The 72089-nt window shown below is 39.4% G+C and overlaps 3 protein-coding genes and 1 non-coding gene across 5 annotated transcripts; 1 reads left to right on the top strand and 3 right to left on the bottom strand.

Moving 5' to 3' along the window:
- Positions 1-35930: 35930 nt before the first annotated feature.
- LOC137018729 (alpha-1-antitrypsin homolog) lies at positions 35931-37737 on the bottom strand. The gene is made up of 4 exons (XM_067383437.1): positions 37025-37737; positions 36645-36915; positions 36366-36513; positions 35931-36257 (listed from the first exon to the last, which is right to left on the bottom strand). Exons 1-4 carry the CDS (start codon positions 37698-37700, stop codon positions 36069-36071), a joined length of 1284 nt encoding a protein of 427 aa, XP_067239538.1. The 5' UTR covers positions 37701-37737; the 3' UTR covers positions 35931-36068.
- A 3465-nt stretch (positions 37738-41202) lies between these two features.
- clmnb (calmin b) lies at positions 41203-64581 on the bottom strand. Of its 2 annotated transcripts, XR_010894935.1 has the most exons (12): positions 64492-64581; positions 64049-64101; positions 59259-59320; positions 52396-52491; positions 52209-52292; positions 51531-51623; positions 51201-51421; positions 48428-48621; positions 47836-47918; positions 45634-46601; positions 42299-42623; positions 41203-41281 (listed from the first exon to the last, which is right to left on the bottom strand). XR_010894935.1 is itself a non-coding variant. In XM_067383436.1 (11 exons), exons 1-11 carry the CDS (start codon positions 64533-64535, stop codon positions 42494-42496), a joined length of 2028 nt encoding a protein of 675 aa, XP_067239537.1. In that variant the 5' UTR covers positions 64536-64581; the 3' UTR covers positions 41898-42493. The 2 variants fall into 2 exon arrangements, 1 of the variants encoding a protein (XP_067239537.1); XM_067383436.1 differs by lacking the exon at positions 41203-41281 and having other exon boundaries at positions 41898-42623.
- On the bottom strand, positions 64172-64416 carry LOC137019552 (small Cajal body-specific RNA 13). Its single transcript, XR_010895095.1, has one exon. It is a non-coding gene; the product is annotated as a small Cajal body-specific RNA 13 (non-coding RNA).
- Positions 64582-65872: 1291 nt separating the features above from the next.
- glrx5 (glutaredoxin 5 homolog (S. cerevisiae)) lies at positions 65873-68933 on the top strand. Its single transcript, XM_067383434.1, has 2 exons — positions 65873-66293; positions 67618-68933. The coding sequence occupies exons 1-2, from the start codon at positions 65999-66001 to the stop codon at positions 67785-67787; spliced, it is 465 nt and encodes a 154-aa protein (XP_067239535.1). The 5' UTR covers positions 65873-65998; the 3' UTR covers positions 67788-68933.
- The last annotated feature ends 3156 nt before the right edge of the window (positions 68934-72089 follow it).

Here is a 72089-nt window from a genome sequence, read left to right as displayed (position 1 = left end):
CATTTAACTTTTGAGGTTACCAAATTTTTTTTTTTTTGGAAAACTGTTGAAAACATTAAAAATGTAAATGCATACTCCCCAATCTTTAGTTTTAAGACACTTTGGAAGAGGATTTAGCCTTTTTTTTTTTCTTAAACTTACACCAGCTATCTTTCTTTCAAATTAACCCATGCATTATTGTAGATATTAATAACATTACTAAATAGCAGAATTGTGAGTGACAGTGTATCACATACTCAAATTTGATTGTGGATTCTCATGCACAGTGAACAGAAAGAAGGATTGTCATGACAACAGCAAGCATTAAAACAGAGCAAGTAGAAGTGTAGACTCGCTGAGATTCATTTAATACTACATTATTCTGCCTACAACATCCATCCACCCATTTTCCAAATGGCATGTCCTAACAGGTGAAGCCATGCAAACATGGGGAGAACATGTAAACGTGTAAAAAAATTATACACGGAAATCTCTGCTCACAGATTTAGACTGTACAATAAGTCCCATTCCCACCATGGAGCCAGAGGCAACAAGCACATCCATCCCAGAGCCAGCTGCCATGTCAGTCCCAGAGTTAGAGCTCCATCCAGCTCTCGGGCTTCCCGATCCACAGCTTGGCTCTGTGATTTGGATCCTCTGGTTTCAACTCAGGCCTTCAGGTCCATGACTCCACCTCGGTCTATCAGCCCATATAGCTCCACCTCGGGCTATCAACCCATATAGCGCTGCCTTGGCTTCACGTTCTCTCCGCACCAACATGGTCCGTCAACCATAGGGCTCTACCGAGCTCTCTTGTTTATCTGGCTCCACCTGGGCCCATTGTCACCCTGGTTCCACCACGGACTTGGGCCTCCAGCTGCACTTCCAGTCCTTATCCCTTTGGCTCCACCGGGTTCCTCTTTCCCTCCGGCATCGCCCTGGTCTGCAGAGCCCATCTCCTCCTCAAGCCTCATTTATACTGCACACGTCTGCGGTGCGTTATAGCTCTGGCAAGATTTTGTTCCGTCCTCTGCGCAGTGTCAACACACACCAGAAGCATTTCAGAAGCAATTTGTATTTGAGCTGCGCGTTTTGGACGCGGCGTCCATCAAAAATAGGTAAGGCGCCTATACCACGTTGTGGCAAGCCACATCTGGGATGCTTCTAAAACGCATTGTGGAGCGGTTGGTGTAAATACGAGCATTGACTAGAGTGGCCGCGTATCAGCTCCGGTAGCTGCATCGCAGCTGTAACGCACTGCAAATGCAAAACAATGATTGAGAGATATACAAATAAACGTTATGAAAGCATGTAGAATGTACAGTGTACAATGTTTTTTTCTTTTCATTTAAGTTGATCATGCTGATAATTTTGAGACTTTAGGAAACTGAGTATCAAATATGATACAGTTGATTTTATAAATAAAAAAGGCATTTAAGACATACTAAAATATGGCATTAAAATAAATAAATAAAATATAAATTATATATAATTTAGGGGGGGATCTCTAATGTTCTGAGTTCCAGTCCATCCCTAGCATTTAAACAGCAGCATCTAATTATTTCACACATATCCCTGCACACCATGTGGATGAGACCAATTAGTACCTCCAGTCGGCCAATATCTGCATCTGGACAGTGTGGTTTTCTTCAGCCTTTGCCATATGAATACTTTTTATTTAAATGAAACTTTAAAATGACCAAAGACTTGAGCACATGTGAATCTCTGCCACAAATATCTCATTTTAGGTGTAATTTGCTGTCTCTTACAAAGCTGTGAGAACACAAAAATACAAAAACATATTGTACATAGTGCAACCCCATAAAAATGAGCTCATTAAATTCATGGCCATGCTTTTTATTTTCATGGTAAGCGGATTTTACCCGTCTCCAGGTTGGAAAATATTTTGCATTAATCCAGCCATGATGGATGGAAACTTTATAGGTAATATAGCCTTGATATTGCTACCAGTGAAAAATGTGTTTAAACTGATGAGTGTTCCTCCTGTTAAAACAGTGATTTTATTTGCTTCTAATAATAAAAACTAATAAGGTGTCTGATCGGGTTAATTTGAAGGTGAGCATATAGTTGAGAACAGGTTGACAACAGGAGTGTAACACTGTCAGATTGGATGTGGAACACCACCAGATGAGTATCACAGGTAAGTATCTGGTAGACTGGGTGTTGGATCACAGGTGAATACATCAACAACAGATACACAGAACCCCAGGGAAATAAACTTAAACACATGATTTTCTTCAACACAGGCAGCTTCTCAAAAGGTCCAACATAAACAGTCTCAAACAAGATAACTGAAGTATCAAAAAGTAACTTAACTTGCTGCCAAACTGAATTCCATTTCACATCCGTCCATATAACTTAAATCCACAGGTAACGATCCATATAAGTGTCGAACAAAGGGTCCCAGAGCACATTAGAACAAAACTGGTAAGCATCAACACAGGACAGAACAATCAGCAAACAGAAGGTGAGTCCATATAACATACTTAAAGGCCATACAAAGACTGCCTGGCTGTGCTGTGCTTACAGTATATGAAAGTCCAAACACCAAGTTAATTAACAGCAGGTGTCTCTCATTAGCACTCTGTGTCTGAGAGAGGGTGAATGAGTGCAGCAGTGAGGGAGGACGGGTGCACTCGTGACAGGTTATCTGAGGTTATATTTTAAATCATTTTGATTGTGAGGAACATTGGACATGGTAGAGAAGATGCCATTTGATGTGAATGAGTGTTTTGTTTTCTCTTTACTCTCAGTGTGTCTCATTCAATAATAATTGCATACAGATGTCCCTATTTATTTAAGCAGAAATGAAATAATCAAGCAAGACTATTTGGAGCATAACTCAAAGGAAATGAAACTGAGCATCTACTGGGCTGGAATGAGAAATGATGTATGGTAGACAAATTTTTCTATATATCTATTAGGGCGTGCGGTCCATATAAGCTGCAAATGCTCCGCATACCCAAGTCATTTGTATACTCGCTAATTAATATTAACACTATAAATTGCTATAAGTTCCCTTGCTTGACACGCCACCCAGCATACCCAGCATGAAAAAAGTCACTGCTGGCCATTCAGATATCGCTTAAACTTTTTTGAGTGCTATTAAACATTAAATTGACCTACTGCCATTGTGTTGTATTGTATTCTTGTTTTATTTTCCATAGAAAAAAGGGTCATACATATTTGAGACGGCATGCAGTGCAAAACCAAAATGAATCTGGAACTCTATTTAACGCCAGATTATATATTTGCATAGTCATTTCAATACTAGCTGTTGAATGTGAATTGTCCAATATACTGTCAATGTTTCAAGTAAGCGTTGCATGAGAAGGGCATGGATCCACATCCTAATGTTGATTTTAACCTCTCCGAATCTCCAAGAATTGTATAAGCACTTGTCTTTTTTTAAATTTGAAAATATGTAAGATTTTTCAACTGGTGTGATCAATGGTAAATGGACAAGGGAAAAAGGATGAAAGTTTTTTTTTTTTTTTTTTGAAGGTCTAAGGTTTTTTTTTTTATATTTGTAATGCATGTGGTGAGGCATAGACAGATTCTGGGCAGGCTCTGCCAGGAATAGCTCATACATCCCAATCAACACCAGTGTTTCTGTAAAACTCCCATCCTGAACTGATCCCAGCTGCCACTGAAAACCTGTTTCCTCTTTCCATTCTTTTAGATTATGTTCAGCATATATATATATATATACACACACACACACAAACCTTGTACCAGGAAAAGAACAACAGTCCGTCTGAGGACCAGCATTGGAATGGCATGAGAGTGAAGAAAAACACCAAATTTGATTTTTGGATGAACTATTTCATTATATTTCAGCTAATGTAAGATCATCAGAATGAAGACAGGTTGTGCTGGATATCAATTTCTACTACTCACCTTGCCTGTTTCCAGAATTTTTCAGTTGTTACGAATGAATGAGGCAAAGTCTGAAATAGTTCATAAATAATTTCTTCAACACCAGAAAACTACTGGCTTGAGTATGGCAATCCATTCAAAATTGAACTCAAATCCAAAAGAATTACACTCATTTATCTCCACATTTTGACACAAAAACCGATGCTTCGGTCCAAAAAAGGCCGGTAAGAGGAAGACAAATGATGGGTTGAGATATGGCCGACTGACAAATACCTTCTCTGAAGGGCTTTAGGAACTAATGTTATGAGATTCTCTTGGTTTTCTACTTTTCTGGGATATGTGAAAGATTGACATTGATGGAGATATGAGATGTTGAAGGTTCCGTCTGAGTTAGAAGTGATAGCCTTTTGTCAGTCTTCATAGGCTTAGCTGGACTTTGGTTTAGTTTGAGTCTATCAAGGGTGAAACTTCCATGTTGGAGTGGAATAGGGAATCAGACAAGAAGAAAGATGGATGGTTCGGTCTTCAGGTCTAATGAAATACAGCTGTATGCACTTACTGGATTTTTCCACGCACACACACAGCCAGGGCTGCAGCTGAATTGTGAGGTGATCAAACAAGGTTTGGGTGACATTGAAATGAAAAGGAATTTGAGAGTCATTTTTCAGTTATCACATTAGACATGCATCACCATTAGCTCCAACATTAATCCTCATGTTTGCACTCATGTGAACTTCCCCTGCAAATGGATTCACCATAGACTCAAATCTCTGAAGAAAATGTGTTCATGCAAATAAAGTCTATAATGTCTATTTAAAAAAAGACTAAATAAATATTATAGGAAGTTATTAAATATTACAAGGTCCAGGTCTGTCATCACAGAAGATAACTGGGAATGTTGTCGTAGGCCCTGTGATGAGATGATTGCAAATTAAACATTTGAAAGAAAAAAAATCTTAATTTAGCTCTTAAAATTTGGAAAAGAAAACCTCAAATAAGAACACATGATATATCACACACTGTCATTATTTATTTAAAAAAAAACTTGGCCAAAATTGAAAAGTCATGGGTGACAAACTAAAGACACTCTTACTACTTCCATAGGAATTAAAGGGATAGTTCACCCAAAAATGAAAATTTGATTTTTATCTGCTTACTCCCAGCACATCCAAGATGTAGGTGACTTTGTTTCTTCAGTAGAACACAAATGATGATTTTTAACTCCAACCATTGCCGTCTGTCAGTCAAATAATGCTAGTGGATGGGAACTTCTACTATAAGAGTAAATAAAACTTGCATAGACAAGTCCAAATTAAACCCTGCAGCTCGTGATGACACATTGATGTCCTAAGACACGAAACGATCGGTTTGGATGATAAACCGAACAGTATTTATATAATTTTTTAACTCTAATACACCACTATGTCCAACCACGTGCAGCACTCGTTAGTAAGGTCTGATCGCGCTCTGACAGCGGCAGTGATGTCTCGCTCTCATTGAAGTATATGCGCGAGACATCACTGCCGCTGTCAGAGCGCGATCAGACCAAACGAATCGAGTGATGAATGCAGTTGGACATAGTGGTGTATTAGAGGTAAAAAAATTATATAAATACTGTTCGGTTTCTCGCACAAACCGATCGTTTTGTGTCTTAGGACATCAACGTGGCGTCATGAGCCGCAGGGTTTAATTTGGACTTGTCTATGCAAGTTTTATTTATCTTATAGTAGAAGTTCCCATCCACTAGCATTATTTGACTGACAGACAGCAACGTTTGGAGTTAAAAGTCATAATTTGTGTTCTACTGAAGTGTAGTCGCCTACACCTTGGATGCGCTGGGGGTAAGCAGATAAACATCAAATTTTCATTTTTGGCCAAACTATCCCTTTAAGAGGGCAAGTAATGGTCGGGCACTGCTAAACAAATACCTTTGAGTAATTGATCATCAGGAAGAGTGATCAGAAGTTGGCAGTTTGCTGGTCTGGAGCCTTCAGATGTGTGTTAACACAATGCCAAGGAGGAAAGACATCAGCAATGATCTTAGAGAAGCAAATGTTTCTGCCATCAATCTGGAAAGGGCTATACAGCCATTTCCAAACATTTTGAAGTCCATCATTCTACAGTGAAGATTATTCATAAGTGGAAGACATTCAAAACAGACACCAATCTTCCCAAGAGTGGACGTCCCAGCAAATTCACCCCAAGATCAGACCGTGTAATGCTCAGAGAAATTGAAAAGCCACACCTCAGACTCTACAGGCCTCAATTAGCATGTTAAATGTTAAAGTTCATGACAGTACAATTAGAAAAAGACGGTATACAAGTATGGCATGTTTGGAAGGATTGCCAGGAGAAAGCTTCTTCTCTCTAAAAAGAACATGGCAGCATGGCTTCGGTTCGCTAAGTTGCATCTGAACAAACCACAAGACTTCTGGAACAAAGTCCTTGGGACAGACAAGACCAAAGTGGAGATGTTTGGCCATAATGCACAGCGCCACATTTGGTGAAAACTAAACACAGCATATCAGAACAAACACATCATACCAAAAGTCAAGCATGCTGGTGGAGGGGTGATAATTTTGGGCTTGTTTTGTAGCCACGGGCCCTGGGCATCTCACAGTCATTGAGTCGACCATGAACTCCTCTGTATACCAAAGTATTCTAGAGTCAAATGTGAGGCCATCCGTCTTGACAGCTAAAGCCTAGCCAAAATTGGGTCATGCAACTGGGCAATGTTTTGAAGATCACCAGCAAATCTACAACAGAAAGTCTGAAAAAGAAAAGAATAAAGGTGTTGCAATGGTTCAGTCAAGTCCAGACCTCTTCCCGAATGAAAAGCTGTGGCGAGAGTAGATTAGATTAGGGGTGCCCAACCCTGTTCCTGGAGATCTACCTACCTGCAAAGTTTAGCTCCAACCCTAGTAAAAAAAAACCTGAATCAGGTAATTAAGATCTTCAGGAGCACTTGATAATTACAGACAGGCGTTTTGAGCTGGAGCAGAACTCTGCAGGAAGGTAGATCTCCAGGAACAGGGTTGGACACCCCTGGCATTGACAAATGACCACAAACCTGAATAATTAGAGCAACATTGATAAAGTCATACAGAAAATGATTACTATAAGTTATTTCCTGCTAAGATTGAATCTATAAGCAGGGTGTTCTTAGTTTGTCACCCATCCCACACAGCAAAAGGACTCTGTGCCGGATCAGCCGCGGAGGTATCGCGGCTGCCGGAACGTATCCACGAACGGACCCGTATCAGCGTCTACTTGCGTACAGTGACGGATCCACAATGCGGATCATGGACCCGCCGTGGCTCCGCGCTGCACCATGGAATTCAATAGGGCGTCTATCTTGTTCACATGTATGTATGTGTGTGTGAGTGAGTGAGTGTGTGTATGTATGAATGTATGTATGATTATTACAGTTTTCATCCAAGAGAAGTGGGAGCTCACACCAAAAATGTTGATCTGTCATATGTATGTAATGCTGTTGACTTGTTCCTTAAATGCATAATGTGAGATGACCATTTTTATGTCCATTTTCATTAATAACTTCATAAAAGTTACTCTTACCTGCACTCAGCAATGCATTAGTGGATACAAAGGCCTGATGAAAGCCAGAAATGATCATTTAGACTCCAAAATGGATGTATAATGTGACAGCAACCCCTCTATGGTCACCCTACACAACGGCATTGTAAATCAGTGCTGCACCCGCTTTGCAATCAGTCATTACCCTCACACATGAATCCACGTGTGGAAGGACAGGAGGAGGTAGATTGAAAGCTTGTGGGACAACGCAGGTTAATGGTGCTGTCTTTTGTGTCTCTGGTCACACACACCTCGGCTGTCCTCTGAGGCTAGCATGAAGGGACTTCTCTGCACACCCAGATTCAAACTGACGGGAATTGATTTTTGCTCTGATTGAAATGCCGTCTTCATGATGTGCTTGACTCAGCTTATTCCTCAAAGCAGACACCAGCTATAGATCCACAAAAAGCTGTCTTCATTTTGGCCACGTAAGCATTCAACCTCTTATCCATAGCAGCCCTTATATCAGAATAAAAAATAAAGTGGGTATATTTAAAAGATATGAAAGTGTCAATATTATGCTTATTTACAAGTATAATTTTATCTTTTTGGGGTCTGCTAGAATACATTTACATGATTTAAACTTCAAAAAAACTACCTATTTTAGCTTCAGGTTCTAAGGGGTTAAGGTCCCAATATATTTCAAATGAAATTGAAGAATGAATTAGTGGAGTTTGATTTGGGAGCTCGAAACGGCTTGCTAAAGCAAAATTTGTGGAAAAGTTTGCTCTGGCTGGTAAACACCTTCAAACTACAGTACCATTGTGGGATATCAAAGGCAGTTAAGGATGCATCTATGCTTCCTTCAAAAATCGATCAGATAAAGGTATTTCATGAGACAGGAAGTGAAGCTAACATTGGATTCAGATGTGCCTTGATGCCTTCCTACCATAAAATGTGTCCCCAGAAGGCAGCATTTTCCAGTTTACGGATGCAGCCCTGGGATATTGATCTGGTCAATTAAGTAGCAAAGGTGTTGTTAATCAATTTTAGCTGCTTTGGTGTGAATGAAATTAACAACAGGTGCACTAGATGTGCAACAATGAGACGACCCCCAAAACAGGAATGGTTTTACAGGTGGAGCCCACTGACATTTTTTTCCCCTACTCACCTTTTCTGACTGTTTTTCACTAGTTTTGCATTTGGCTAGGGTCTGTGTCACTACTGGTACCATGAGGTGATACCTGGACCCTACAGAGGTTGCACAGGCAGTCCAACTCCTCCAGGATGGCAAATCAATACATGCCATTGTGCTGGGAGACACAACAAACCTTCTGGCAGCCTCAAGAGCATGGAGGAGATTCCAGGAGACAGGCAGTTACTATAGGAGAGCTGGACAGGGCCGTAGAAGGTTCTTAACCCATCAGCAGGACCGGTATCTGCTCCATGGTGCAAGGAGGAACAGGGTGAGCACTGCCAGAGCCCTACAAAATGACCTCCAGCAGGCTACTGGTGTGAATGTCTCCGACCAAACAATCAGAAACAGATTTCATGAGGGCCTGGCGTCCTCTAGTGGGCCCTGTGCTCATTGCCCGGCAGTGTGGAGTTTGACTGGTATTTGCCACTGAACACCAGAATTGGCAGGTCCGCCACTGTCGCCCTGTGCTTTTCACAGATGAGACCAGGTTCACCCCGAGCATGCGACAGATGTGAAAGGGTCTGGAGAAGTCGTGGAGAACATTATGCTGCCTGTAGCATCGTACAGCATGACCAGTTTAGTGGTGGGTCAGAGATGGTCTGGGGAGGCATATCCATGGAGGGACGCACAGACCTCTACAGGCTAGACAATGGCACACTGACTGCCATTAGGTATCGAGATGAAATCCTTAGACCCATTGTCAGACCCTACACTGATGCAGTGGGTCCTGGGTTCTTCCTGGTGCGCGATAATGCCCGGCCTCATATGGTGAGAGTATGCAGGCATCTCCTGGAGGATGAAGGATTTGATACCATTGAATGGCCCCCATGCTCGCCTTACCTAAATGCAATAGAACACCTCTGGGACATTATGTTTCAGTCCATCCGACGCCGCCAGGTTGCACCTCAGACTATCCAGGAGCTCAGTGATGCCCTGGTCCAGATCTGAGAGGAAATACCCCAGGACACCATCCGTCGTCTCATTAGGAGCATGCCTAGACGTTGTCAGGCATGTATACAAGCACATGGAGGCCATGCAAACTACTGAGTACCAAATGAACTAGCCTGCTGCATATTTTTTTTTTCACTTTGATTTTCAGGGTGTCTTTGAATTCAGTCCTCTGTAGGTTGATCATTTTCATTTCCATCGAACGATGTGGAATCCTTTCATTACTAACACATTACCCAGTCCATATCAGTATAGATATCCAGCATGATATTTTTCCCCATTGAGATCTGATGTGTTTTCAAAGTGTTCCATTCATTCTTTAAGCAGTGTATAATGATGTTGCAAACATATCCACATCGCTATGATCAGATGCTTTCTTAACTGCTGTTTTCTCAGCACTGTGTTTTTCTTTGTGAGTTTATTTTGTTATTGAGAGGAAGTGCAAAGCACTTACACATACATCTAAATGATGCTCTCAGTACTGTGGGTGGCGTTGAGATGTTTGCTTACAATATACCACTGAGAAGGTATTTCCATCTTCTTTTTACCCATAAGTGAAGAATGAAAAAGAACTACAGTATTGTATATAGGGGCATTTAAGTCTTGTATTTGGTTGGGTGTACAGTACTTGGAGAACTATTTATTAGCATTTACATTATTCTCAGTGACAGTTGCTTGTATGGCATATGACCACCCAGATGTATGCAACCTGCTTTCTTCCATCTTTGCTATTGGGATAACATTTTAGCATATTCAATATCTATTTTGGAATTTATTGCTTTTGCCTTGCATGCGTCATATGCTGCATGTGTTCAGCAGAAAATATGTCAAAATGCATTGTCAACCAAATCATGAACACAATCTTTTGCAATAGACTTTTATGAAGCAACAAAGTAATGAAGTACTTTGTTTGAGAAAAAAAAAAAAAAAAAAAAGTTGTCTGCAAGTTTCACTCAACTGCTCATTCGGAACATCACTTTCTTTTAAGTAAAATGGACTGAATTTAGTTTATAGCTACAATCTGAGGTTTGGTTTCCGTTACAAGTAGATTAATTATCATTTGGATGCACTGTAAATGTTTGAATGGGCCATCCTCCTCATTTAAATCAGGTTTTATGATGATCAAGTTTCTAACAATTCTTAATGGCCAACTTCTAATAACCATTTTATAATTTATGTTTGATATTAAAGATAATTACTAAGAGTGCTGCAGGGATTACATATTTTTGAGAGCCACCCTATAAGTTAACATCACCATGGTTTCCTCTACAAAAGCCAATTGGATTTCCCCATTGGCTTTTGGATTAGTACAGAAAAATGTGCTTTGTGACCAACAAAACTTTGTGATTTTTACACCTTTTGTTCTTCATGATAATCTTCACAAATAAACACAACTGTTATTATTTAGAAGCCTAAATTCAGTCGTCAGAACAAAAAAAGCTGTATTTAAAGTTAAAAAGTTGGACAGTTTGAATACCATTGTAAAAGTATTTCAGGCATTTATCCCATTAAAAAAAAAAACAATTGGCTTCTGGATGATGGAACTGAAGGTGCAAAAATGCAAACAAATTTCAACAGTACTCTATATAAAAGGTGCATTACAGAACTCTGGACTCTCTATTGCCATCTGTGGTTGAAAAAAATAAGTTGAATGTTAGACTTGCCAGCGTAAAGTCCTTTTTGCTTGAGCTTCTATTTGTGAATGTCTAATTATGATCTTGGACTACCTTCAATATCCTCTTTCCAGCATTGGGCCATTGCTTGTTTCTGATTTGTGAACTGGATTATAGAATAAACCTCCACATTCGGATCCTACCCTCTGTTTGCCTGTGACATGAGCCCTATAATCCTCAGAAGACAAGCTGGGCTGTATGTTTTATCCAGGGCTCATCGCGCTTGATGGCATGAGACAGTGGGACGTGTCCTGCTGAACTCAGCCTTGCAAAGATGATTGAGATTCCAATCCTGTTATCAGAGTTTCGGTTCCAGCACCGTCATGTAGACATCCATCAGAGACACAGTGACAGCAATCAGTGGATCTCATCTGACCCAATCTGTGACAGTTACTAAACCTGACCAGAACAACTAAACCAGTCCTTTCTCCAGTTCTTACACATATTATAGTGAAAGTGACATGTTTTTCTGTTAAAGTTATAGGATCTTTTTGAGGAATTGCAAGTGTAACAATGGCCAGCTATGAACCCCCCCACCCCCCATGCTGGTTGACACTTTTTCGAATTCTGCTCAGAACGATGCAAGTAGGACCAGTTACAGTTGGTACGGAAAGTATTCAGACCCCCTTAAATTTTTCACTCTTTGTTATATTGCAGCCATTTGCTAAAATCATTCAAGTTCTTTTTTTTTCCTCATTAATGTACACACAGCACCCCATATTGACAGAAAAACACAGAATTGTTGACATTTTTGCAGATTTATTAAAAAAGAAAAACTGAAATATCACATGGTCCTAAGTATTCAGACCCTTTGCTCAGTATTTAGTAGAAGCACCCTTTTGATCTAATACAGCCATAAGTCTTTTTGGGAAAGATGCAACAAGTTTTACACACCTGGATTTGGAAATCCTCTGCCATTCCTCCTTGCAGATCCTCTCCAGTTCTGTCAGGTTGGATGGTAAACGTTGGTGGACAGCCATTTTTAGGTCTCTCCAGAGATGCTCAATTGGGTTTAAGACAGGGCTGTGGCTGGGCCATTCAAGAACAGTCACAGAGTTGTTGTGAAGCCACTCCTTTGTTATTTTAGCTGTGTGCTTAGGGTCATTGTCTTGTTGGAAGGTAAACCTTCAGCCCAGTCTGAGGTCCTGAGCACTCTGGAGAAGGTTTTCGTCCAGGATATCCCTGTACTTGGCCGCATTCATCTTTCCCTCAATTGCAACCAGTCATCCTGTCCCTGCAGCTGAAAAACACCCCCACAGCATGATGCTGCCACCACCTTGCTTCACTGTTGGGACTGTATTGGACAGGTGATGAGCAGTGCCTGGTTTTCTCCACACATACAGCTTAGAATTAAGGCCAAAAAGTTATATCTTGGTCTCATCAGACCAGAGAATCTTATTTCTCACCACCTTGCAAACTCCACATGGGCTTTCATGTGTCTTGCACTGAGGAGAAGCTTCTGTCAGGCCAGTCTGCCATAAGGCCCTGAATGGTGGAGGGCTGCAGTGATTGTTGACTTTCTACAACTTTCTCCCATCTCCCGACTGCATCTCTGGAGCTCAGCCACAGTGATCTTTGGGTTCTTCTTTACCTCTCTCACCAAGGCTCTTCTCCCCGATAGCTCAGTTTGGCCGGAAGGCCTACTCTAGGAAGGGTTTTGGTCATCCCAAACATCTTACATTTAAGGATTATGGAGGCCACTGTGCTCTTAGGAACCTTAAGTGCAGCAGAATTTTTTTTGTAACCTTGGCCAGATCTGTGCCTTGCCACAGTTCTGTCTCAGAGCAAATGAGAATCATGAGGTCTAAGGAACTGCCTGAAGAGCTCAGACATGCACTGTGAGCTGTAAGGTCTTATATAGACAGGTGTGTGGCTTTCCTAATCAAGTCCAATCAGTATAATCAAACACAGCTGGACTCAAATGAAGGTGTAGAACCATCTCAAGGATGATCAGAAAAAATGGACAGCACCTGAGTTAAATGAGTGTTATATGAGTGTCGCAGCAAAGGGTCTGAATACTTAGGACCATGTGATATTTCAGTTTTTCTTTTTTAATAAATCTGCAAAAAATGTCAACAATTCTATGTTTTTCTGTCAATATGGGGTGCTGTGTGTACATTAATGAGGGGAAAAAATGAACTTAAATGATTTTAGCAAATGGCTGCAATATAACAAAGAGTGAAAAATTTAAGGGGGTCTGAATACTTTCCGTACCCACTCTACATTGGTGCTATGACCCAGAGGAGAGTGAGGTTTAGAAGGTGACATTAATGGAGGTCAGCTAGGAAGAGCTGTGCAGGTAAAGAGTTGCTCTAGTGACTGATGCTAAAGAAAGCAAAGGAAATTTGCAAGGAAAGCAAAACTGTTACAATTGTTGAAAATTTAATCAAAGGAAAATCTAACAAGATACATTAATTGCTATATCAGAATACAATACACAATCTTACAATGTTAAAGGGGCTCTATGTAAGAATGACAGCTGGTGGTTGAAATAGGTACTGCAGTTCAAATGCAAAATATTGTTTGCCCCACCCCCTCCTCCTCAGGATGGATGCTCTCGCGGGTGCCAGTTTGAAGACATGCAACAGGAGCAACATTGGAAGGCGAGGTGACTTAGTTAATTAGTTGATTTATTGATTTATGATGAGTTGATATCGCGTTTTATTATGCTCCGGTTCATAGAGATTTTAGATGGATGCTGAGGCTTTTTAGGTCGGGTAGAATCTGCGATCTCTGACCCAGTTTGTTCGCTGGCTTCCATGGCTGCAATTCGCTGCATGTTTTTTCTGGCAACCCGGGGTGGCGAAATACTATTGGGTAAATTAGCAACGTGCGGTCTTGCACATACATAAACAAGAACAGAAATTCCGACACAGAACGCAAATTTCAAAGTAAAATAATTGCCTGTAGCATTGGTTTTCAGAGAAATGAGTACGTGAATTGAACATGTTTAATAAATATCTACAAGCATATTATGGTATTTTTATGCTTTAGTACAGTCAAAAATTTACATAGAGCCCCTTTAAAATCACAAATGACAGGCAGCATCTGATGTTGTGTTCAGTTTTTGAGGAAGTGCAAACCATTAAAAATTGTCAGTGTGTTTCTACTGAAGCCCATAGAAAGAACTGTGGTGTTCAAGTCATCATCAGTCACTCTAAAGCAAGTTAGCACTGTTTCTTTACAGACAGAGTAGCTGTGTATTCCTATATTTCTCTGAAACCTCTATAAACTCCTTTATATATAGGCCATGGCTTCAGTTTCATTTCTGAATTCAAGTCATACCCTCCAGGGTGTCCTTCAATGGCTACTTTCACTCAGATTTCTTTGGACCAATTCCACACAGATGTATAGAAAAGACCAATATACAGCTTTCTCATTCTGTTCTGTTGAAAGATCAGCACGCCAAAGACCCCAATCATTATTGCTTCAGGATTCTGTAGTTTTATCTCACAAATCTCAGTGGCAAGCCAGTTATTTCATTGTTTGCTTTAAATATTTAATTGCTGCTAGGCAAAATTAATTGGAATAATTGTTTGAGTTGGGTGTGAGAGATTCTGCAATAGCTATTCTGTTTGTAAACAATCACAGCAAGTTACCTGTGGCCTGTTGCACAAAGCCGGTTTCAGTTGCTACCCAGGTAAGTTCAAGATTATTTTGAGCAAACTCTGGTTTTTCAGGCATATGAAGGTGGAATGGTTTTTAGCGGGGTTCATTGCGGTGGTAACTTACGCTACACGGCTTACCTGCTCCGGAGCAGGTTTTATTCTGGGTTAGAGATCACAAACCCAAACTCGACCAATCAGCTGTGAGTAAAGTGACACGTATCTGATGCAATAAAGCCACTCCCCCTGTATCTCTCACTCCAAATTAAATCGAAAACATTTTAGAGACAAAATTGTTCAACATTTTTTGTTAATTATTCATTATATTTATAAAAAATAAATTAAACATGAATAATTCATGACATTTTCATATAATTAGGCCAATTATATTAACTGTCAATATTAAACTGTGCTTTTGAATTAAAATAAATATGATACATGCTTAATATATACAGCTTTTAAAGGTGCCCTATAACCAGTTTTTAGCTCTCGACTATAATAATACAGTGCATTTACAAAGTTCACACAGCTAATATAACCCTCAAATGGATCTTTACAAGATGTACATCATGCATACTGCATGTATGTGTCGGATCATGTGAGTATAGTATTTATTTGGATGTTTACATTTGATTCTGAATGAGTTTGATAGTGCTCCGTGGCTAACGGCTAATGCTACACTGCTGGAGAGATTTATAAAGAATGAAGTTGTGTTTATGAATTATACAGACTGCAAATGTTTAAAAATGAAAATACCCCATGTCCGTGAATACAGTAGGAAACAATGGTAACTTTAACCACATTTAACAGTACATTAGCAACATGCTAATGAAACATTTATAAAGACAATTTACAAATATCACAAAAAAATATCATGGATCATGTCAGTTATTATTGCTCCATCTGCCATTTTTCACTATCGTTCTTGCTTGCTTACCTAGTCTAATGATTCAGCTGTGCCCAGCTCCAGACATTAATACTGGCTTGTCTAATGCTTTGAACATGAGCTGGCATATGCAAATATTGGGGGTATACATATTAATGATCCCGACTGTTATGTAACAGTTGGTGTTATGTTGAGATTCGCCTGTTCTTCTTTTAAACAAATGAGATTTACACAAGAAGGAGGAAACAATGGTCATCACTGTATGTCATTTCCATGTACTGAACTCTTGTTATTCAACTATGCCAAGGTAAATTACATTTTTGATTCTAGGGCACCTTTAAACAGATTTAGCTAACATGTATTCTTTTGAGCTTTAATGAACAAATATTAATTATTTGGTCTATTTGTTTGATCTCTTAATCTTCAGAAGAGACATGAATTGTTTAGCTCTCTCACGAGAATTTAATCAAACGGATGTTCTCCTTGTTCCATGTGATTGGCTGTTTGCCGCACATGTCACACTTTCAGGTGCACGCCCTTTGAAAACTCTGGATTAAACCTGAGTTGACAGAGAAAGTTTATACCGAGCGTTGTGCAACAGTTGATCCTGAAACTCAGAGTTTGTTCAACTAGCTTCATGCAACAGGCCACTGGTCACTATTTTTTTTTTTCTTTTTTTTTCCTAAAACCACATAAAGAGACCAGTAGCTCAGTCAAGACCAGGAGTCAAAGTTGAAGTTCAATCCCTTAACGGTGAATGTGATTTCAGCAAGTACAACATGTTCTTGGATCAACATATCTCAATGATATCTCTTCCCTTCAAGGCTGAGTTTTTGTCAGGAACTTACTGGAACAGAACATGAAAAACACATCCACACAGAGCATTCTACACATGATTCACTGTAATAGTTTAAATTATAGTGACAAACTGTGCTATAAATCCTAAAAAAAACAAAAAAAAAAACACAGCTCTCACCTCTCAGATACCAAATACAGGCATTGCCTGTAACATAAATACCATAATAGATACACTGGTAAAAAAAAATTTCCATTTCCTTAAATAGTACAAGAAGAGGGAATGTAAATCCACCCTCTTCAGATATTACAGTGTAATGGAGGTCAGCTAGCAAAGGCCGTTCAGGTGAACCTCAAATCCCTTGCCTGATTTTAGAGGCTGTAATCTTTAGCGTCCTTGTTTGTGTGCCCACTTCCCATGATGCTGGTTCGAAAACCCGCTTGTCATGGTTTGAGTAGAACCAGTTACATTGGTGCAGTGACCCAGATGGGAGTGAGTTTTAGGTAATTGAGTGGAACAGAGGTCAGCTAAAAAGAGTTGTGCGGGTTAACCTCACTCCCTCACTGCCTTCTAGAAGTGTGTTAGTGACTGACACTGGAGGCTGCAGTCTTTAGCATCCTTTAAGGCAGGAACACACCAAACCGATGCCGATGAACTAGTGGTGATGAAAGCAGACTGCGAGGTTGGCTCATGCGGCAGCGTCTGGGTCCAAAGTTGCCCTAGCTGACACACCAAACCGATGCTCGGCAGCCGACGGCCAATTAGCACGTCCGTTCTGCGCCTTGCGCAAGATGAAATGCCTTTCCGTACCAGCAGGTGGCAGTAGCTGAACAGCCAATCAGAATGATCAGATGGCCCGACGAGCTCCAACGCTGATTTAACATTTCGAATTGGCCAAAAAAAAGCCGTCGAGGACCAACTTCAGCCAACGGTGTGGGACACATTGAGAAAACTTAGTCGGCCGACGAAGAAAAACTGCCCGACGGCCGACCGTTGGGCCATCCTTAAAAATATTCTTGTTTGCCGTAACCCGACCGACCCTGTCAATTTAGGACCGACTCAAATTTTTTATTTTTTTTTTGCTTTAAGTCCGACCGACTTGCCGGTTGTAAATTTGCGTTAAGACCGACCAATTTTTTTTTTTACTCTTCAAACAACTAATACAAAAGCAATAAAATAATATTAATTATATTTTAGTAAGTATTGTAAATATATAAATAGCCTAGGCCTACATACAAACGAAGGCTACGTTCTTTCTTTTAAATAAAAACCGTCATCTATGTGACGTCATCTATGTTTACACTATTGGTTAACGGATGTCACACTATGGCACTATGTTCGTTTCGTCTCAACCCGTTGAGAGACGAGACGTGCTGACAGATAAAATAATTACATGATTGTGATAGCCTACGTATATTTCTCTGATTTCTTCAAGCCGTCGTATTTACCATGTTTACTATGGTAATAGCGCGCATAGTCTTGGTGATCAGAATCCACATCGGATCACAAACATAAGTTATTTAAAACACTTGCTGCTGTCTGAAAGTGAGTTTTGAGCTAAAATGATTTTAAAAGTCTTTAATGCTGGTGTTAGCTGGTAACCTACATGTAATCATCGGCGCCTCCGTCTCCACACACGGATAAACTCCGCCTTTGCTCGTAACCACTCCCTCCTCAAAAAACCCGGGCCGTTGGCCCCGAGGAAGCCCTGATGAGGCACGATCAAGCCCCGGAAGTGACAGTGGAAACGCGACTGGCCCTGGCACGCACTAGCACGCCCGCTTTAGGCCCGACAGTGGAAACACGGCTGCGCCCGAAGGCACGGGTTGAAAGACCCAGTCAGTGACGTCACAATATGCTAATTTTTTTAATTCATACCTACGTAATCACCATCACCAAAATTATATTTTTTTTTTCAAGTTTCAATGTAAAAAAAAAAAAAGTACAGATCGACCTACCGACCCTTTTTTTTTTTATTTTTATTTTTTTTTTACTGTTACTGCAAACCAAAATATTTTTAAGGATGGCCTTGGCTTGGTGCTTTCCTGCCTTGAGAAAACTTAGTTGGCCAACGAACAAAAACTGCCCGATGGCCAACCGTTGGCTTGGCGTGTTCTTGCCTTTAAGCCAGCTAGCAAGAGCTGTGCAGGTAAATCTCTTTCCTCTGTTCTCAAGAGATGCTCCATCCTTGTTGAGCACCCTTTTCCCATGCCGTTCAAAGCTGATTCTATTCCCACAAGTGGAATTAACATAAAGACCTTTGAAAGAATAAACACCAAAAAATAAACTTTAACCTAGTAAACAAATGCACTATACCTGTGCAATATATGACAGTTGTACTTCAAAACCTTCTTCATTAGTATTTATATTTCTCACCTCTGAGAGTGTTTGCTTATGAAACTTATATATTTTTATCAATATATCCATCTATTTTTTTATTGTTTGGCCTTAAAATATTATCTGTCAATCAATCAATCAATCAATCAATCAATCAATCAATCAATCAATCAATCAATCAATCAATCAATCAATCAATCAATCAATCAGACTTGTGAGCTGTTTAGCCTCATCTCACATTTTCTTAAGTGTTGTGGGGCATCAAGATGGTCTCTTGTGTACCTTAGCAGAACTTTCAATTTGAGTAGTCTACACTTTACAATACGGGTGTACTAATATGCATTAGTTCATTTAATGCACAGATAATCATGAGTTAAAGTACTGTATGACTCAGCTAAACCATTCATTAATGATTACCACATCAGCAATTAATAAAGAGTCTATTTGATTTATATAGATATATATATATATATATATATATATATATATATATTATATTATATTATATTATATTATATTATATTATATTATATATATATATATATATATATATATATATATATATATATATATATATATATATATATATATATATATTAATTAAATGTGTCATTATGTATTAATTTCTTAACAACATATAGTATTAACTAATAGTTTAAATTAATTTGTTAATTTCCACAATGGGTCAAAGCCATGTATTTCAACTTCCAATTGTCTGCTTTAATTAATCATTAGCTAATGATTTGCAAAGATATCATTATGTTATGACTTAACTTGCTGAGGCGTATCCCTACTATTATAGTTTGAGGTCTGTGGGGCAGTTGCACAGAGATTGTAATGTCAAAGAATGTGTTAAAGAATTGAATCATGATTCGACACGCTAATTCATTAGTTCCGATGCTTCCTAAAGCAGTGTTTTGAAATCGGCCATCACTATTTGGTTAAGTCTGACATCATGCAGCAGTGCTTCCGGATCCAAACGCTCTATCTCATACCACAAGAAAAACAACAAACGGTGCTAATATACACACACACACAATGTGGTATAATACTAAAAAAAAATTCTAATCATATTCTTTATCTCCATACCAAAATTTCAGATGGCCAGACAGTGATTCATCTTTTAGAAATCATTAAAATATTAATGTCTGTGATTTTGTGAGCATGGAGACTGTTGTGTAGACTGTAAGTATTTAAAATGTTTAACTTTTTAAAATGTTTGATGTTTAATATGAATAAATAACGCTCATAAACCGCCGTCGATGGCATTCTCAAGTGAAATGAGCCGGGGCTTGGACCCAGAAACAGTGTTCCTTACGTCACCAAAACTATTCTTGTCGCTTTATAATATTAATATTGAAAACACTGTACTCACATGAACTGATTTAGATGTGTTTTATGGATCTTGAGAGAGGAAGTGTCATTGCTCCCTATGCAGGCCTCACGGAGCCAACGGATTTCAACTAAAAAATCTTAATTTGTGTTCCGAAGATTAACGAAGGTCTTACGGGTGTGGAATGGCATGGAATTTTCATTTTTGGGTGAACTAACCCTTTAAGCAGGTTATTGTTTTATTTATAGTTCACAGAAAAGTGTTTTGTTAAATCTATCAGAGTTTAGAAAAATCTAATCCAAAGAGTTTGTATACTTTTTAGCAGCTTTATTTTGCATTGTAATTTGTGATAGGGTGATTGCTAAAACAAAAACATTGCTAATTTTCACTTTTTCACTCAAGGGGGATTTGATGAAAACTTACATTAAACAACATCTTACATTATTCATTATTTAATCTCACAGCCCATTTCAGTGCAGTAGATTGAGGTCAGTGATAACCTAAGGAACATCATGAAAAAAAAGTTTTATAATCTAATATCGATGTTCCCACATCTCTTTTAAAAGCAATTTGAAAGCGCAGTAAGTCATAACTTTTGTAAATTGATGTTTACTTCAGGAGAATAACAATCTGCTCTACTATGACAATGTAATTTATCAAGTAAAATATGTTCTAGCAATGACAATAATGCTTTTGAGACAGGACAAGTAATTTAGTAGCTGCCATATTTTTCTCCATGTTATTTCCTGAACTCCTTGGTAGACAATCAGTAAAATGTTTGTCACTTGCATAATCCATGAATTCTTTTTTTTTTTTTTTTTTTTTTTTTTCTTCTTCAGTTGAAGGCCTTTCCATCGATTTTATAATCTGACATCAGAATTAAAAGCATGTTTACATTTTTAAATATTATTTTAACATAAATTTACTATGAATATTGAAGATTGTGTGGATTTAAGTTTAAATACCCTGCAGTACCTTCATAGGCCTCCAGAGGTCCAGAGACTGGACTAGTTAGGTTAGTTGTAGTCTTTTTTTGTGTTGTCTTTGTCTGGTTGAAAAATGTCCGACATGCATTTCTATAAATGTATAGCCTACTGTATGTATAACATTTGTATATTTTGTCTTGTATATCAAGTTCTTAATTTGTAATCTGAATTACAATGAATTACTAAATTATAATGCAGAGCATAAGATTAGAATGAATTTTAAAGGTCCAGCGATTGTTATGCCATCTGCAGATTTTGCGAAGACTGGGGAGATGTATGAATATGTATAGTTCTTCTCTGAATGAATGTGATTGCTTTGATGATCAGATGTCTAATTATGAATTATGAATGTCTTCCCAAAATCTAATTTGTGAACAAAACGATGGAACTGTTTTCCCTCCCTCAACATCCTCTCTTCCACCCAGCTATTAACATCTGATTAAGCTTTCAAGTGGAAGAGCATCATTTCCATAGACCATCTTCACATCTCCGATTGAGGAAGACTGAAGACCTTTGTTTTTTGTTATGTTTATGTTTGATGTTTAATTTATGGGCCATTTCCAGGAGCACATAATGGCAGGAAAGGGAATGGCCTTTGCTGGGTCTTTTTTCTCCCTTCCTTTTTTTATGACTTATTGATGATGTCTGGAGGTAAAATAAGCAGCTTTCATGAAAAGAAAAAAAAAAGTGCTTGAAGACTTACTGTAGTGTGAAAGAGAAATTGTGATGATGATGTCATTTTCTTCTATAGAGTTCTATAGAGTTCTCTCTTTCCCTTAACCATAAAAACAGTCATCAATCCCAATGAATCTATGAAAGGTGTCATCTTTATGCTTTATTAAAAAGAGACAAATCTAAAATCACCATTCAGATTCTATATTAGCAATTACGAGTACTAAACTCTAAGAAATTTAGATTCCTATTCTGAGAAAAAAAGTCTGAATTTCAAGATATAATCTTGGAATTGCGAGAAAAAATTGTGAGATATAAACTTGCAAATTGTCTTTTTTTTTTTTTTTTTTTTTTTTTTTTAATTTCAAGTTTATGTATCACAATTCTAACTTTTTTTCCTCACAATTCCAAGTATATATCTCACAATTCAGAGAGAGAGAGAGAGAGAGAGAAAAAATAGAATTCAGAATTACGAGTTATAGAGAAATAATTGTGAGAAATAAAGTCAGAATTGTCAAGTTACCTTTGCTTTTTACAGATTTTACAGTGTTTCAAAGTAGCTTTACATTGATAGCAGGAAACATAATTTTGGCTGTATAATAGCTCTAGAAGAAAATAGTGTCATTGTCCAGCTTAAGTAAGTTCAGTAGTGATTCACTGCCATTGTATAAAATCATTTGTTATTAATTTAGTTCATTTATCCAGCAGCTCTGGAGGAAACAGTGATGTCATCGTCCAGCTTTGTTCATTTTGCATACAATGGTGCCAATGCAGGCAGATCAGTAATAAATTATTTCTCGCAATTCTGACTTTTTTCACAAAATTGTGAAATATAAACTTGCAATGGCCAAATGGTGGAAACAAGCTTCCATATAAAGTAGGGCTGTCACGATATTGGATTTTTTACACCACGGTTATTGTGGCCAAAAAATATCACGGTATCGATATATCGCGATATTTATAGAATCCTTGGGGGCGGGGACAGGGGCAGGGGCGGCGCTAGGGGTGGGCTAAGGGGGCTGGAGCCCCGAATGTTTTCCCAAAAGCCCCGAATCTTTCAGGTTTGAGGTTTCTTAACAGTGCTGTCAAAATATAACTTTCTAAACATATCTCTCTATCAAAATACGTTAAGCAGTTCAATACCGCTTTTCTACAGTATAACCGGCAGCGCTTTCTCTCTCTTCTCTCCGACAGCGAGTTCACGCACACCGCAGCTGAACACAGACGCTCCTCCTGTCACTCACTCAGAGCAGCGGCAGGCCTCAAGACGCTCGTTCGGTCCGGTTGAAGGGTTTTTGTTATGATAGAAATGATATGACAACTTTAGCACATGTGTCAGCTAAACATTCATTTAGTGTTTCCCATCAATGACCCTGTGCTGCCGCCACTGTTTCATAATGAACGTAAAATTTAAAACATACATAGCTGGTCTGTAACGTTGTATTTTGCCAACAACTAAAATCGAAACCGTGATATGGCTTTTTGTGCCTTTATAAAACAGCAAAATACAGCGATTAAGTATACAGTCTGTTTGTGCTGCGTGTTTTAAAGAGAAGTGGGCACATTTGCTCGAGATCAACTGGTGATCTGGTGATCAAAATAAAAGCGCAAGGATTTATCTTATTAATTACTACAAAAGTAGGCTATTGTAATTTCCCTATTCTGTTGTGTAAAGTAACTTTTGTGTAAAATAATGTGTGTGTTCTGTTTTTAAATTTAATTTAGAGTGCATTTGTTACAATGTGGATATAACTGTCATGAATAACTATAGGCCTAAAACACTAGTATATTATTATTTTTATATTATTGTAATAATTGTTTGGCATCCTAAAACACAATGTAGACTGAGACTATATCACAACTAAAAAGATGTTTTTGAACCCTCTTTCATGTCCAGGTACAATGCTGTTTCTTTGGTCAATTTGCATACTGTACATGGGTTGAAGCTCTTAATTTTGAGCTCTCAAAGTGCACCAGATTAATGCATTTAACCTTTAAATGTACAAAATTTTCTTCTGGAGGGGCATGCCCCCAGACCCCCCTAGAGGAGGATCACCAAACATAGTTTTACAAATTATTATGGGAAATAATGAACATTTTATGAACTTTACTCAACAATACTACAACAAAGCTCCATTCATGACAGTAAAGCTGTTAACAGAAAATTACAATGTCTTTGGGCAAAATATTTGGGCTAAGCCCCGAATGTTCACAACGTCTGGCTCCACCCCTGCTTGGGGGGAAAAAAATTTCAGTCTAAATAATTTTTACTTTGTTTATTTAGTTTTTCTCATTTTTTAAAGTCAAATTTAAGGTTTTTTAAGACCTGAAGAAATAAAAATTAATACTAGCATAGTAGCCTATACATTATGGCTGTTTCCAATCCAATGAAATCATGATCAACAAAATCCATCTTTGTAATACAGAGGTGACACAGAATGAGAAGTGACATTAATATATTTACACAGCATTATACAATTTGTCTACATAAATTTAATTTAATATTTAAATTTTTTTTTCTAATTTTAACTTTTTTAATGTCCCTTAATTACGAAACTAAACTAAACTGCCAGTAGGTGGCAGCAAGTAATGAGTGAGTGAGTCAACCGATTTGTTCAAATTACTGATTCATGAGTTCATTCAGGAACGAAGCTCGGATTCATTCGTTCTAAACGCGGATTCAGTCAGTATAACAAAATATTTCTGTTGCATGGCTTTGTTCTGCTGTTCATAATTTTGAAATTTTCGTTGGCGAAATAAAGAAAAAAAAATACTGTGTCTAAAATGTAAGTTAACTCACATTGTTCATTTAACAAGTTGAAGGAACATTGCATTTGTGCTATTTGGGGAAAACGGCACTTTTGCTCGTGTGATATTGTAAAACAACTAACGTTACATTTTATAATACGATATAATGACAAAAAATTGTCGGGGCAAAATATGCCAGTGTATCTTGAATTTTGAGGGCAAATAACTGCATGTAAGTTATATCTAACGTTACATCACGCTGAGTAAGACGAATAAAGAAAACGCGGTACTTAAAATAATCACCCTTTATTTCAATACGTGAACACAGAAAATCGCTGTTAACAGGTTAATATAACATTTCCCATTCCATGACTAGTAAAATAATCGCAACTTACTCTCTGTAAAATGGAGTAATCTGCAGGGTGATGGACACGGAGGTGGATAAGAGGTTGATGGTGTTGCCACCCTTCGCACTGACTGTAGCTAGACGAATCCTGCGGGTTGGGCTGTCTAAGAAGCCGAAAAACTCCCATACTGTCGAGCTTATTTACTTTTTCGGGTGTGTGAACGGAGCCTCTCACTCTCCCGCTCGGAATAGCTGAGCGCTGCGTCTTCTTCTTGTTTGACAGGCGTCAGATCTCGTTAAGGTGCAATACTGCCACCTGAGAGCTCAACCAGGTACTGGCACTGGAGTATTTGCATGTCATGATATCATAAGCGTCCTATTAATTTTAAATATCGTGGTTATCACCAATACCGGTATAATTGTCACACCCTAAATTAACACGATATCGATAATTCATGCTTTGAATATCACGGTTATCGTCAATAGAGTGCCCCAGGGATGACGCGTTTTTGTAGGCAAAACCTGGCAAAACTTCCGGTTCCAACGCCGTAAAGTCTATGGGTTTTTTGAATGTGTTTTTGCTAAATCGCCTGAAATAAGGTCTGTGGTTAACAAAGCCTCTAAATACTTTCACGTTTTGATCTATGACATAAAACACACCAGTTATAACCCACTTGTGATTTTTTTAAACTTTTACTGTGTCTTAAAATCGGCGGTTGCTAACAAATTGCTGAAAGGGACTACTTCCTTTGGCGGGGACTTTAGACGTCATCATGACAAACAGGACATTTGGACAGCATTTCTCATGAAAAAGTGGATAAGTATTCATACACAGCGCAGATCATAATCAGCGAGCATGTTTTTAAATAGAGTTGTTTTCTAAATAAAGTTTGAGGACGCTTGGTGGTGACGACGTTGATCCGCGACCATGGTGTGCTGTAGTCCGTTTATAGCCTACTGTTAGCCTTTTATATCTGACGACTTAATTTAAGCTTCAAAATCTATAAATGTTGTGTTAACTTGTAAAGATTATCTTGATAGACAAAACGTGTAAGTGTCAAAACCCTTTGTTAAACACAGCTTATTTTCTGCGATTTTCCAAAAGTCTATGGGAAAAATCATAGACAGTAAAAGAAATGGACACAGTGACCCCATTGGAACTCAATTGAGACAAGTGAAGCCCATTTTTAGCGATTTTTAGCACTTCCGTTTCTGACGCGCAGACTCAAACTAAGCTTGATGACGTCAGCAACCTGTCTGACAGATGTAAATCTTCTAGTAGCTGTGCGTGCAAACTGCCATCGTTAAGAGACGGTGAGCTTGAGCGGGGAGTTCTTTGGCGTGAGTGAGCAGGAGTAAGTATTTAAGTATTTAAATGCCTCAGATGTAAAGTTATTCGCTGTCAAAGTGACGCCAAAATGAATGGGAGTCAATGGGATGCTAACGCAAGTGAAGTTCTGCTACAAGATGGCGGCACGCAGCCGACTTCAACTTCCGGTCGACTTCCTTGGGCACTGGGAAAAATGAATAGGCTTTCAGTCGAGGGAACCCGTGCGCCGCTAACTGGCCTACAAAAACGCGTCATCCCTGGGGCACCCCTAATATAAAGACTTAATTTTTGTTTTTCTAAGTTTCACATTTATAACAGTTAGTTCTGTTCTTTGAATAAGATATCAGAATCTTCCAGAAGTTCTGTTTGTGTCACTCTGCTTGCTTTTGTTAGTGCGTTCCAGGCAGATCGACAGTCTGTGGGAATTTTATAGTGACTCTTTATGTAGGTTACATTGCTATGCCTGTCAGAAGTAGTAAGAGATCTCTATGAGTGAGTCATTGAATCATTCATTCAACTGACATGTTCAAAACTGCAAATTAATTCTAAAACAAAACACATGACTGTCTTTACAACTGAACTGAGTAATATAATCATTCACAACTGATTAGGGTGACCAGATTTCTCATGGTGGAATACGGGACGAGTGCGCAATATGACCATGATATAAGAAATTTTATTTCACTATATTATATATATATATATATATATATATACACTGCCCTCCAAGAGTTTGAAAACACCCCTGGAAAAGTCTGGTTTTGGACGATATCAGCATAAATCCTTATAATTCTTTGGTGCAAATACATTACAGTAACTTGACATTATCCAGCAATAATAATTTTCATGTGTTCATTTCATTTCATTACATAATAATGGCAGTATATACATGTCAAAGTCAGACATGCCCCTTTGCCAGCTGTGATGCCTGGTTACTGGTTTAAACTTGGCCCAGGTTTGTAAAAGATTTTTGGGTCAGCACACCTTAATAGCTTCAACAATTGATTGCCAATTAAGTTTAGAATACAATGAAATAATTAGAACCCAGTTTAGGTCAGATAGCTGCTAATGCTGGATATTTTGATGAATCAAAAATTTAAGTTTTTTTCTATGTATAAACTGTTTATGTAATAAAGTGTGTTTTTATAATTTGTGTTGTCCCTTACCAGTGCAAAATTATCACAAATTAAAAAGGATTCATGCCAATATTGTCCAAAACCCCACTTTTCTAGGGCATTTCCAAACTTTTGGAGGGCAGTGTAGATATAAATATTTGTTATATATTGTTATATAAAAAGAAATTTACAAACAAGTTACAAACAATACAACAAATACGACAGAGATTAAACTTGTTTTTTCACATTTGAATATACTGACAAATATTTAATTAGGCTACTGTCCCTTTAAGACCAAATCCATGGATGTAATATAGGCTACTGACACATTTCCTGTTTTTACCCACCTGTTTACGTCCACTTAACCGACTATTTACGTGAGATACTCCACACGATGGACATTTTGAAAAACTATGTGTGCATTTGACCATTCAGGCGCGAGGAGAACTGATCGCGCGAAAGAGAGAGAGAGAGTGCGTGAGATAGAGGCTTCTGGTCTGTGTTATTCAGCGTGATTCCGCCTATCCCGCCTTCACTAATCGATAACGAATTGTGATTGAATGGTAACTTTGTTCTATGACGAATTGATTAGGCTGTTCTTGTGTGACAGAACTCCATCACCCAGTTGAAAGATGAAATACGGGACAAAACATTATTTTTTTCTTAATAAGTCGGGACACTAAAAATAGAGCTGAAATACGGGACTGTCCCGGGAAAAACGGGACGTCTGGTCACCCTACAACTGATTCATTCTAAAACACTGATTCACTCAGGAATGAAACTAGTCTATATGAATAAGTTGTTGAATCATTAAGTTGAGTCAACTGATTCGTTTGACAATGCTTAGAGACACTTGATGGTTAATTATTCTGTGCCTTTTTTGGAACACATTTTTCTTCAGCAGAGTAGAAAATAAACATTAATTCTCAATATTGTTTTTAAATTTTAAGTTACTCAGTATTAACTTCTTATTGAAGTGTTGTATAAAACGAGTATCACACTTACTCATATTCAAAATTGTCTTAATGTCTCAAAGGATTGTTGATTCCTTGTTGTATAACTGTGTGGATTTGTTGAATTGTCTCCATTAATCTGTTCATATTTTCTACTGACGTCTTCACAGAGGGAGCCTAAAAACTTTTCCCAGCAGGAAGCATAAGATGTAATTGTTTCTGTTAGTAACATTTTTCTTCATTACAGTCCATCTGTATACACTAAAATGAGCAACTTATGCAACTTATACAACAAAATAGATGCTTGCGCATATAACCGTAGAATATTTTTTGTCTTCTGTTATTATCAGTCCATGCAATGCAGGCCATATTTGCAGAAAGCCACAGGTTTGTTTGTTTAATAGGATATCTGCTCAAATGACTTAGCTGTCACTCTTTAGAAATATGATTGTACTTCCCTCACGGTAAAGTATTTGCTTACAAAAATACACTTCATTATAAACTGCTTCACGGAAGACAATAACTTAGCATCTGTTTACAACCTCTCAAGGTCAGTGCAGTAGACTGCAGCATGAATTACCTCAAAACACAGATTGTTCTTTTATATAAATAAAGCCTGGATCCTTCATACCAACAAGCCGCATAGTGTTCTAAACAGAAAATTGGTCTCCAAAAAAAAATTAATGTACATAAATGTGGGCTCGTAGAATAAAATGATAATGAATTCTCCCTGAGGGGAAATCTATTTACATTTTTAATACTAATAATAATACAGATTAATTTTAAGCCAGATCTCAGTTTTTACATTTTTAATGTGTTGATGATTTTTCACGTCACACATTTTTGAATTACCATTAATTTAAAAAAAAAAAAAATCTATTTAATTGGATGTAATGCAACATTAGCTCATGACTAATGAAGATGCTCATCATTCAGTAAGCCCACATTAAAAAAATAATAATAATTAAATAAAGTAAAAAAAAAAAAAATCAATTCTGTTTTCTGCTTATCAGAGTCAGGCTGATCTGATGTCATCAGTGTCTATCTCCATCTTGCATGTTAACTGAATCACAACCTAAATGAGAGGCAGTAGCACAAATGTTGCTTCAGGCCCTGTTCTGGATCAGTCCTGCATCCAGGATTTATTATTTCTGGTGTTCATTTAGTTGAAATTGAATTAATGTCATAATTTATCAAAAAGAGTTCCACAGCATTTGATGAAGTAACCTAAACACATCCAGTAAATGTTTTGCTAGTTTAAATTCATTACGTCAATGTTAATTCAGATTTTCTTTTAAAAAGTTTCTTGGCAAAACTTTGCTTTATTACCAATTAAGCATTTTAACGACACAGCCTGTCTGAGTATTGTTGCTGACCATATCCATCCCTTTATGAAACATCTTCTGATGGCTACTTGCAGCAGGATAATGTGCCGTGTCACAAAGCTCAAGTCATCTCAAACTGGTTTCTTACATTATATTTTACGTGAGGATGATGTAGATACGAGAAGCTGTACTGTATCATAAATAAGTCACAGCTGAATTGCCGCCATCTAATGGCGTAATAAAGTAACTTCTGTTGCTGTTCACGGTCAGGGACTATTTTTTTCCGGCGGAAGGAAGGCTTTTAGTAAAAGTTTACTTTATGAAAGTTGCACTGATACATATTTTTGGCTTTAATATTTGTATTGTGTGGTAACCATTTTATAAAAGCAATAAGGTACTTGAGGCTAGTGCTGTATTGTGAATAAGTCACGGCTGAAGGGCGTTGCAGGCACTACCGTGACTTATTCACGATACAGCACAGCCTCTCGTACCTTATTGTTTACTTAAAGTATCTGAAAGGAGTACAAATCCACATATCCAGTAATAGAAATTCAAAACAAATATTGGTTTAATAATTATGTAAAAACTAGTGGTGGGCCGTTATCGGCGTTAACGTGCTGTGTTAACATGAGACTCTTATCGGGCGATAAAAAAAATATTGCCGTTAATCTATTCTCAAAGTTGGGTTAGGAGCTGGGTCTAGACTACGCAAGCTATGATGACTTTCACCTTGATATTTTAGCGGGGATGTATACCTAGCCGAATTGATCCTTCGCAAAGGCCCGCCCCCCTTAGTTACTGTTGCTTTGTCCGACAAGCCATGGTGCTGTCACGCCACACGCAGTGAAAAATACATCGCAGAGCAAAGAGGACACTGTAAACACGTCGACAGACAAGACAGAGCAGGTTACTTATTATATTAAACAAAGTCCCAGCTTTAAAACCGTGTAGTTTTTTTTTTAAGAAATTCAAACAATAAAAACTGTTTTGTTGCTCTTTATTGTGTCGTGACCATGGTCGTGACAGATTGCTGTAGCGCCTCAGCTCAAGAGGCTCGTAAACCGATCATCTCTTACTACGAGTCCATTTATAACATCAAATAAACATGAATGAACATGAGAATCAATGTTGTTTCAAATGTCGAAAGATGTCAATATACACAATTTTTCAAGTTTAACTCCACCAAGGTTAATCTTATAACTCCTGACTGCTTTGTCGGACAAAATGGCGGATTACTTCTAGTCATTATTTGGGTAGCACACATTTTCTGAATGTCTTCAGCAGAATTCAAATGAGCCATTTTAATCTAGATTAATTCCAAGATTACAGTGAGATTAATCTAGATTAAAAAAATTACCTATGCCCACCACTAGTAAAAACATTAATTTGAATCTGAAACAGCATAATTTATCTATGTCTTTGAATTGCACTAGTATTTACCTCAAAATAAACTGAGCTGTCATTTAAAAGAACCATTTGACTTTTCAAAGGAAGTTTAAAAGGCCAGTTCTACATTCATAATTACTATAGCCTTTTCCAAAACTCTTGTTTCATCAATCATAATATATCCAACCCTGTGGCATAAAACCACTGATCTAAACAAACAAAGAAACAAAAAATTTTTTTTATTTAATACTTTGTACTAAAAACGTCATATTATTGACTATTGAATGCTAATGATAGGAGGCCATAATATAGACTCTTTGATAACAGGGAGAGTGGCAGCCATTTTAGAAGTGAAATTTTCTTGTTACAAGTTCAGAATATTCTATGTATATTATTAATGTAGCTTGAGATGACGCAATGCAGTTCTGTTTAAAATTGTACTTAAAAATCACCATTACAAAATGAGAAAGGCATAGCATGAATACAGCAGAAACTACTATTAAAAACATATTATATTGTTTATAAGTGTTTCCCGTTGATGTACATGTCATAAATACAAGCATTTTGGGCTTAGTTTGTTTGGTGTGTTGCTGGTGTCCTGCTGTGGCCATATGATGTCTATCATCACCTCTATCACCCGTCTGTGACTCCTCCTGCTGGTAGTTCATGCCATGCCCGCAGAATCCATTTAGTTTCAATTAACTCTGCTACCATCCACCCCAGGGACACGGCCCTCACCTGCTCGTAGTGCTGCCAGTAGAGAGCGTTCACCTGCCTTGTCCTTAAACTCGTGTCCCATTTTGTAGATTTAGTGGAGAGGGTCTGTCTCAAAATGAATGCCACAGTTTTGTGTGGCCTTACTGAGCATGAAAGTCATTAGTAGTGTTAAATGGTCAGTGGATAGGGAGGCTTGGCTGCTTTGCTTGGCGCTCAATAGCCAACTGAAAGAAAATTAACATCTGCTGTGCTGGGAGACCAGCATGTTCTCTCTTTTTCTCTTACTCTCTCACTCATAGCCTTTCTCGCTGTATTCAGAAAGAGAAACAACAGTGCCACCTTGTGAATGGGAAAAATCAGAATGATGCTGTTTAATTCAGCAGCTTTTGATGAGAGAGATGTATAATGCAGCATGCTAATGGCTGAAGGTCATGCCTAGACAGAGTAATGGTGTTTTAGATGCAAGTAAACAAACAAATATCAGTAGGTTTGCAGTTGCACAGGTTGGCGGAAAATGCAAATGGGGTAGTGGGGGTCGGGTGCTTGTTGTCAGTATACAAGCGCACACAGGAACACTAAATAGATCAACGTTCATAGTCCAGCAAGCAACGTGTACACAAAATGAAGCAGCCATTCCTGCTATAAAGTACATTTTCATGTCCACATAATATATGTGACCCTGGACCACAAATCCAGTCAGAAGGATCCATTTTTTTGTAATTGAGATTTATATTTCATCTGAAAGCTGCTGAATAAATAAAATTTCCATTGATTTATGGTTTGTTAGGATAGGCTGAGATACAGCTATTTGAAAATCTGGAATCTGAGGGTGCAAAAAAATCAAAATATTGAGAAAATCGCTTTTACAGTTGTCCTAATTAAGTCCTTAGCGATGCATATCCACTCACAAAAATAATTGTTTGATATATTTACAGTACAGAATTTACAAAATATCTTCATGGAACATGATCTATACTTAATATCCTAATGATTTTTGACAAAAACTGGTCCAGGGTCACACGTCTTATTGTATTAGATACAATATTAAACTCGTACATTTCTAAAGATGGAAATCATATAAGTAGGCTTTATGTTATCACAATATCAAGAGTGTATTTAATGTAATCATGATACTTTGGTTTGAGTGGATGTTGTCATATTTTAATTGTTAGTCGTTTGTAAAATCCTTTTAACAAACAAAAGCCAGTTTCTTAATGACATCATCCTCCATGAAGTGACATCATTTTTGAAAGGAAGACAAAGATGTCGTGTTTGTCTCACTTTAAAACATTTCTCTTTGATAAATATGAAAAAATAAGTATGAAATTATCACTATTTCAAATGATGGTTAAAGGTGGCATAGAGCGCTTTTTCACAAGATGTAATATAAGTCTGAGGTGTCCCCTGAATGTGTCTGTGAAGTTTCAGCTTAAAATACCCCATAGATTTTTTTTTTTATTATTATTATTCAATTTTTTAACTGCCTATTTTGGGGCATAATTATAAATGCACCGATTCTGTGCATGTCCCCTTTAAATGCTTGCGCTCCCCGCCCCCATTCTCGCAACTCTATAATACATTGCATAAACAAAGTTCACACAGCTAATATAACCCTCAAAATGGATCTTTACAAAGTGTTCGTCATGCAGCATATCGGGTTATGTAAGTATGGTATTTATTTGGATGTTTACATTTGATTCTGAATGAGTTTGATAGTGCTCCGTGGCTAAAGCAAACATTACACACTGTTGGAGAGATTTATAAAGAATGAAGTTGTGTTTATGAATTATACAGACTGCAAGTGTTTCATAATGAAAATAACTATGGCTCTCTTGTCTCCGTGAATACAGTAATAAACAATGGTAACTTTAACTACATTTAACAGTACATTAGCAACATGCTAACAAAACATTTAGAAAGAAAATGTTTACAAATGTTTACAAATATCACTAAAAATATCATGATATCATGGATCTTGTCAGTTATTATTACTCCATCTGCCATTTTTCGCTGTTGTCCTTGCTTGCTTACCTGCATAATGTCTGTTGATTCGGCTGTGCACATCCAGATGTTAATACTGGCTTGTCTAATGCTTTGAACATGGGCTGGCATATGCAAAATTTGGGGGCGTACATATTAATGATCCCGACTGTTGCATCACAGTCAGTGTTATGTTGAGATTCGTCTGTTCGTGGGAGGTCTTTTGCACAAATCAAATTTACATAAGAAGGAGGAAACAATGGTGTTTGAGACTCACTGTATGTCATTTCCATGTACAGAACTCTAATTATTTAACTATGCCGAGTTAAATTCAATTTTCAATTCTAGGGCACCTTTAAATATATTAAAAATGAATCTTCTGTTAAAACGTTTTATCTTTCAGTACCTCAATATTAGTTCTTTGTTTCCATACTTGTTAAGTGGAAATAATCAAATTAAAATTAATAAAATTTAAAGGTGGTCTAAGCTTAACCAGGATATATCTTTTAATAGAAATATTTCATATTACAACATTTTGTTAAGATAACAGGAATGCAAATGGGCTAGTTAATGCTTTATTTCAATGGTCCATTTTACATATCTGCTAACATTTTTTTTTTTTTTTGGTGGTCCCCTCAACAGACATTCTACTGACTATTGGTGGTTTTCCACAGCGTGGTACGACTCAGCTCGGTTCGGCATGGCTCGGCTCGCTTTGCTTTTTCACTGCGTGGAACGGCTCAGCATGGCTCGGCATATATAATGGCAGTGAGCGATACCATTGAGTATGAGCTAAAACAAAAAGTGCTTCCATCCGAATCCATCCAACATAAACATTCTCCACATGGATCCGGGGTGTTAATAAAGTCCTTTATTAATGTCCTTCTGAACCTAGGATGGCTTAAGGGTGAGTAAAGCTTGGGCTAATTTCCATTTGAAAGTGAACTAATCCTTTAATTGTCATTGTGTGCATGCATTAATAAAACAAATCCAATAAAATGAGTCTACACCTACCACTCTCTAGTCAGCCTTCGAAAAAAGTCACAACCACATGATGGGATGAGCAGGATAAGCATAAACACATGAGGAACTGCCATATGGCCCAGAGACTTTGCCAGAGTTATCTTGGAATGAGTATCACCCTGATGTGATCTATTTCCTGACTGCATACCTCATACATTAAGGCTTTCATTTCATTTTCATTTATTTGCACTCTTGATCTTGTAGAAGAGACAGACATGCATCAGGCTGCTGTGTTGGATTTACAGAGAAACGTAGTATTGATTGAGCACACTGTCCAGGAGCAGAAGTTCTATCGAAAGGTTAAAGGTCAGAAAGGTGAGGGGAATGAACGAGAGGTTATCACATTCGTCCCTCTGCTGTGCAACCCAAAACATAGCTGCATTTATTTTTCGTGTAATTAGAAATGAGAAATTAATTTATTTTGATAATTTGGTAAATTACTACCAACCTCCTAGTGTTTCTGTTTTCTGAAGTTTTTTGTTGTTGTTGTTGTTTAATCTGTATTATTATCTTTATATATGCACTTTTATTGTTTTAAGATTCAGAAAGCAAAAGTTATTTTCAATGGTGTTGTTTCATCTCAATACATTTGATCTCAAAAAAATTGACAACAGAGAGGCAACAAAGCTCTTTCTAAAGTGGAGTCCAAAGTCTAAAACCACTTTGAAAATTTGGGAATAAAAATCTAGAAGTGAACAGAAAGTTATAAACAGGATTGTGCAAAAACATAGAACAAAGCTGAATAAATGAGAAGCATTCCTACAATGGTGGTCTTAAAGTTTTGGACCTCAATGTATGTAAGGTTATTGTGTATGCATACTGCATATATGACACTATATATTAAATAATAGTAGGTTACATGACTAAAAGAAAAAATGATCAATGCTATAAATCAAAATTTCTGTCCTTTGTTTGCAGGACTCCTGAGGAATACCAGTGAGGCAACAACAGATAACAGTTACTACCACTGAGACATTTAACCAAAGTTGCTTTAATGAGTTTGATTCTACTGTAAATCCATTTGTATTAAATGACCTGCTAAATTAAGTTAAATGTATGTAAAAAAAAAAAAAAAAAAAATAAGAAGCACAATTTAACAAGCTCAAATTTGCAGTTTTTCCAGACAGCATTATGTTGAGACCTGTATTGAGAAATGCATGTTTTTTTTTTTGTTGTTTTTTTAATGATGACTCACTTGATTAAAATCAAATCAACATTTATTGCAGTTTACAATGAGATCTACATAAAGATTAGCAGCCTTATGCAAATGGCCAGCGAGTTATGTTTGGTGTAGGACCTCAGACAGTAGGATTGGTGATCTTGCCCATGAAGAGGATGCTCTTGGTGCTGTCCTCTACAATCAGTAACATGAAAGGCCGGTTGAGCATCACGGTGTCTGGCAGGGACATGGGCATTATTTCTATCGTGGTTGCAGCTGCTGCCTCTGTGCCCTTCTCGTCCACACTGAGGACTGCCTGATGGACAACCTGGAGATTGGATTCAAAATGTGAACTTGACTCTCTAGAGTTTTCAAATTCATTAGGTCTATAAACCATTAGTGGTGCTTCAAGAAGTAAAAACAAGTCTATACGTACGTTTGACACCTTGACTTTGAGCTCTTCTGTCATCCCGGAGAAATCTGCTGTGTCACCGAATGCATCGGTTATTCCCATCTCCTGCAGAATGCCTTTCAGTTTGGAAGTTGCAGTGATGGAGAACTTGGGCATAAACAGGTCCACAGAACTGAAGGGCAGAAATGTAAAATATGGAATATCAGCTATGGCCATTTACAATTTCCCAAATTTCTGTGCAACTAAACAACTATCAACCTTCAGGTCCGAAGTCAACTAAAATCTAGGTATCGCCCATATTACCTTCTGAAGAGTTTCTCATGCCAGGTCTTAATATGGTGTCTGCAGATGGATTCTTCAACCTCCTTCATCTTTCCATCATCAGGAAGAACGATCATCATGGAAGTATTGCCTTTGTAGGGCACCATCATGACCGTAGTTTGATTGATAGGGTCTTGATAGATGTCATAGCGGCCGGTTCTTTTCATCATGTCAACTTTCACGGTGGTGTCCTTGTCAACTTGGAAGTCAGCTTTTTGGGTCAGTGTTGCATCAAATGGCTTGTCCCACTTCCCTATCAAGACAAATGGCAAGAACTTCAGGTCAGTGTCAACCAAGACTTCTGATCAAAGAAATTATTATTACATGAATATCACTGAAAGAAAGAGAAGTTTTTTTAGTACCTCTGAAGTACATATAGTTAATCAGCATCATCAACGTATCTGAGTCCAGGTCCTTCACCATGTCGGTTATTTTGCCATTGGTTTTCTTGGCGATGAACTTGTTAATCTCCTCTGCAGCAATATCAGGCTTGGAGAAGTCAACGCTGAAGGCTTCGCTGTTGTAGTAGTGCTGAACATCCTTCAGGAACTTGTCCACCACTTTGAAGCCTTCTCTGATGGCTACACCCGCTCCTGCTTCCAGCTGCATGGCTTCCCGGCTGTGGCCCAGCATGTGGATCAAGTGCTCATAACCCTCATTGACCTGCTCAGCCTGCAACCCGCTATAACCCAGACTGCTGTATATCTGTGAATGAGTGCTGCCCTTGGCTCCTACAGCTAGCATGCTCAAAGCCATTGAGATCCCGACCGGGGAGAAGAAAATGTTCTTGCCCTCGGCTTCAGGATGGAACGCAAGTTTCTTGTAGAGAGAGAAGGCGAAGTCAGCATTGTGTGGAGAGAGCAGATGGCAGGCATCGGTGGCCCCCTCATGGCTGGGGTGGGGTTCATCCTTCCCGTGGTGAAGATGGTGGTGGTGGTCAGCTGTGTGGCCACCATGGTCGTGACCTTCGTGGGGTGCAGCCCAGGCTGTTGCTAGCAGCAGGGCAGCAATCGTACAGCAATAAATCTTTCCCCACATTTTTTTCACCTGTGTTTTATGACCAAAGGGCACAGAATTGTACAAACTTTAGGATTTTGCACTAATGGGTGATACTTTATCACACAAATCGCTGCTTTTGCATTTCACATATTTTACGAAAATTTAAAAGAGTAGCTATTTAAATTTTTTTGCGAAACAATTGTAACTTACCAAGTCCTCTTGACGGGAGACTGTTCAGATGGAGTGGAGTCAATTTATAGTCCTTCAAGCATCAGCCGAGTAAGATCATTAAACATTAACCCATTTCCACCCCCATTCTGTGAACACAATCGCTCACGATTAGCTGTTGCTCTGCATTTAGTGATGCAACACAGTTTTGGACTTCAGTGTCAGGGGTTTTCAGTACTTAAAATGTGTGTGTGCGGGTTGATGGGATTTAGATTTAAAAAGTAGTCAGTCAGCAATTTAGGACTGATATGACTGTCTTCCTCTCAGACGGTTGATCAAAAGTCTTCACATCTTATGATACCGTGGTGGCTTGTGTCTTTTTTATCTGTGATGGTCAAGCAGTTGATGATAAGTAGTTTCTCTTATTTAGGATTTAAAAAATTATATATTTTTTTCTGTTTATGCTTTTTTTTTTTTTTTTTTTTTTCATTATTATTATGCCCCTCTTTTATATTGGGTTTTCATCCACAATCAGTTCACCACATACAGAGCTTGCAGAGAGAGACACAATCAGTCAACCAGTGATTTACTGTACTGTGATAGAAGGGTGCTTAAAATTAATACCTTCACAAGAGTCAACACCAGATCATTCACCTCTGAAGGCTGTGTACAATTGGCTGATCTGGAGAACACAGAGTGAACATCGTGCTTCTCAAGAGAGTCTCTGAAGTACATGTTTTTTTCCAAAGCAAACTTTGGGGAGTCGGATCTCTGCAAAACTGTCAAACGGGCAAAGAAAATCAATGTTTTAGACAGTGTGGAATGTCACTTTCTCTCCATTTTATTGGCATGTTTACAACAGTTGAATTCAGAATGAAGCTTCTTGAGCTTGTTGTTTACAGAGCTGCGACTGGCCACAAACAGAATGTCTGGCTTAAGAAAGCCCCTTCTGTACTGGATTAGATTGAAATATACAGTGAGGTCCAAAAGTCAAAATTTCCAGATTTCCTATATTTGATATGTATCCATTTGCTTTTATAGCACTTGTACTGAGGCTGTTAGAGGGTATGGAGCATTATTTTTTTTAGACTGGTTGTTCTTGTGTTCACAACTTTTCTTATGTGAAAAACACTGTATGTATGAACTCCCAACCTAACTCCATAAGTTTGTTTAAAACCTAATGATCATGCAGATGGTCCAGCATGATTTGAGAATGATCAAAAGAGCAGAAAGCAATGATATCTGACCTTTTACATTTTCACATAATCAGTGTTGCCAGTTTTCGTATTTGATCATTGAACTACAAATAGTGATCATTCAATTTATATCATAGCATTCTTTTAATGTAAATGTTGTAAAATCTTCAAACTCTCTGTTTATCTTCTTCTTTCATGGTTTTACTGGCAGTTGCCAAATCAGCTTTTCACAATGAAAATAAAGTATATATTATTTCATTCATTTACTGCTATATTTGACAACTAATTTCTATATTCTATATACATTTAAATCGTGTAGTAAATTCTGTAGGCATGATTCTTTCTCCCAAACCAGTTTGGTGCAAATTCCGCCCCACAGCCGATTCTAAATATTTCATTGGTTATGTCAACTACTGATTGTGTAAACAATGCTACAACAAATACAAACCCTATCCCTACCCTTCAAACTAATTGGCTGGATTTGCGCTCAACTTTCTTTTTTTGGGTCAGACCATTTATTCCCACTTCTCTTAGATTGTATAAATTTCTTTCATTTTTTTTTTTTTTTTCTTCCATATACTAAACAATTTACAAGAACATGTACATTCTTGCTTATTTATTTTACATTTTAAACCAAAGACTTCTAGACCCCAATGTATTGTATGCTTAAACACACAGGCCAGATCAAAGTGTGCACTTAGCTATGGAGAGTCAGTTTTCTGGACTATGTGTATGGCAGCTTCACTAGCATAGTAGTGTAATGCAGTATCCAAATTGGAGTTAGTATATCCACAACAACCCTGTCTGTCTATTGCTGAATGCTTCATCCTATTTTCCTACAAACAGCATTACAGTGATTTGTGCATAAAATGATGTATAAAGTTTGTGCAACAAAAGTGGTTTGAATGCACTTTCAATTTTATGTTGAAAATAATCAAAACATTTCCAACTGAATTGGACTGAATACCTATTAAAATATAGCAACCTATGCTACGCTTGTTGGAAAAATGTGCCTCTATACCTATGTTTTTGCAAGACTCCAAAAAATTACCTTTACATACAATTAACTGGAGTTTCCAACTGAAATTAACAGTTCAATGGTAATGACTTTTTTCCTTTTTAGATAAAAGTATGCTTACAGGGTTAGATTATTCTGTTAATAAAGACTAATTTTCGTAGAGTTCCTTGCACAATACTATGATATGACCTAAAAACTTTGTGAACTATGACATAGTAAACTTGCTAGGTAGTCCTCCTGGTACAGGATTGCACTTGCACATAAATGATTACAAAGACTCACAATGGCAAGGTTCCTCAGCAAATCATGTTTTTATTTCATGTTTGCATTTAACACTATCGGTTAGGTTTAGTGTTGAGTTCAGTGTAGAAGGTACACTATTTTCAAATGCAATAGAACATGAACCTTTTAGCGCTACTTGTCGGATATTTCATTTCTGAACTGTCATAATACATACAACAATGAAATTTTACTAACGCAATAAAGCGTTGCCAGCTTCAGGTTCACCTGTTTCGAATAAAACTGAATTTGGTTTTAGTGCCACTCATTGGACATTTCACTTGGAAATAAGTGTGTCCTGAAACGTGCAAGAAGCAAATCTATCATTTTGCATAATATCATTTTGGAGAAATTAGCCTGGGTTGCAATAGAATGTTTATCAAAGTAGGTTTGTTTGTCCTCTCATTGAGGGATGGAGCAGAACTGGCCCTTTATGGTGTCTCCAGCTCTCTTGGAAGTTCCTAGTTCACAATTGTGCTTGCAGGTGCGGTTTTATAAGGGTCTTCTTTAGGTTATGGATGACCAGGAAAATGTGCTCTCCACTGAGGCCTCTGTGAAGTTGAGAAGCCCATTTGTCAAGCCTTATTAAGAGCCGGATCATTTGAGATCCGTGTCATCTTCACAAGGGCAAAGGACAGTCCAACTGAGGAGAAACAATGATTTTCCCTCTCCTTCCCCTACTATAAGCAGCAAACAAACCAAAGACAAGGTTATTGTAGGGCATCCATAGTAGCTTCCACACCGTTTAGCACGTGCATCTCTCAGGATTGTCCAATTCCCCTGGAGAAGTGAGGATTAGCATCTTTGCTACTAGCAAAATAATACTATACATAATCTCCTGATAACTCAATGCTGCACAATAACCACAGCTAGGGGTACACGTAACTGTCCAAACTCCTCTTTGGATCGTTTTCCAAGGGAAATGTTGAAAGATATTGACATTGATTAGCAGCCCTGACCTTGAAAGCAAACAAACACATTCTCAGAAGAGGTTGGCTTGCTGTAGCGAGGGCACAAATCTCACCCAGCCCACGCTTAGTCGTATATATTTGAACAGTTTAGCCTGTTTTATCTCCCCCAGATCTCCACACACACACACACACACACACACACACACACACACACACACACACACACACACACACACACACACACACACACACACACACACACACACACACACACACACACACACACACACACACACACACTTTGATTGCTGGGACAAACTGAAAGACACTTTATTGCTGCATGTAAACATTTGTTATAAATTGCAACATGTTTGCATCTGATAGTGTTAAACTGTTAAACTACTGTTCTAATGAGATTATTAGGTAGGCCTATCAATTATATTAAGCTTCAATAATGAGGCATTCAACTGTCAAAAAACTGTCAAATGAAATCAAACTTTTTTTTCATTTCCTGAGTACAAGGGGTGTCAAAATAAATATTCATATTATTTTATTATTTAATGCTTTTCAATATTGTACAACATTATACATGTCAGATTAAGGCTAGATTATTTGTTATAGTAATTAATGAAACAAAATAAATGAATAAAACAGTATCAGTGCATAGATTCAGGGAAATATTATTCATAAAAAAATCATCCATTTCAAATAACAATGAACCTTTTGCTCATGTCACATGCAAAGACAATTTTGTACATAGATATATTAAAGGTACAATAAGGGCAATATTTATAGAGTGCTGCAGTAATGAGCTGTAAAACCTGAAAACAAGTTATTTTCTTAACCCTATAGGATTATTATTAAGGGAACCAGGGTGTTACTAATTTCTGGTCTGGCCTACAAAATTTTGTCATCCCTGAATCACTCTTTTTCTAAAAGTAATGTAAAACTGAATTATGACTTTTTGGTGAAAGAAACCTTAACTAACAATAACTGTGAAAAAACAAACAAACAAACAAACAAAAGCATAAAATTGATATGACCTTTTTCAAAGTTTAAACATACCTTAAGACCTTTGGCATTCTCTCCTAATGTCATACTGAAAATCCACAGTCTACTGCAAGTCTGTAACTCTTCAACTGCAAATCCAGTATGTGATAAGTTTTAGCACTGATCCTGACAAAGAAACAGTGCCCTTACAAACAGTGAGAAGGAGATAAACTGAGTTTACTTTGTACAACTTTCCTTGTAATTATATTGCTAGGTTTTACTTAATAGACTTAAGATATCCAGGTGAGGATATATAAGGCAGCAGTAGGCGAGCATCCAGAGGAACAGAAGCACATGTAGCTCTTCCACCTCATAACTAGCTCGGTCACAACACCCGTTCCTAAAACACAGAAGGAAGAGGCAGTTATTGGTAATTTTCAAACCAAACCAGGCTCAATGGGGGAAAAAAATGTGCCTGTGGCAACATTTCTGCAGAATGATATCACGCTTATTATTATGCATGTTTCAAAGTGAAATATCCAGTTAAAACATGTTCAGTTTTATCCAAAACAGATCAATGTAAATATGGTGATGTAAAGGATAATGTTAACGTATAGGCAAATATATGATACACATTTGCTGAAGCAACAATGTAATTTTAGCATGATTTTAAAAATCTTTGAGCTCTTTCATCATGATTTCTGTTTCATTAGGGCGTTCTGAATCTAAAGTGCAAAGCTGTACCAGGTAAACTGCCAAGCAAGTTTACTTTGTTAGAAATTACATACATGGAGCTGGTTATGGGTTGCAAAAATCTGCCCCCTCAATCATAAAAGTTTTAAGTTCCTTAAAGGGGACCTATTATTTCCCTTTTTACAAGATGTAAAATATGTCTCTGATGTCCCCAGAGTGTGTATGTGAAGTTTTAGCTCAAAATACCCCATATATATTTTTTTATAGTGTTAAAATTGAAACTTTTTGAGGATGAGCATAAATGTGCCATTTTTGTGTGTGTCCCTTTAATTTCAAATGAGCTGTTGCTCCTGGCCTCCTTTCAAGAAGAGGGCAGAGCTTCAAAAGCTCATGATCCTGCATACCAGCAACAACAAAATAGGACAATCTCACACACTAAAAATCAAAATCGTCAGTAGGGATGTTCAGCCTTGTATGTTTCAGAATCAACCTTTGTGAAAAGGAGGCTGCCTCCTTGTCTTTTCTGACTTACTACAAAAAAACAGAACAATGTCTAGCTGCTGTGTGACAAGGTGTACAGCTAACAAAACTTAAAAAACCCAGAAATAAGTTTTTATAAGCTGTCGACCCCCAAAAACGAATGTTTAAAGGGATAGTTCACCCAAAAATGAAAATTTGATGTTTATCTGCTTACCCCCAGTGCATCCAAGATGTAGGTGACATTTTTTCTTCAGTCGATCACAAATGATGATTTTTAACTGCAACCGCTGCCCTCTGTCATTCAAATAATGGCGGTTGATGGGAATTTCATTTATAAGAGTGAATAAACCTTGCTTAGACAAATCCAAATGAAACCTTGCGGCTTGTGACGACACATTAATGTCCTAAGACACGAGACGATCGTTTTGTGAGAGAAACCAAAAAGTATTTATATCATTTTTTACCTCTAATACACCACTATGTCCAACTCCGTTCAGCATCGGTAAGTGATGTCTGATCGCGCTCTGACAATGGCAGTGATGTCTGACACTCATTGAAGTATATGCGCGAGACATCACTGCCGTTGACAGAGTGCGATCAGACATCACTAAAGGAGTCCTGAACGGAGTTGGACATAGTGGTGTATTAGAGGTAAAAAATTATATAAATACTGTTCGGTTTCTCGCACAAACCGATCGTTTCGTGTCTTAGGACATTAATGTGTCGTCACGAGCCGCAGGGTTTCATTTGGATTTGTCTAAGCAAGGTTTATTCACTCTTATGCTGTGTTCACACCAAACGCGAATAGAGCGTCTGGCGCAAATGATTTCAATGTTAAGTCAATGTACAGACGCGTTTACGCGCGTCTGGAGGTCTCGCTGGGCGAATGAGGCGTTTAGCGATTGGGCTAACTGGTAAGTTGTAAATACACATTTCACTTTTGAGTCACGTACACGTTTATCGACCCGCGGCCTTCCCGCGACGCTGACCCCTACGCCGCTGTTCTGCTCTCCAGAGTAAATACAAAGCAGTGGCTCTCTCGATGAACGCACGATCAACATCAGCCATCTTGCAAACAGACAACCGCCTAGCACTTGCCCCTCACATAAGAAGCGGATTTCGCCTCGGACGCTTGTTTTTTACGCTCTAGACGGGCGAATTCAAATGAACATTCAAAATGTTCAAGCGGCAAACTAGACACGGTAGACGCAAATTTTACGCTCTATTCGCGTTTGGTGTGAACACAGCATTATAGATGAAGTTCCCATCAACCGCCATTATTTGAATGACAGAGGGCAGCGGTTGCAGTTAAAAATCATCATTTGTAAACGACTGAAGAAAAAATGTCACCTACATCTTGGATGCACTGGGGGTAAGCAGATAAACATAAAATTTTCATTTTTGGGTGAACTATCCCTTTAAGGACATAAAAGTGGATACAGGCAGTGAGACAGAGAGCAACGCGTCATATTACTATAAGAAATGCATTGGAGGGGAATGTAATCGGCGACAGGTGAAATAATTCTTTGACATGGTAAAAAATAATAAATGGTTTGTTTTTGTTGGTTTGTTTAGCATATGTTGTCGCCGATTACGACCCCCTCCAGTGTATTTTCTTAAAGTAATTATGACCCTTTCCGCTCTGTCTCACTGCCTATATCCACTTTTATGTCCTTAAACATTCATTTTGTGGGATCGACAGCTTATAAAAACTTATTTCTGGGTTTTTTAGCTTGTTAGCTGTGCACCTTGTCACAGCAGCTTTTAGACATTGTTCTGTTTTTTGTAATAAGTCAGAAAAGACAAAGAGGCAGCCTCACGCAATACAAAGTCAATGGAGACGGTTGGATTATTTCCCCCCCCGGTGGGCGTGGTCTTCAGATTATGACGCGTGTCACTCTGTCTCTATGGCATCATCATAGGGGGAATCTAAATAAGCTCGTTTGAAGAGACTGCTTTTGATTTATGTGAATTTTAAAAACCATTATAGGTTGTTCTCACACACTGTGGACACAAATTGGTGTTCAAACACCAATAAAAGTGAATTTTGCATAATAGTTCCCCTTTAATTACTAAAATTAAAGTTGTTAGCATTTTCCTGCCACTAGTGTTCATTTCAGTTATAAACCACAGTGAATGTTTATATAGCTATGTTTTTGGAGTTTTGCAAAAATGTAGGTAGAGGCATGCATTTCTAACGAGCAGGTAATAAAATGTATGTAGAAAAAAATTCAAACCTCTGTGTATTTGAAACTGCAGGTTCTTCAGTTATTCTATCCAAAACACTCTGATATAAAAGGCTGTTTTGCTCATATTGGTCATTTTCCGATATACCATCCTTCACTGCACAAAGGAAAAGGTCCCCTCTAGTTTTTTCCTTATGAAGGCCATTTTCCACTTGCACATCGTCAGCATCATCACTGTGAGTCCGAGTAAATACATCTGAGTAAATACGCTCTTTCACGTTGAATGAACAGTCCAAGTCCAAACATTCATCACCAGATGATCTGGCAGTCTTTACTGTGTTGTCTATATCAGTTTGATTCATCGGCAGAGAGTCACAGTCCCTTTGGGACACATGGATGTCAATGACTTGACCCAGTGTGCTTTCGTCTGTACTTTTGCTGTCACCTGACATCAGTACATCTGTGGGTTTTAAATGACTCTGTGTATCACACAAATGACACAATGAGTTTCTTTCACTTCCTTGGGATTCAAGTGTACTGACAACATTTAAATCAAATGTATCCATAAAGTCGACATTTGACTCTATTCCAGCTTTATGGTCCAGCTCTAAGATATAGCTGTATGCGTCCTCCTCATCTGAATCCAGCATTGACATCGCATAAACAGCTCCCTTTGAAATCTCAGCTAAAGATTTGCAACATTGCCCCCCAGTGGAGTCCGAGAGGGATTGTCCATTTGACCAGCTGGAACTTTTCACGTTGAGGAAATGTTGGGGTAAAGCAGCTAAACCAACGGGGTTGTCTAAAGGACAGACGGGAAGTGACTCTGAGCTGAGTTCTTGATCTCCAGTAAGGTAGGTTTGTTGTTCTTTGCTGGTCTCAGAAGGGTTATGAAGGTGTCTCAAAGCTTCAGCGGAGGCATTAGATTGTAACACACAGCTAACTGAATCAATCCAAGGTCTGTCCCATCTTTCAATGGAGTTTGGTGTGCCTCTAGAGGAATCTGTTGATGCACTGTCCTGTGAATCCATGAATGCAATGGGATTAGCAATATATCTTTCTTTACTAGTACTGTTTATTTTATTGTTTTTTTGAGAATAAATATTAAAATAACTTGTTCCATGGTTGTACATTATAATTTTGTATGTATTTTCCACCTTAGTGTAAATGGAAAGGCAATTTCTACTTTATCACAGTAGCAACATATCTCATAACTTTATATTTCACTAGTGCCATTGTTTTTTTTTTTTTTCTTATAATTGTGACTGTATTTCTCTCATTTGTAACTTTACTTCTTACAAAATGGCTTTATATATTGACACTTTACATATAAATGCAACTTCATATCTTTATATCTCTTTTAAACTCTAAGATGAGCTTCCATATTTTAGTTCAGGGGTTCTCAACTCTGGCCCTTGAGGGCCACTTTCCTGCAGAGTTTAGCTACAACCCTAATCAATCAAACCCAAACAAGCTATTCAAGGTCTTTAGTATTACTAAAAACTTACAAGCAAGAGTGTTTGATCAAGGTTGGAGCTAAACTCTACAGGAAATTGGATCTTGAGGGCCAGAGTTGAGAACCCCTGCTTTAGTGCATGTCAACAATGATTGTTTTTTTTTTTTCCTTTTTTTCTTTTTTTTCTTGGTAATTCAAAGCCATGACTCAAGATCTTTTGCAACTAAATGACACAAACTTTAAAAACATTCAGAAAAGAAAATAATAATAATTTAAATCAACATCATTGGCAGGGAGAAGAAAAAAACAAAACAAAAAAAAACTATCTAGCCTCTGAAACGGATCCATTAATGTATTTTCAACATTTTGGAGTTGTATAATATATGAATACATTATAGTATGCATTATTTATATCACATGTGCTGTGACATTTAACATTGTTTGGCAAATTTACATTGGGCAAAATCCAGTAATTTCAATAGGTATTCACATGACTAAAAATAAAAAATAAAAGTATCTTAATAAATCTTAATAGCATGGCTCTTCCTCTTCAGCTTGCCACCTTTAATTTTGATACTCGTGGCAGCACCTTTACCATTGTTTGGCTAATTTTTGCAGGCAAAACCCAGTAATTAAAAAAAATAATCCACATGATTAACATGAGGGCGCAAGGGGTTCACAATCACATCGGATCAAGTTGATCAAGTAATAGCTGTTTGGTTTGAAATGCTGCTTTGTATGATTATTAATCTGCTTTACTATTCAATCATTCATATGGAAGATAAACATATCCTCACCTCACCATGGCCTGGACAACATTCAAGAAACTGGGCTACATAAGTGATGACAGACTGCTCATCTGGTGAATGCACTGCAACATCTAGAGCAAAACAAAAAAAAGAAAGAAAGAAAGAAAGAAAGAAAGAAAGAAAGAAAGAAAGAAAGAAAGAAAGAAAGAAAGAAAGAAAGAAAGACAGAAAGAAAGACAGAAAGAAAGAAAGAAAGAAAGAAAGAAAGAAAGAAAGAAAGAAAGAAAGAAAGAAAGAAAGTCAAATAACCAAACACACCTGCTTTGCGGTCCAGATTGCTTTGAAGATGTAAAACAAAAATTCAGCTTATTTGCTATCCAGTCACAAAACTAAAATGTAAACCCTACATTAATGGGGGCAAAGATGGCAATATCCAAAATCGTTGTCCTTGTGGGGACATTTTTATAATAAGAGATAGTAATACTTTTCATAATAATAGATGTTTTGTGAAAATGTAAAAATGCAGAATGTTTTCTGTGGTGGGTTTAAGGGTAGGGGATAGAATATATAGTTTGTACAATTTAAAGATCCCCAACATGGAAATCCAACGTGTGTGTTTGTGTGCGTGTGTGTGTGTTACCATCTGGATCCAGCAGTGGAGAAATCCCCAGCCACTCATATGCTGCTGTGAAGGCTGTCTCCATGTTTAGACGGGGCTCAGAGGACAAAGCTTTCCTCATGTCCACAAATTCAGGACAGAAGAATTTAACGAGAGCCAGAAAAGCCATTCCGCTCCTCCAGCTTTTACCAAAATCATGAATTTCTACCCCATATCTGAAGGAAAAGATTAAAATGGCATATTCTTGTAAGATTTATTGAATTATGTAAATTCCAATTAGATACAAAGATGCAATGTGTAAAATTTGGGAGGATCTATTGACAGAAATGCAATATAATGAACCGTTATGTTTTTATTACCTTAGAACAAGCCATTTCTATCTCATATACCGCGGATCCCCCCTCCATGTCAAGTTGCCATAATGTGCCAGCATGTTTCTACAGCAGCCCTAAACGCTCTACAGAGCATGTTTCGTCACTATGTTGTTCTTCTAAATCATTCATGTTTTTAGGGGCAGCTTAAAATGTTGAATGCGCACAAAGTCGTAGTAGTAGTAGTAGTAGTAGTAGTAGTAGTAATCGTCTGGTTTATTAGAAGCAGAGACCGTTTTTTGTTAGAAGTAAGAAGAAACCCCATTGCTTCACACAAGCTACTCTCTGCTCTCTCAGACTACAACATGTGGGCCAGATGGCCACCGTAGCTTCTCCGAAAGGGGGGGTGCGAGGGGTGTGCGCCGTTACCGCTAGATGCTGCAAAAATTTACACACTGCACCTTTAAAGGCATATATCACAAACAAACAAATAAATAAAACTCTACTAATTTTATTAGCTGCATATTGTTCTAAAGCTGTATCAGCTGTCTTTCTTCTGTAGAATTTCATGTTCTTTTCCATGCAAGTAAATTTAATGTGGACAAAATGGATGCAAAAGCACCATAAAAGTATCTTAAAAGTGGTCCGTACTCCATACTACGGAAGAGGATTAGGGCCAAGCAATAATAATAAAAAAAAAAACATCTCGAGATTAAAGTTGTTAAATTTCGATAAAACACTTGTTAAATTTCGAGAAAAATATCAAGATAAAATGTTGAGAATAAACTCATTAAATTACATGAACAAATTTGTTAAATTATGAGAAAAATGTCGTTAAATTTCGAGAGAAAAAAGTCTAGATAAAATGTTGAGAATAAACAGTTAATTATGAGAATAAAGTCATTAAATTACGAGAAAAAAGTCAAATTATGAGAACAAATTTGTATTTTTCTCGTAATTTAATGAGTTTATTCTCAACATTTTATCTTGACTTTTTTCTCAAAATTTAACGATTTTTTTTCTCGAAATTTAACAACTTTAATCTCGAGATGGTTTTATTTTTTTTTATTATTATTGCTTGGCCCTAATCCTCTTCCGTACCAAAAGCAGAGTCTTCTGATTTTGTTGTTGTTGTTTTTTTTTTTTTTTTTGATCAACAAGGTAAAATTAAAGGGATAGTTCACATTAAAACATTTTAATTATCCCATGACTGTCTTCTTTCAGACAAACAGAATTGGAGTTATATTAAAAAATATCCTGGCTCTCCCAAGCTTTATAATGGTAGTGAAGGGGGCATGAGATGTTGAGGCCCAAAAAAGTGCATCCATCCATCATAAAAGTAATCCATACAGCCCCAGGGGGTTAATAAAGGCCTTCTGAAGCAAAGCGATGTGTTTTTGTAAGAAAAATTTCTTAATTAAAACTTTATAAACTATAATAACTAGCATCCGGCAGATGACCATACTCATCAATTTACGGCGAAAGAGTAACGCCTGACACGATGTAGGATGTAGGAGTATTGTAAGCTTAGATGCCTCTCACGGTTCAACAAAATCAAGCTCCTCTTATCTTATTTCAAAATCCTCTACATTTCTCTTTTAAAATTCTCAATATTCTAGTTCTAATTTGGTGTTTTGTTTTGATCTATCCTCTGTGCTTCCGCATTCGTCATTACATCATTCGTCGGGTCAGGGGTTGCTCTTTGGGGTTGCTGGAAGCAGACTTTTTTGGGTTTCAAAATCTCACAACCCCTTCACAACCATTATAAATCTGGGAAGAGCGAGAATATTATTTAATCTAACTCTGATTCTATGCGCCTGAAAGAAGACAGTCATATACACCTAGGGTGGCTTGAGGGTGAGCAAATCATTGGTTAATTTTCATTTTTGGGTGAAATATCCCTTTAAAAAGTTTTACTGAACATTATAACATCCACATTGGTGTGTTGTCCATGAGAGAAGTAGTGATGCTTAATTTGAGAACAAATTGTTCTTTTGAATTATATGTTTTTAATTAATCATTTGAACTGCTTCACAAAATCACTCTAAATTATTTGTTTTTGAATCCAACTGATCTAATTCAAGTTCAACACACTCAACACACTCACTCATGATCCTCAGTTACAGCTCCATGGAGAAGGAGATTATACGTGAAAAGAGAAAGCTACCGCATGGCTTTAAAAGGAATATAGTGAACAAAAGTCTGATCAACCACTTTTATGATACTTTTGTTGTGCTTTTGCATCCTTTTGAAGCTTGAAAGTCTCATTCTCAATTTCAGTTTAATGGAAAAGCGCAAACAGTACATTCTTCAAACTGTCTCCTTTTGTGTTGCAAAGGAGAAAAGGTTTGAAACTACATGAGGGTGAGTAAATGATGACAAATATAAATTTGGGGGGGGGATACACCTTCAAATGAACAATTTAACAATTTGCATATTGAGAAACACACAATTGTCTTTATTGTGTAAGTTAATTCACTTACTTTGCTGTGCAGTTCTGCACCCAACTAAGCAGAGACTTTATGGCTGTACCGCGGTACTTGAGATTTTGAGATGACCTCTTGCCTTTAGAGGGTAGAGTGCCGAAAACGTCATCTCCAGATGATACTGGAGAACTACGACCTGAAGAATCACTGCCACAAGGTAATGACAGCAGACTGAAGGTAGAAGGGAACTTCTCCAGGCTTCCCGTGACCTGTTTAATCTTAGAAAGGTAAAATATTTTAGCCCACAATAACTCAGTAGATCAAACACTCACTCAAAAGAACAATGGAACTCTTTCATGAGCGTTACGCAATGTTAGTGTGCTTTACCTGATAGTATACAATGATGTTCCAGATTAGCCTGAGAACAACCGAAGGATTGCCATCAGCAATATCATTAGAATCAATATTTATAAGACTCACCTGTGTGGAAATAATATCAATTATTACATATGAATGTAAAGTTGCACATGACATATGGAAGGAAAAATAAATACTGATGGCTATGTTTTATTAATTAGTCCCCTCGTTCTAGTTAAATCATTGTCACTAATTCTTTCCCTTGTTTTATTTTATACAATATGGCCCAATTTAAAGGCATAGTTCACCCAAAAATCAATTACAGGGATAGTTCACCCATAATTTACCCACCCTCACATTGCTCCAAACCTGTATGAGTTTCTTGAAGAATGTTGGTAATCAAACAGTTGACAGTAGCCATTGATTTTCATAGTATTTTTGTTTTTCCTACTATGGAAGTCAATGGCTACCGTCAACTGTTTGGTTACCAACATTCTTCAAACAGAAGAAAGAAACTCATACAGGTTTGGAAAAATTTGAGGGTGAGTATATTATGACAAATCTTTAATTTTTGGGTGAACTAACCCTTTAACTAAAGTGAGGGAACGATACTTAATTTGTGGCCATGGTATCTTTTTTAACCCACCATGTATGTCATGTACAGGGCTTCACACTAAGACATGGACAACAAATTTAATCAAAACTTACATTTCTGTCCTCAAGGAAATTCAAGACCTTCGAAATATTGTTTAGTCTGAAGATGCGATGTGGAAATGGCCTGAATCTATCAAGCTAAAGCACATGAAAAACACTGTTTAGGAAAGCCATATTTATGTATGACAGATTTATAGTGATCAAACTTTGTATCTTTTCAGTAAAATATGTGATGACAAACCAAATTACAGCCTGACAGTTCCTCTAGAAGAGCCATGAGAACCTTTCCATCTTGAATATCAATGAATAAGTTATTAACCTGTAAAGGTGGTTCACACTACAACACAGAAAGACACTTAAATGAAATGTAGCACTTTGTAGATGACAATTAATGACTACTTTTAAATGAACAGCACAGTTTTTTTTTTTTTTAATTATTATTATTAATTAGCAATAACTAAAAAAATGCTGACATTTTATTTTACAAATCAACACCTTAAAGGGATAGTTCACCCAAAAACGTCTCGGTTACGTATGTAACCCTCGTTCCCTGAAGGAGGGAACGGAGACGTACGTCAGTAGTGACCGACGAATTGGGATATCGCTTAGAGAGCCCTATCATCTTCGTGTAAACTAAAACAAGCCAATGGAATTGGCGTGCGATATTTGCATAATGCGCACCGCCCCCGACAGGTGTATATAAATAGGAAGCAGATGCAATCGCACTCTGTTTTTCGCTGAGGAGACAACTGGTGTCCGCACTACAGCGAGGGTACAGAAACTGTGGCGACGGGACGTACGTCTCCGTTCCCTCCTTCAGGGAACGAGGGTTACATACGTAACCGAGACGTTCCCTTTCAGTCGGTCACGTTCGACGTACGTCAGTAGTGACCGACGAATTGGGATCCCAACTAAAGCGCCACAGTTACGAAACCCCTTCCAGTGCCCAGCGCAAGCTCAGCCGCCCATAGCACCGGCTGGCGGTGAAGGGGGCGAGCTTACACCGAGAGAGTCTACTGCTGTCTACCACTACCCACTAAGTAAACTAGACACACTGGGAAAGCGAACCCGAAGGGACGCTGCGGAGACCACTACCTACCCAATGGGGGAGGAGTTTACGTGGGAATACACATATGGACTGGCCCGGGGGCAGTACGCATATGGAGTCCCTGGGATGGCTCCACCTGGTTAGGGGGAGACTCATCTGACAGGTGACAGCAGAGCTGGCTCTGCTAAGGGAAAGACACGGACTCGGCCCGTAGGGAGTTTTAAACCGTGGAAAATACACATATGGGACCGCTCACGTAGAGGGGTCACGACATATGGGCCCCAGCCAACAGACAGCGTCAGCGACGGATGTAGGCCTGGCATCAGACACTCCGCAATGTCCGAGCCGAAGGGGGAGGTGGAGGAACTCGACAGGGTTCGCCAAGCGGGGAACGCGACTGGAGTGAAAGTATGCACGTATCCGGCCAGAGGCGGGAATGGCATTGCAAGCCGACACTTAGAGTGGGTACAACACGTCTACCGACTAGTGGATGCGAGTACACGCGAGGATACCGGCTCTACACGTAGGCTATAAAACCTAGCGAACGTGTTAGGTGTCGCCCAGCCCGCAGCTCTACAGATATCTGTCAGCGAGGCGCCATGAGCCAGCGCCCAGGAAGAGGCCACCCCTCTGGTGGAGTGGGCTCTCAACCCAAGCGGGCAAGGCACGCCCTGGGATTCGTACGCCAAGGCGATGGCATCCACTATCCAGTGGGCCATCCTCTGCTTGGAGACAGCCTTTCCCTTCTGCTGGCCTCCGTAACAGATGAAGAGCTGATCTGAGGTCCTAAAGCTTCGCGTTCTGTCCACGTAAACGCGCAGATCGCGGACGGGACAGAGCAAAGCTAGGGCTGGGTCTGCCTCCTCCGAGGGCAGCGCTTGCAGGTTCACTACCTGATCTCTGAAGGGAGTGGTAGGAACCTTGGGCACGTATCCAGGCCAGGGTCTCAGGATGACGTGAGAAGCACCGGGCCCGAATTCTAGGCACGTTTCGTCGACCGAAAATGCATGCAGATCCCCTACCCTCTTCAGGGAAGCCAATGCAACCAGAAGAACCGTCTTAAGAGACATTAGTTTCAGGTCGACTGATTGCAAGGTTCGAAGGGATGACCCCGGAGAGCTGTGAGAACCAGGGTCAAATCCCAAGAGGGTACGGAGGAAGGGGGAGGAGGATTCAGTCTCCTGGCCCCCTCAGGAATCTGACGATCAGATCGTGTTTCCCCAGGGACTTACTCTCAACTGCATGGTGATGTGCGGCAATGGCGGCAACATACACCTTGAGGGTGGAGGGAGACAGCCTTCGCTCCAACCCATCTTGCAGAAAGGAAAGCACGGATCCGACCGAACATGATCGGGGGTCCTCTCGGCGAGAGGCGCACCATTCGACGAACAGGTTCCACTTCAGCGCGTAGAGATTCCTAGTAGAAGGAGCTCTAGCGGAAGTGATGGTGTCTACGACCGCTTGCGGGAGATCACTCAGGAACCTCCGCATCCCGTCCAGGGACCACACGTGGAGGTTCCACAGATCGGGAGGCGGGTGCCACAGGGGTGCCCCGTCTCTGAGTCAGGGTGTCCTTCCTCAGAGGAATCGGCCAGGGAGGTGCTGTCACGAGGAGAATGAGGTCTGAGAATCAGGTCCGAGTGGGCCAGTACGGAGCCACTAACAGAACCTGCTCCCCGTCCTCCCTGACCTTGCACATGAATAGTGCGAGAAGGCTCACTGGGGGAAGCGCATGTTTGCGCAGACCCGGGGGCCAGCTGTGTGCCAGGGCATCCGTGCCGAGCGTGCCGCCGGTCAGGGAATAAAACCACTGGCGGAGGGCAGTTTCCGGGGAGGCAAGCAGGACTACCTGGGCCTCGCCGAACCGCTGCCAAATCAGCTGGACCGCCTGGGTGGAGCCGCCACTCGCCCGCAAGTAGATGCTGCCGTGACAGCTCGTCGGCTGCACGGTTGAGCACACCTGAGACACGAGTGGCCCGAAGGGACCTCAGATCCTTCTGACTCCACAACAAGAGATGGCGGGCGAGTTGCAACATGCGACGGAAGCGTAGACCACCTTGACGGTAGGTGTACGCAACGGCCGCAATGCTTAGTGAGCGGACTAGAACGTGCTTGCCTGACAACAGCTCCTTGAAGCGGGCCAGCGCAAGACGAACCGCTAGCAACTCGAGGCAATTGGTATGCCAATGCAGCTGAGGCCCCGTCCAAAGACCTGTCACTGCATGCCCGTTGTACGTGGCCCCCCATCCCGTGGCAGAGACATCTGTGGAGACCACAGCGTGCCTGGACACTCGTTCGAGGGGTACTCCGGCCCACAGATACGAAGGGTCCAACCACCGGATAAGGGTGCGACGGCAGCTCGGTGTCACGGGGACACGGAGCGTGCCGCACTGCCACGCCCATCTCGGGACCCGGCCGCGGAGCCAGTGTTGAAGCGGTCTCATATGAAGCAATCAGAGCGGCGTTACCGCGGCTGCAGATGCCATATGCCCCAGGAGCCTCTGAAAATCTTTCAGTGGAGCCGCTGTCCTGCACTTGAGCGAGCTCAGGCAGTTCAACACCGACTGGACGCGCACCTCGGTGAGACGCGCAGTCCGTGCGACCGAGTCTAGCTCGAGACCGAAACAAGAGATCCTCTACCCGGGGGCGAGTTTGCTCTTGTCCCAGTTGACCTGAAGACCCAACCGGTTGGGAGCTACAACCAAGTCGGGTAGGACTTTGTACTGACATGCTCGACCTCGAACGCAGACCGACCTAGGAAGGGTCTGCGTCGAGGCAGAATCGAGACATGAAAGTATGCGTCCTTCAGGTCTATTGCTGCAAACCAATCCTGGGGACGGTCCAGGATTGGCCGTAGCCCACCGCCCTTTTACGGTACAATGAAGTAGGGGCTGTAAAACCCCGACTTCATATCGGCTGGAGGGACCGGCTTGATTGTACCCTTCGCCAGGAGGACAGCAATCTCCACCAGGAGAACAGGAGCACTGTCCAACGACACCGGAGTGAAGTGGACAGCCCTGAAGACCGGGGGACGCCGGGCGAACTGAATCGCATAGCCGAGTCTGATAGTACGAATGAGCCAACTGGACAGGCTGGGGAGCGTGCTCCACGCTTCCAGACACTGAGCCAGCAGGACCAAAGGCACCACAGACGCACCGGGGTGGGGCAGCAAGGCAGAGAGGGGACCCGACCCGGACGGCTTGGGGGCGGCCCGGAGTGGGGTCAGACTCTGCGAGGCAGCAGTGTGCATGGGAGACCGCGCACGGGACGCGGTCTGCACCATCACACTGCCACCTGCTGGCGAATGGGAGGGGAGCTGTCAGCGGCGAGGCGGAGCCTGGCACACTGACAGACACCCCTTGTTGTGACCTGGAGTTTGAGGAAACTGCTCTTTTTGTGAAAAGGGGTACCGCTGGACTCCGGAGAGCCAGCGGCGGTAGACAGCCACACACACCTTCCGCCCGGCCCTCCTCCGGGGGTGGGAGAGATGGTGGAAAACTCTCCCGAAGAGCAAGATCCTTCCCCTCCAGGTTGCCCGTCTCAGTGCCGTGTTTTGCTCTTACGCTTACCACCGGGCTTAGCGGAGACGGGCTGGGCACCACGCTCGCGACCGGCACCCTGCTGTCTGGCTGGTGTAGGCTGCTGCTTTGCCGTCTTAGCAGGGGCGGAGGACGATGCAGGCGGGCGCCTCGGCGACGAGCGGGCTGAGGCTGAGCCACGGGCGGCTGGGTGGAGGCAGCAGCGGACCGCCGTGGCATAACGTGACTGATAGCCTCAGCCTGCTTCTGTGCAGCGGAGAACTGATGGGCGAAGCTTCTCCACCGCGTCGCCGAACAGGGCCGACCGGGGACACGGGGAATTTAGGAACCTCTGCTTGTCGGCATCCCGCATGTCCGCCAGGGTCAGCCAGAGATGGCGTTGCTGGACTACCAAGGTAGACATCGCATGACCAACAGCGCGTGCTGTCACCTTCGTCGCCGGGAGGGCGAGGTCGGTGGCAGCGCGCAGCTCCCCCAGCAGCTGTTGGTCAGGACCTTCCTGGGGCATTTCGACAGCGCTTTTGCCTGGTAGACCTGCAAAAGCGCCATCGCATGCAGGGCAGAGGCAGCCTGCCCACAGGAACTGTAAGCTTTCTCAGTCAGACCGGCTGAGAATTTACAGGCCCGGGACGGGAGTCGCGGCTCACCATGCCAGCCAGCGGCCGTTGGACACAGTTGCATCGCAACAGACCGCTCGACTGGCGGGATCCTCGCGTACCCCCTGGCTGCCCCGCCGTCCAGGGAGGTGAAGGTGGACGGGGGGCCAGGCCTCGAACGAACACTATACGGTGTCTGCCAAGACCTGGTCACCTCATCGTGCACCTCCGGGAAGAAAGGCATTGGGGCGGGACGCTGGGGCTGGCCAGCGCGACCCGCCCCCAAATACCAATCATCCAGCCGCGATGGGCCGGGACAGGGTGGAGGGTTCCACTCGAGCCCGACACACAAGGCGGCCCGGGAGAGCACAGCCGAGAGTTCGGGATCCGATTCGGGCAACGCTGCCGTCCCGGAGGGCGGCAGCGCGTCCGGATCTTCCTCCCCCAAACACTCAAACTCGCCTTCCGACGCAGCGATCGACATCTGATCCTCCGCCGGCGCACCAAAGGTAACGGCTGGACAGTCCGAAGAGGGCCCAGCGGAAACCAACGGCGGCAGGATGGGTTGCGGTGCTGATGAGGGGGCAGGGGCCCGCGGAGCGTTTCCGCTCGACGGGGGAGCCCTGACCGTTATCCTCAGGTCGCCCTCCCTATACAGCGCCGTACCGTCATTCCGGTTCCCGGGGCCGGAAAACGGTCGTACGCGGCATAGGAGAGGGGACTCCCCGCTTCCTGAGACTTCAGGAAGGAGAGCCTCGACCTCAGCCCCGCGATGGTCATGTTCCCGCAATGGGAACATGAACCATCCACAAACGCTGCTTCAGCGTGCTGAACGCCCAAACACGAGATGCAGCGATTGTGCCCATCAGCAGGGACCAGGGAACGACCGCACTAGTAACGCACAGACGATATGACAGCCTGTCAGGGTTCGTCTGTAAAGCTCTTTTAGAAGGGGAAGTCAACTCACTCGTGCTGAAGCACCCAGGGAGCGACGCGATGTGTCAGGTACACCACTCCCTGACACACCGAGGAACCGGCCCAAATCGCTGCCTCACACACACTCTTTTTTGTGTTGCTGTGAAAACAGCAGTTTAGAGCTTATAGCTCGGCTCCTCAGACACTCGCGACCTCGCTGCACGTGCCCTCTTCACCAGCACCAAAGCTCGCTGCAGATCCTCTTCTGAGGCAGTGTTTTAGTAAGAAAAACACACGAAGAAAGGAGTCTTCTAAATAGGACACCAGTGAATGGCTCCGAAGCGAAAGACAGAGTGCGATTGCATCTGCTTCCTATTTATATACACCTGTCGGGGGCGGTGCGCATTATGCAAATATCGCACGCCAATTCCATTGGCTTGTTTTAGTTTACACGAAGATGATAGGGCTCTCTAAGCGATATCCCAATTCGTCGGTCACTACTGACGTACGTCGAACGTGACCGACTGAAAGGGAACTGAAAATTCTGTCATCATTTACTACCCTCAAGTTGTTTCAAACCTGTTTCAATTTCTTTGTTCTGCTGTACACAAAGGAAGATATTTGGAATAATTGTAACTAAGAAGATCTCGCCCCCCATTGATTACCATAGTATTTTTTTTTCCTACTATGGTACTCATTGTGGGGTGGGAGAGATCTGCTTGGTTACAAACATTGTTCCAAATATATTCCTTTGTGTACAGCAATTCAGAAATTTATACAGGTTTGAAACAACTTGAGGGTGAGTAAATGATGACTACATTTTTATTTTTGAGTGAACTATCCCTTTAATACATAGTCAATACTTCTGTTGCAGTAATAGGTCTACTCATGGAAAATATCATGTAGATTAAACAAAGGTATAAATTTGAAAATCATATTGGATTGGCCTTTTGTTGCATGTCAAAAGCAGAATATGTTGATTGGCCTTTCAGTAGACAATTCTCACTCTCTTTAAATGCATGTTTATCCACTTGGTAAAAGTTCTCTCTTGGACTGCCTGCTTCTCATCTGTAAAGAAAGAAATCAAACTTAGGCTTTTTCACAAGAGTCAAAGAGCATGAGTACACAAAAACAAGGGTTTGGAGTCAACTTTTAAAGCACTGCAACCGACATGCTGTCATTTCAAAACATTGTAAATGGTTTAGAGCAGGTGGGAACAGGTATAAGCAGGTTCACTTTCAGTGAAATAAATGAGGAAGTTTGTCTACAAAAAGTTCACATTCCATTTTTTTTTTTTTTTTTTCCCCGATTGTTTTTGAGAATGTTGTTTGTTTCCATTTCCATTTTATCATGATATAATGAAGCAAACTTGAAGATTAAAACATGCTGAATATTGTGTCCACCCAAAATAGTTTAAAGAGGATACGTTATAAGAACTGTTCCTGTGAATTATGTATGCACACCGCTATTGGTTCTCCTACCTTGGGCTCTTTGTGCGCACTTCTTGTCTTTATCAACACGTCCACCTGTCTTACTCAATGTTGAGGACATCCTGAGCAGAACCGAGAAAATTTCTAAAAGTCACTAATATGCTCCATGCAGTGACGCTACAAAGGAACATTTAGGGAAGTCAAGGTGTCGGGTTTGAAAAGAGTGTTTATGAGCGTCAGCTCCTGCCAGTACATGCCCGTCTTCTCCATACACAGCTCCTGCAAACCCTTTACTGCCTCAAGCCAATATTTATTACTCATTCATAAACATAGTTTAGTTTTTATGTGTTGACATTTCACCTTTTCACTTTCAACAAATAAAACATGTGTATACTTGAATGGATGGTTTGTTCATAGTATAACTATGATTTGAGGGTTCAAGTTTTTGTTCTGTTTTGTAAAAGGAAATCTTAATCCTCATCATTAAAGGACATTTCACTGCTAAAAGTGTGTTTTCGTTGCCTTATAAATTACATTATAAGGATTTATAAAATAAGGATTTGGACACTTTTTCAAGCCCTTTCCTCGCTAACTTCCCTATGTGTACCAGTCATTGCTTAAACCCTTACAGTGGGTTTAAATGGAACACCCTAAAGCTCTTGGTCACTTGGAATCTGCTATGGAAACATACAAATATATCTCAGTATAACTCTTCTAAACTGCTTGATTGATCTACTGTAACTTACAGTTGTAAAATACTTTTCCCTCCATCATTTGAATAGTGTAAGGCAGGGGTGCCCAACCCTGTTCCTGGAGATCTACCTTCCTGCACAGTTCAGCTCCAGCCCTGCTTAACACACCTGTCTGTAATTATCAAGTGCTCCTGGAGATCTTAATTAGCTGATTCAGGTGTTATATCAGGGTTGGAGCTATACTTTGCAGGTAGAGTTGGGCAGGTGTAAGGTGTGTGAGTTGCTACTGTGACATCACAATCGTGTTGCATTGTGGTCTGTGGATCCGCAGAAGTGTGTTCCACTTCGTAAAGTGGACGAGGGAAATTTATATGGACAGACCCTCGATTTTGACCAAAGGAGAGAGTCTACTTCATATGTACACTTCAGGCAGCTCCATACCACAATGCAACACGATTGTGATATCTCTGCATATAGTGTTTAATTTACCCCACCACAAACAACTCTGATATGTAGTGGGCACTCGTGCAACGTAAGCAATGACGTATATCTGAGTCAACGACACTGAGGGAAGTTAGCAAGGAAAGGGCATAAAAAACGAACCACTCCACTTTTAGACATCCCTAAGCACTTGCCCTTGGGGGAATCCCCACTGCCATTTTGAAATGCGTTCCACTTTGAGAAGTGGATGAGGGAAGTTTATATGGACAGACCCTCGTCCCTTCAATTTTGACCAAGGGAGCGAGTCTACTCTGATGTACACTTCAAGCAGCTCTATATCCCACAATTCAACTTGATTGTGACATCACAGCAGATCATGCCAAAGAATATACACCAACAAAAAGCGACACTTTCTATGGCACCATCAGCTGCTTTGTTACGAAAAAAAATTAACAGTTTTAACAGTTTATTTTTCACTTTGTGTTTAAAGGCTCTCTACGCGATTCTGAGCGGAGTAACTTCCTGTTGACGTTCGAAGTGTTGTCAAACAAAACAGAGGCTAGCTAGACCCTCCCTCCTCCTCATCCTGGCCCTCCCCTCCGTGCTTCCTGAAACAGTAATGAACGCGCATTTAAAATGTAAGTAGCTTGCGTATTGACGCCGCTTGTCGGATATTGGCTGGAGCATGTTTATTATGTTAAGTGGTCCAGGCTGCATCAGTTTGTTTTTGTTGCCGTTTTCGGAGCTTGTGGCGACTACAGAGACCGCGTTTTTTACAGTGTGTTCAGGGGACAGGCAGCTAGCGGATAGAGAGGAGATGTTTGCTGTATGTGAAAAAAACTGTTTTGACCTAAAAACGCGTGACTTTGCTTAGAGCACCTTTAAGTCTTCCACTTTTAAGTCAGTTTGGGTTAAAATTCTTTGAAGTTCAAGTATTAGCATTATAACTGAATTGATACACTAAATTAATACCAAAATATGAAATTAAATTAAGGACATGCATCAGAAAAATTGGGAATGTTGGACAATAAATTAATTATAACAGCTGGATTTTGCAGTGTTGTATAATGTCTGTTAACCCTTTAACGCGTACGATCACACCGGTGTGATCAGTCTTGGCTGGCCCCAGGAGCGTACGATCACACCGGTGTGATTAGAACGTTCAGTGCATTACATGATCAACTGCCAAATTCAAATGTGCGTGCGCGCTTTAACTGACGCTAAACCAGAGACGGACGCGCGCAGCGCTTTTCATATCACATATATGCAGTGTTTTCAACCAAATAATGTTCATTTCAGGTTTCAGACATTTAAATGCACATGAGTACTAACAAAACAATATATTTAGAGTTTGTAAAATACACAATGATGTCTATAGAAGCGGAAATAACAACCCTTTCCATTATAACTTGACAACACGTTTAACGTTAATTCATATCAGATATACATTGTGAAAGTAACTGAAAAGCTTACTCTAATCTTTCCCAGTTCACCGGCACACTTACTTTCATGTATTTCGGGAGAAGTGGATAAATTCACGGGTTGTAAATCCAACAGATCCGATTCTCTGCGCGGTGCAAACTAACATGGCGGCGCCCATCGCTCATATGGCTCAACTAACGCGATCGTTATGAAGGTGTTTAAACAGCAAAACACATCCACTTGCACATATTTGGCAATCGGAATATTAGATATTTCATGGTATAGTTAACAAATTTGTGAATATTTTGAATAAAAAAGGAAAAATTAAATGAAAGCAGATCATCATTCATACAGTGCTGCGGTGTGTCACATAACAAGCAATGACGCGTCACCATGGAAACCATAAAGCGATACGTTCTAAATAACGGTCGCCTTAAAAAAACTCACGCTGGGGGGGTCAGACAGAATATTTGAAACTTACGTGCGGAAGGGTTTTAAAGCAAAAGTGTCCAAAAATGGGATTTATGCGATAATGGACACAGCAATGCATCAAATTAATTATGTTTTAGCGTGATCCATTAAAACGTACAATATAGCCTATTTCAATTAGTGGAGTAATTATTATAATAATATTACTATATTATCACTCCACTTGGTCTGAAATATATTGTTAGCTGCAAACATGATCTTAAATTTGTTAATTATTAATTTACTATTAATAAATGTGTTGCATAAAATGGAAATACTCAATAAAGTAGGCTAACTACCTCAGATGGATGAATGGTTGGATTCCACAACTGGTAAAATAAAACATATATAAGACAATACAACATTTACTGTAGGAGCCATACAATTTACTGATGACTTCATTTAAAAACTGTTCTATTGTGCTTCTGATTTGGCAGTGAAATTCGCCAATTTTGGGTGCATACGATGTGAAGGATTCAATGGTCCAGTTTGTATTTTTCACCCCATAATGGCGGCCGCGCTACCGGAGTCGTGTCGCCTCTTGGGTTCTATACTCTTTGATCATGCTTAACTGAAGTGTATGATTTAGGCCTATTAATTTTGAGAATTAATCACATAATAGTGTATATTACTGATGTTGAGATTTAATCACATACTTGTAGCTACCTTATGTTCAGAGTCAAAGTTTATACGATTGATATTTTTTCTCCAACAGCTCATATAATTTTAAACATTTTCTCTAACAACATATATGCATATAGAATGGTGCATTAAACAAATACATAAGTAAAAAGTGGTTTAAATAATAAATAATCCATAGTGAATTCCAAGTGATCAAGGTCTGTGTGTTCCATCTAAACCTTATGCACGAGCTCAGCCAGTAGTGGGCACTCATGCAACGTAAGCAATGACGACGCACATCCGAGTCCACGAGACAGAGGGAAGTTAGCAAGTGGAACGCAGCCCTAATCGCCCCCTATACCCTCATTCATTATTCCCTACATTGCCCCACTTGAGTGAGTGAACTCGGACACTCAGTGTGCCGGAAGGACTGCCACTTTTACATAGTTTGTGCTTGTAAATCATTTGAAACCCAGGGAAGCCAGACCTTAGACATAACCAAATGCACTCTTAATGCATGGATTAACAAACAAACGAGTTCCGAGTTTACCCAAGCTACAAACAATTTTGCTGAATGGCTAAATGTAAATACCTTATAAATATTTGATTGACATGCACGGTAGAGAAAAAAAAAAAATTCAAATCTCGGAATCTTTTTGCATACACATTTTATTGAACAAAAAATGAGGCATATGTCAACATATAGCGATTATAAAACAAACCTTTACACATTCCTGAGATTATCATGGTGAGCAAGAGTGGAATCCGGACGAACCTACAGATAAAGAAAACAATCTGAATTAGTCAATGTAGGTTTTCCCCTCCCCATTCACAACACAACATTTAATTGTGGCAATTCAAACGTGTCTGAAAGGCGCGCTCCTCCTGCCAGACAATATCTGATTGCCGCTGCATTACTCTGCCTGTTTATGGATTGGTAACGGTACATAACAAACCATTACCGCCGTGGAAACAGGACGAGATTTGTTAAAAGAATATCGCACGTAAAACTTCAAAGTCTGGAGAAGTCACGCCTTTTGCTCCTTCTGTTTGATCTATGCAGCCGCGTTGAGTCTCCAGCCACTGCAGACACAAGAGACAGGATCGCGAGACTGCACTGCTTTCAGGGGAAAACGGGTACAAAAGTGTCTTAACTCTTACTTACAAAACTATAAGAACACCCACGCGGTGTGTAACAATGCCGCACATTTCACCAAACCGAGTACGAACTACAGCAACATGCTCTTAACACAACCTCACGAGTGAATCTCTCTCTGATTTTATTGGCGGGTCGCAACCAACTTATTCAGGTGCATACTGCCACCTACTGTACCGGTGTGTGCAACTTCAAGGCTTCATGTAATCAATCAATCAATCAATCAAACAAACCATCCATCCATCCATCCATCCATCCACTGTGCACTAACCTTGTATCTTTAAGAAAATTAAATAGAGCTTTACTACATTCCCACATTTTCTCATCTGCCCCCAAAATCCCATTCAAACTCCATTCTTGTTCCAACTCGTGATCTTATCTTGCAAGATCTTCCTTTCTGCATATATTTTGCACCTCATAATGATATGCTCCACATTTTCTGTAACATTACAAACATCACAATTATCTGATATGCGTTTTCCCATTAAAAAATTGAAAAATCTTGATAAAATCACTTCTTCTCTTCTGAATTTCCCTTCAAAAACCTTGACATCAATAGATTTCTGTCTATTATAATAATGTCGTCCTTTGTTATCTATGTCCCACTTTTTCTGCCATGGTTCTCTCACTTTTGTTTTAATTAATGATTTGGCCTCAACTTTACCAAATGGGACTTTCATTATTTCCTTGTCCTTTAATTTCAGTGCATTCTTTGCACTCAAATCTGCAATCGCATTGCCCTCCACGCCAGTATGAGCTGGAACCCAACAAAACTGGAGATTAATTTCAATCCTCTCCATATTTAACATTATTGTGATAATCTCTTTTCACGAGTGAATCATTCGGATCTTTGCATTAAATCGGTTGAATCGTTTAAAAAACACACACAAACGATTCTTGAATCTGTTCGAGCAATGTTGAGTGATCAATATTTTTACTTGTTATAAAATTATAACAAAAGTTATATATTTTAATGACTATGTTTTACACGCGGAATCTGAGCAACAGAACTAAAATTCCAATATATGGAGGAATCACTGAATCGTTTTTTTCTTTGTAATGGATCTTTAAAACGATTTGAAAGAACCGATTCGTAGAAATGATTCGGAGCATGTACGTACCGGAAGAAAAAATGCCAGCTTTATTCTAACCGGATGTATAAAAACTTCTTTAAAAAAAAAAGACGAAAAGAAATAGGCGTTTTTAAATTTCAGTTAAGGTTCGTGTAATAGTTGATACATTTTATAAAATATTTCACTTAGCTAAAATCAGAAGCTGGCGGAGATAAAAAGCAACTTGTGTAATCTTCAAGCATGACTGACGTAGGATTCAACCAATCACAGAGGATATGACAAAGACGAGACCCAATAGCTTTCATCCATTGAGTGTTTATACTAGAAGGGGCGGAGCTTACGTCCAGTGGGTTACTTCGGCGAGGTTCTGTGGGGTCAGTTAAGGGACGTGATAAACGTATATAAACATCTTTAATCTTCACTAAACCCTTCAGTTTTGTACAATGAACAACGTTCTCAGATCGACAGCCCGGTGTCTTCAATCGGGTGCGTGGCATTACAGAACAGTGCAGAATAATGGAGAGCTCCTGTCTGTTTGGGCCCGTCTCATGTGCTCCTCCGCGGCCCAGAAGAACCTGGAGGAGATGGTGAAGAAGGACAAAGTTGTGGTCTTCATAAAAGGCACCCCTGCTCAACCCATGTGCGGCTTCAGCAACGCCGTCGTTCAGATCCTCAGAATGCACGGAGTCGACAACTACGCTGCTTATAACGTGTTAGATGATCAGGATATTAGACAAGGTCAGTAGCTGGTCATTGTTGTTTGAAGAGTGTTTGGAGTTTAAAACCTTATTAGAGTTTGATATTGGCTTCGACGACGGTTTTATCTGATGTGTGGTTCTTCTTGAACGTGTGGCATTCAAAAAAATTACTGACACCTTGTTGGAAAAAATCTATTTTAAGCTGCATAATATCAAGACGTGATGTTCTCATAATTATGGCTAGTATCTCACCATAATAATGAGAAAATTGTAATTTTCGTATAATCTTATGAGTATGTAGTAAAAATCGAATAAAGCTCATAAAAATGGAGAAATTATCTCGTAAGAATGACAAGTTATGAGAAAGTTTCTTAGTATTAGTATATTGCATGAAAGTTTCTCATTATTATTTTTATTATTTATTATTATTATTATTATTATTAAAAACTTACTCATTATTATGAGATATTGAGTCATTATTCCTAAAAAGTTTCTCATTCTTATGCGATGTTAAGTAATTATATTACAACATATAATGAATGAGAAGCCAAGGCATTATTATTAGAACGCTTCTCTTTATGACAAAACAAGACTTTAGTACATTAAAGTTTCTCGATATTATGAGATATTGAGTCATTATTATGAGAACCTTTCTCATTTTGAGAAATCAAGGCATTACTACATGAAAGTTTCTCGAAATTATGAGAGATCATGATTCAAATAATAATAGATATAAAGTTTCTAATAATGTTAAGCCATTATTACGGGATATTAATCAGAAACTAAGTTATTATGAAAAAGTTTCTTATGTTGGAATAATGACTTGACATCTGGAGATGGAGAAACTAACTTATTATTATGATAAAATGTCTCATAATAATCAGAAAAGTTCACGAAATGATGACAACCTCATAATAATGGCTCGGCATCTCATATTAATGAAACATAATATATAAGTCATTATTATGAGGACGTTTCTCATTATTATGACTTGCTTGCTGAATTATATATAATTTTAATTTTTTGTGGCTCCACTGTGTTTTTTTACAATTAACTTCAGTTTGGGTTTGAAACTTGGTTCTAGACATGGTTAGTTTGGTCAATATACTCAATACAGCACAAGTAGGTTAACGGCACCAGCAGTCCTGTCAGCTCTGATTGCCTTTATCAGTTTTGCACAGCAGGAAGAAAGGGGTGTTAACCTTAGAAGAGGTTAGTTTCCACTGAAACACTTAAGTAGAATTAAAAAGACATTAAGGAAATGCATGTCACATAAAATGATTTCCAGAGTTGTTCATGTAAGAGTTAAGCACTAAAAATGATGTTGTCTGTTTACTGACATGCTACTTTGTTCCACCTGAAAGGAATAAAGACGTTCTCCAACTGGCCGACGATTCCACAGGTGTACTTCAACGGTGAGTTTGTTGGAGGCTGTGATATTCTTCTTCAGATGCATCAGAGTGGCGACCTGGTAGAGGAACTTCAGAAGCTGGGAATCAGATCAGCTCTCCTGGATCAAGAAAAACAGTCCTAGTCAGCAAAGTCGCATCTTTGGGATGATTATCCATTGATGTAAACTTCCCAAAGGTGGACTTGTGAAGGGTGATTTGACCTGCTGAAGTCCAAACTGAAGGATATGATGTCAAACCTCCCAAATCTTGAAAAATCACTGTAAAACACTTGACGTAGAATTACCGTATTATACACAATTATTACATTTCTATTGCAGTTTGTTTGTCTTTATTTCAGATACTCTAATGTTAGACCACTGCATATTTAAGATGATGTATTTTGAAATATATTATTACATGTATTTTAGATGTATATCAGTTTTTTTTTTGTCAATAAAACATTTTAAAGCACCCGTTGTTTGAAACTAGAGCTGCTGGGTGTGACGCAAGATTATGCCTCTCTGATGTAATTCCAAAGAAATTTGCTTGTTAGTTCAGATTTCCCTCTTCCTCATTTTGTCATTTTTATGTCATAGTATGTGTCTTATCTAAAACATACTTGGGCATTGTCCTGCCAGAGAAGGTTTGCACTCATATAAGATGTTGAAATCATGTGGGTCAAAGGTCTTGACCTTAATGGTGAGACTTATTTTTTTAAAGATTTTTTTCATCAGTTCTTTGCAATATAAGTGAACATGTCCTACTTGACACTTAGTGCAAAGAGTTTCATCTTGTTGATTTTGTATCATTGACAAAATTTGGAAATTGATAATCATGAAGGATGTTAATCAAAAATAGGTGTTAAAGGATAGGTCAAAGATCTGAATGGACAAATAACAATATTCCAAGTATATTCTGTTGTAGAATTCGTGATTATTGTAGCTTCACGTGTATCCACTAGAGGACGCAATAGTATTTTACATTTTACACACACACATAAAAAAAAGAAAAAAACAATATGCCATTAAGGATATATGACCGATAAGAGTTTCTATAATAAAAAGAAAAACTTTTTAAAAATTAGTTTAGAAAGTGATTTTATCTTTTTAATTAAAATCACTTGCATTAATTCTTGTTGATTTCATCTGGGTTTTGAAAAACAATTTAAGTTTTTAAATGTTTCAAAGGAAATTACAAATAACATGAATTATTTTTAAATATTAAGTTTTTGAATTTTATTCTAGGCCATTTTTTTCTTAATACCCAGACAGTTGTATCACACTGACATTGACTTAATTAAAAATAAATAAATAAAAAGTGTCAAGTTCAAGTCTAAAAAGTTTAAGTCTTTATTTTTAAATAAATGAATAGATTGGTTTGTGGAAATGTATTAGGCACTTCTGAGGGTTACATGGGTTTCTTTCTTTTTCTTTTTTAAACCATGCCTGACTTGCCACAGCTGCAACTTCTATCTGGTTTGCCATGTTCATCATCCTCTCAAAAGCTTTCTTTGTCTCCCTCTAAGCTTGTTGCTAGGCAACACCAGGGCTGTGTCTGAAATCACCTTAAAAAGGGTACTATTTGATGGGACAGCCATTTGTTGTGGGCTGCCTCTGAAATCACATACTCTCAAGAGTAGGTACTTATTTTGAATAATTACTTTGCGACAGCTTAAAAGTATGAATTCAGACATACTACATCCGCCATGTTGTCATTATCATGTGACCTACCAGCGTCATTTGCAAATCCTCTTTTTTGGCCTCATGGAATAGTAAAGTTTCAATCGTATGCATACTTCAGAATCTCGCCGAAAGTAGAAGTCATCCCAGTACTTTTTGCCTACACTTTTATGAGTACTAAGAATTCGGACATACTACTTTTGTAGTATTCACCTACTATATAGCAGGGAAGCATGTGATTTCAGACGCTGCCGTGGTGTCCGAAACCATAGTGGTTATCGCGTGCACTCAACACAATAACAAGTGTACAACCAAAACAATTGTACTCAATGGCTAGAGAATTCCCATAATGCTTTGTGAGGGTCATGCTGAATAAATTCCCATGTCTCACCAGAAGATGCCGCCCTCAGCTGAATCATACATCCATCTGTTTTCCAAACTGCTGGTCCAATGTGGGTACAGCGTAATATCATACAGGTATAAACTCCTTTTAGATTGATTGTTAAATTGTTAATAAGGATTATATATGCTTGTTCTATGACAGAGTTCAGGATAAATCATTTCATCTTAATACTGGAGCTGCCAGTTTTCTAAGTTTCAAATAATTTACAGCAAGCACAAAATATGCAAAAGCGACAGTCCTTCTGGCATACTCAGTCTCTGAATTCGCTCACTCATTTTCATTCACACCTTGAAGTGGACTGCATTAGTGGAGTAATGTAGAGAATAGCAAAATAAGGGGAACTGGGGGCGATTTTGAACACAGCTCAGGTTTTCTAAAATATGAGGCAAAGGAACAGGGAATGCCAATATTCTCCATGTGGATTTGGTTTGCCAACAGAATCAGGTCATTGGTTCCAGTGCTTAAAGAGTGTCTGACACCTCTGCTCTGTAGGTACATGTCTGAGACTCGAGCAGGAAGAAGGTATCAGCCCTGTTGAAAAAAACAAACAAAAAAAAAACAGCATATGCTGGTTAGTTATGTTTTGAAGCATGGCATCTGGTTTAAGCTGGTCCTTAGCTGGTCATGAGCTGGTTTAAGCTGGTCCTAAGCAACTAGCTCCAGCTCAGGACCAGCTTAAAACCAGCTCATGACCAACTAAGGACCATCATAAATCAGCTCAAACCAGCTGCCATGCTTCAAAACATAACAGGTACAGCAGTTGTCAGAGCTACATCTTCAAGAACACACAGGACTGCAAATCTAAAAGTGTCAGTTCGCTACAAATTTCCATGGAAACACTGGTGCCAGGACCTCCGAGACCAAATCCCTGGCTCAACACTTGTGGCAAACGATTGTTGAAATATATTTTTTATAAGACTGAAAGGCAATGGTGTAAGCATCTTAATTACAGCCATAGTCAACATACCATATGAAGATGGACCTAAATAAACCATATGTGGGCTGAGGAGGACAATAGTCCTGGAACATGGTTGGACAGAATTTTCCACAGTCCTTCTCAGATAAGGCGAGGAACTTTTCCAGATGCTGTGTCAGGTAAGCACCTCTCCTTAACATGATCATAAAAAGTAAAAGCTGTTGAGATCAAACAGGATGAAACGGCCACTGGGGGACAGCAGACTGCCTTATATTGAGGTGTAGAACCAGGCCTTAACAAGAAACGCTTAGTTTGAGTTAGTGTAATGCACCATTAGACCAAGAACAAAAGTTCTGGCTGAACACTCTGGGGAACCTCTAGCTAGCCCAGTGGTTCCCATTCCTGGACCTGGAGTACCCCCAGCACACAATTTAGATGTCTCCCTAATCAAACACCACTGATTCAACTCATTAGTGAAGACTCCAAGACCTTGGCTGTATAAATAATTACTTCACAACCGCTAAAAAAGTATGTTCTATACAGCCTAGTACAGTGGTTCTCAACCTTGTTTACATCAAGGCACCCTCCTTCTCCAAATCAATACTCCAAGACTGCCATAAGATGCTTGACATTTCCTTATACTACTTCTTATATTACTTCTGCAGCAAAGAGAAGTGTTTGCTTTAAACCTTGCGCCTTATTTTGTAAACAACATAAATTCAAGAAATATTTAAACCTTCATTATTCATTATGCAAACATACATTGTAAATTAAAGTGCCCCTTTTATGCTATTTGAAAGGTTCCTAATTCTGTTTAGGATGTCTCCTACAACAGGTTTACATGCATCAAAGACAAGCATTAAAAAACACTTTCATTTTCTCATAATTTACATTATATCACCACATTTTTCAATGATTCTCAAACGACTCGTCAGATGAATCTCTTTTATGAGTAGAGGAGAGCGAGGTGAGTTGAGCCAGTTTTTACTTGTGGTATCTTTAAAGTGATTGCATGACAGTAATATGTCCAACTAAAATATGTACGTAAATTTCAGGATGTGGTGCATCATTGGGAATAATCACTTTGGATCTAAAAACAAAAAAGTGTAATAATAAAAAAATAATTTTATGTAATAAAATTATTTCATTTTTATTTAATAAAAATTAAATGAGAAATTTAGGGAGAGTGTAGGGACACATGGGGTAAATTGTTCCATTGATTATGCTGAAGTAAAACTAAACATTTTCACCTCATGCAATCAATAACAAATTACTTCTTAAAATATGTGTGTGAGCTTTGTGATGGATGGCAATCCATCCAGAGTGTTTCCCTGTCTGTGGCTCAAGACACTGGGTTAGACTCCTGCTCCCTGTAACCCTAATAATGATAAAGAGGTTTAGATAATGGAATGGATGACTTTTTAAAAGTCTTATTTAAAGATAAATG

Source organism: Chanodichthys erythropterus, chromosome 4 (genome assembly GCF_024489055.1).
Source record: "Chanodichthys erythropterus isolate Z2021 chromosome 4, ASM2448905v1, whole genome shotgun sequence".
In the NCBI taxonomy this organism is placed as follows: Eukaryota; Metazoa; Chordata; class Actinopteri; order Cypriniformes; family Xenocyprididae; genus Chanodichthys; species Chanodichthys erythropterus.
Note: the sequence above shows the minus strand (reverse complement) of the source record. Positions and strands in the feature narration are given on the sequence as shown.

What these genes read in the sequence shown, in the direction of transcription:
- clmnb (XM_067383436.1), bottom strand. Translation starts at nt 64,535, where the DNA reads ATGTGCGGCATTGTTACACACCGCGTGGGTGTTCTTATAGTTTT. An exon ending in AATCTCAGGAATGTGTAAAG is followed by an intron (nt 59,321 to 64,048) that starts GTTTGTTTTATA and finishes CTTTCTTTACAG; the next exon opens with ATGAGAAGCAGGCAGTCCAA. An exon ending in GTTGTCCAGGCCATGGTGAG is followed by an intron (nt 46,602 to 47,835) that starts GTGAGGATATGT and finishes ATGGATTCACAG; the next exon opens with GACAGTGCATCAACAGATTC.
- glrx5 (XM_067383434.1), top strand. Translation starts at nt 65,999, where the DNA reads ATGAACAACGTTCTCAGATCGACAGCCCGGTGTCTTCAATCGGGTGCG. An exon ending in TGATCAGGATATTAGACAAG is followed by an intron (nt 66,294 to 67,617) that starts GTCAGTAGCTGG and finishes TCCACCTGAAAG; the next exon opens with GAATAAAGACGTTCTCCAAC.
- LOC137018729 (XM_067383437.1), bottom strand. Translation starts at nt 37,700, where the DNA reads ATGTGGGGAAAGATTTATTGCTGTACGATTGCTGCCCTGCTGCTAGCA. An exon ending in CATGAGAAACTCTTCAGAAG is followed by an intron (nt 36,514 to 36,644) that starts GTAATATGGGCG and finishes TCTGCCCTTCAG; the next exon opens with TTCTGTGGACCTGTTTATGC. An exon ending in TCAAAGTCAAGGTGTCAAAC is followed by an intron (nt 36,258 to 36,365) that starts GTACGTATAGAC and finishes TCCAATCTCCAG; the next exon opens with GTTGTCCATCAGGCAGTCCT.